General features: G+C 42.9%; 1 protein-coding gene across 1 annotated transcript; it reads right to left on the reverse strand.

The window, feature by feature from the left end:
• Nucleotides 1-27,567: 27,567 nt before the first annotated feature.
• Nucleotides 27,568-54,843, reverse strand: LOC139333118 (apoptosis regulator BAX). Its single transcript, XM_070965432.1, has 6 exons — nucleotides 54,631-54,843; nucleotides 49,338-49,386; nucleotides 47,048-47,209; nucleotides 42,632-42,764; nucleotides 29,375-29,479; nucleotides 27,568-29,241 (listed from the first exon to the last, which is right to left on the reverse strand). Exons 1-6 carry the CDS (start codon nucleotides 54,695-54,697, stop codon nucleotides 29,143-29,145), a joined length of 615 nt encoding a protein of 204 aa, XP_070821533.1. The 5' UTR covers nucleotides 54,698-54,843; the 3' UTR covers nucleotides 27,568-29,142.
• Between the last annotated feature and the right edge of the window lie 17,246 nt (nucleotides 54,844-72,089).

The following is a 72,089-nucleotide window of genomic DNA, read 5'->3' on the forward strand; positions in this document are numbered from 1 at the left end:
GAGTGATGAGGGTAGTCCACCCAGGTGACTGGTATGATTCTCTGATGATCCACCTCTATCGAACCTAACCTATCATAAATTTACCAAATCACTCAGTGATCGCAGGAGCCAGCTGAGATCATTATCTGTTCTATGTCTGTGTTTGTCTAAGCTTTTGTGTCTGTATACATGTCTGTGTCTGTCTTAGTGCTTCAGCAATAACCATGATGCGGACATGAGTGAATGGGGCGAGTGTGAAAAGATTATATTCAATATATGCATTGCATGCTGGTTGATTGCAACGTTGGTATTTGCTGGACGATTAATTGTGGAAAAAAGTAAAGAAGTTTTTTATGTTGTTGGAAGTGCATTAATAAGCACCTTTTTTGTATGTTGATTCTGAGAAGGTAAGATGTGGCACAGATCCAAGTTGAGTGAGTGAAGCTTTAAAAGGTGTTCAAGCACCTTTGACCTTGGTTTGAGGCTAGAATTGGGCCGCTCATGTCAGAAAAGTGAATTGAGCATGCAAAGACGGGAGCTAGATGAGAGTGCGGGTCGTGTGCAATAGGGAAATGTGAAGTGTGATAATACTATATCAAGTCAAAGCAGACACAGCTGTCTTTTTTGTGTGTCTGGTGATAAGAAGTCGACATCTATGGATACCACCGTCTAAGATTAGACAGGTCTGAATGGATAGATTGTCTGACACGTCGACGGAGTCAACATTCGTGGATACTGCTCCGAAAGGAGGTCTGCACGGGTGAATGATTTAACATAAGTGTGCCTTGCCCAGAATGAGGCAGCAAACACCAGTTTGAATGATTACCTCGCTTAGAGAAAGTAGTGATTTAGGTAGTGATTTCAAAAGAAAATACGACAAAAAAGAGGAGTTACAGAAAAATAACAAGAATAAGAGTTTAGAACAGAGAAGGTAGTTTTAGAAGAGAAATGGTTAAAAGACAAAGTGAAAAGTAAGTGGAGTCAAAAGTAGGGGTGAGCAAGGTCTTCCCCTTTCACACACACACTTGACACACACAGAGCGAGAAACAGATATACACACACACAGTCAAGATATCAGAAGACGAGTGAAGGTGCAGAGAGCTACACACACACACACACACACACACACACACACACACACACACACATATGCATAGGAGGACAGTAGCAGAGACACACACACAAGGGAGAAAAGGAAGCAGCGGAGTAACACACAGCAGAGGACTCAGAGCTGAGCTGCTACACAGAGAGAGAGAAGTAAAATTGAAAACCTGCAGCAGATAGCTCATAAGTCATCAATTGGGCATATTATTTTAGGGATTTTAATGCTGTTAGGGTTTTTACTATGTCTCAGTGGCATCATATGGAGAATAATGGAAGATTTGAATGCTGCTTAGAAGTAAAATAAATAACAAGAGAACAAGATAGAACATAGAACGAAATAAAGTAATATAAGTATTAAGTAAGGAACAAAATAAATGATAAGTAAATAATATAATATTAAAGTGTAAATGAATAATAATAAAAAGGAAGAGGGAAAGCAGTGATAGTGAAGATGAAATAGTAACTCTTGAGCACAGGAGATACTGAAACCTGTGGCATCAGAACACATTTCTGGCTGGAACGAACCTACATTGATGACGAAGGTGTAGAAAATTGGCAGATTGAACAAGAAATTAACTTGGAATTGTGGCTAATAACACAAATTATTAATTTGGCTCAAACAAAAGAGGAGTTTCCTTCAATACCGTGGGAAAGAGTGATACAAGGTTTGTGGACACCAAGCACTTTGACAGTTATATTGGAAATACTGTGTAATTGTCCAACTGTTTCTGTAACCTTCCTCTGCATCCTTTAGGAATCCCTGAAAACTTGACTATTGCAGGAAGACGCAGAGCTGCAGTAGATCTGCAACTAGAAATACGCATTGTCCCCAGAAGGGTAGAGTGGGATACAGGTAAATTTGGATACATTACAAAAAGCCCTGCCACAGACGGATCTGAGGACTTGAGATACGATCCCACCAGAACACCTAGGCTTAAACAGGCTGTAACTGCTGGAAAAATAATAGTATTGATAAGGACTGTAGCAGTATGATATGCTGCTGTGGCTGAATGCAGGCGAGGCCGCTGCTACTGCTTCATCCTGGGACTGTTTTCAAGTTGTTGCTTGGCCCCATGTGCTCTGGCGCCCAGCTTTAGCTTCTAGCGCCAGGCTTCAGTGGTAGTTGCCCAGTCAGGAGTGTGTGTGTGTGTGTGTGTGGGGGGGGGGGGGGGGGGGGGGGGTGCAAGCGGGCGTGGATGAGTGAGCACGTGTGTGGGGGGGTATTAGATGGGATCAGGTAATTTTACTTATGTCCTTTAATTGTATTGTTTTAAATTAATTGGTTGGTCTTTATTATCTAGTTTTCATTTTAATAAAGGTTATGTCCATTTGTTTGATTTTGGATGGATGGATGGTTTTTGTTGGTTGGGCAATTTGCCAATTATGAGATTTTTCTTTTTTCTACATTCTATTGAGTTTCAGCCATAGGCTGTTAATATTTTGTTTTGGTACCTATCCATCCATCCATCCATCCATCCATCCATCCATCCATCCATTTTCTATACCGCCTATCCCTTTCGGGGTTGAGGGGGGGCTGGAGCCTATCCCAGCTGTCAACGGGCGAGAGGCAGGGTACACCCTGGACCGGTCCCCAGTCAATCGAAGGGCAACACACAAGACAGACAAACATTCACGCTCACACTCACACCTAAGGGCAATTTTAGAGTCACCAATCAACCTAATGAGCATGTTTTTGGTCTGTGGGAGGAAGCCGGAGTACCCGGAGAGAACCCACGTATGCACGGGAGAACATGCAAACGTCACACAGAAAGGCCCCACCCGACCCGGGGATCGACCCAGCGACTTTCTTGCTGTGAGGCACGCTGCTGCACCTGCTGCACCTGCTGCACCACTGTGCCGCCCTTTGTTTTGGTATGTGAATACTTATTGTTACATTGTTTTTTGTGGCTTTTACAGAAGCCTAAGCTAGGCTGAACTAATTGTGTTCTCCCCTCTCCTTATAGCGCTGAGCGCCGATGGTGGTGGTGGTGTCCCAGGTGGTGGTGTGCCTCGTGTGTTGTGTGATTCTGGAGTTTGGTTTACTGTGCATTTCACTTTTTGCTGGGTGTCACGTATGAGTGGGGTGCTCCTCCTTTAATTTGGACTTCCTCCCTCAAGTCTCCCCCGCACTGTTGGTAAGCCTCAGCACTGGAACAGGGTGTCAGCACTTTAGTTTTCTTTTAAATCATTTATAATCTTTGACCAACTCAATAAGCTTAAGTTTTGTTAAACATTGAACCACATGTCCTGCCCTTCTTGGTATTACTTACCTGCGTGCCTCCATATTATCACTTACATTTATCTAAAATTCCCTGGTTTCCCTTTCAATTTACATATGCTTAGATTTTTACCATAACATTGTGTCAGCCCTTGCACCGCCACACTAAGAACTGAAGAGAGTGAGTTTACTCACACTGTTCCCTCATTGAACCAGAATATAATATGATGACTTTTGCAGAGCCAGAAGAAGGCCCAGAAAACAAGGGGATGTATAAAGCTGGTGGGCTTAGGTGAGAAAACACTTCCCAGAAAAGATGGATCCCTCAAAGCTGGAAGGAGAAAAGCTGAAAGATGATGAATGTCCAGCTAAGTTCCTGAGATCATTTCAAAACAGATGGAGAAAAGAGACTGGGAGTGCATGGAACACTAATGACACCACCAAAAGCCTGTTTCAAGTAATGGTAAAAAAAAAAAAAAAAAAGCCACCATGCCTTAAGAAGTGCAGAAACGCTTGGACAATGTGGTGGGATGAAGATGGAATGGCCTCTCTTCTCTGAGCATCTCATACATCATGTGGAGAATGGAAAAAATGAGAAACAGAAAGAAGAAGAGGTGAGCAGACATCTGGCCAGCAAACTAACCCAGCTGAATGAGCTAAGCACTAAACAAAAGAAAGAGAAGAACAAAGTGCAAGCTCCAGTGATTACAATAGACCCACCTCCAGTGCCCACAACAGTAGCGGCCATGCACCAGCAGCCGACGGCACCTCAGCCAACAGTCCCACCGCAAGTGCAGCAGATATCCATGCCTATGTCACCACCTGCCCCTCAACAGCCAACACAACAAGCTCCTCCGCCACCTCTTCATGTCTATGTGTATCAGCCCCAACCAAACAGAGGACTGCCCTTTAGAGGTCAACCAGGGCAAAGAGGAGGCATGTATCGTCAAGAGAGAGGAAGAGGATATTCCTCCCAAATGCCAAGAAATGCCCAGTCACAAACTCAACTAAATGTTGCACCAGATGGAGAACTGATGTGCTGGGGATGTGGCCAGAAAGGTCACCGTCGCAATGACTGCCCCTCCAACCCGTGGACAGGACCAGCAAAAGAGTGGCAACAATTGGGAGGAGCCAGAGAGGAAGTATATGACAGCAGTTGTATCCACCCAACCACAAGATGAACCAACTGTCGACATCATAATACAAAACCAAAGACATAACTTCATGGTGGATACAGGAGCCAGATACTCTTGTATCAGCAGTGAAGGCTCCTCCCTTCCTCTCTCAAGCCTATCCATCAAGACCATAGGCTCCAGTGGCCAGCTGAATCACGATTGGCACACCAGTGGAACGTATGGAAAACCTGGGTGCAGAGAGAGCTGCCCTCAGCAAAAGAACCACAGCTGCAATTACACTGCACTCTAATGTTTGATGAGAGGCAGCAACGTACTCACTATAAAGAGTGCTGGACAGAATTGATTATCGGAAAAATATTCCTCTATGGTATGTCAAGATCTGTACGTCTTGCCACCAGAACTGCGCCACTGGTTTCAGGTGCCAAACTCCACTCCACATGTCACCCTCATGATAGCTGAAGGACAAGAATCACATCATCTAGGACCAATGATGAAAGATGCTCTGCAAGTGACAGCATGGAAGCCTACTCTGAATCCCCAAATACAGTCTTCCTCCAATGGACAATATTTGAAGATCTCCATATGAACTTATGATGAAGGAACAGGAGTCCAAGTATTGTTGAGCCAGAGAACCCCAATGCTAATGCCACTTAGAAGAACACAAAACGCTGCTAAATCAAGTACCACCCAGATTGTGGTCGCAAAGTAAAACAGACATAGGGCTAGTTAAGTCAGCACAGCCAGTCCAAATTAAAGTTAAAGAGGGAAATGTACTGCCATGCAAAAAGCAATATCCACTAAAAGAACATCAGGTAGTGGGAATACAACCCATTATCAAGGGCCTGGTAGCAGCAGGAGTTTTAAAACCAACAAAAAGTCTGTGCAACACACCAATCTTTCCTCTTAAAAAGCCAAATTCTGATGATTATCAGTTGGTGCATGATTTGCGCCCCATAAATGCCATTGTAGAGGCAGAGATACCTGTGGTTCTGCACCCACATACCATCCTTTCTAACATCCCACATGACGCCTGCTGGTACACGGTCATTGATCTGTGCTCAGCATTTTTTAGTGTGCCCCTACACCCAGACTCACAGTACCTTTTTGCCCTCACCTTTGAAAGACAGCTGTATACTTATACACGTCTTGCACAAGGTTACGTTGAGAGCCCATCAGTATTCAATTGCGAGTTAGCCAATGACCTACAGCACTTAGAACTCACGAGCACTGTGTTACAGTATATGGATGATCTGTTGATTTGCAGTACCTCTAAAGGGCAATGCATAAAAGACTCAGTTTCCATTCTGATGGCGTTGGAAAAAGGGGGGCACAAAGTAAGCAAAGACAAATCACAGTTGTGCCAATCACAAGTCGAGTATTTGGGCAGACAGCTTTGAGGTGACAAATGAACCATTGCACCCTCACAAATTGAGGCGATGACAAAAGCTCCCAAACTGCAAAAGGTGGAACAAATGCTCTTCTTTTTGGGGATGGCCGATTTCAGTTGACCTTGGATCTGTGATTATGTAATTAAAACAGCTCCACTGCGTGGTTTAGTTCGAGCTGCAGGTCAAACAAATGGCTCAGCCAAATTGCAGTGGATTCCAGAAGCTGAAGGAGCCTTTGAGTCCCTTAAACAGGACATGCAACAGGCCCAAGTGCTTGGTAATCCTAACTATGCTAATGTATTTCACTTTTATGTTGCAGAAAAAGCAGGATATGCATACGGTACTGATGCAGGAAACTTCTACTGGTAAGCAACCACTAGCATACTACAGCACTAAGCTGGACAACATTGAAACCGGTCTGCCTCCCTGTTACCAAGGGCTGGCAGCAGCTGCCTTTGCCTTTCAGAAAGCATCAGCCATTACAATGGGGCATGGAATTAGATGACTTTCTAATCCTGGGAATCAGTCTATGAATTGTGAAACTGAGGGGAGAAAGAGGATCAAAGGACATTCAATGAGGGATACAGGATAGAGGGGGAAGGTTAAGGTACAATTCACTGTACCTGAGGAATTTATGGTTTAGTATAAACCCTAAGAAACAGGATGAGTGAACTCCCCCAAATGGTCATTGTTTTTGAAGGAAAGATTTATGATAAGATAAGATAAGATAAGATAAGATAAGATAAGATAAGATAAGATAAGATAAGATAAGATAAGATATACCTTTATTAGTCCCACAGTGGGGAAATTTCAGATTACCAGGTGTGTGTGTGATAACCAGTTGTCCTTTTTGTTGCTAACAGTATAAAAGTCAAGACATTGTGGAGATCTGGAGAGAACACTCTGCATGAGTCTTCCCTACATGCTGCATGTATTAAAGAGACCTGATTCATCACACCGAGTCTATAATTCTTCAGCGAATTAGCAACTCTCAACAAGCAACAAGAAGAATTTCCCTTACAGGAGTCCAACCATTTTGTATATATCGCATCAACTACATGCATTGATCACGAGCCCCAGATTTATGTTGACAACAGCCTGAAGGACAGGATATGAGGTAATCCTCTCAGCCCCAGAGCTTACCCTTCAACGCTGCAATATAATTAATCCTGCCACACGAATGGTGACACCCATAGACGGGACACCACATGACTGCGTTGAGAAAACAAATGTGTTCTTGAAGCCACGACAGGATTTATATAATGAGCCTATACCTACCTTACCTATTTTGTCGACAGCTCCTGTTTTAGGGATGCTGCAGGAAACCATGCTGATTATGCTCAACTTTGTTCTGCCCAACTTGCAGAAATCAAAGCTTTAACTGCAGCATGCTGTCTAGCGGCTGGAAGACTAAATGTCTACACAGACTCACAATATGCATATGCAGTCTGCCACATTCATGGCATCATTTGGAAACAAAGTGGCTTCTTCAGAGCCACAACAGCATAACTACAAATCTCTAGATGGCAGCATGGATCCATGGTAGAATGTCAGACAAAGAGGCAGGGGGAGAAGATGAGGGCACTCCTTGGTTGCCATTCAGTATAGGAGAAGGGACATCAGCACAGACATGTCCGCCAGAATTCGAACCACTTAGCTCTCTCAAATGGGTACCAAGAGAGCCATATGGATCTTCAGATGACTAATCTAAAAGCTTTGATTATACTGATGTAACCGGGTGGTTAAATCCAGTATTATTCTCCTTTTAGGGTTGATATAATTCCCCTAGTTAATTTAGTGTTAGTACATGTGTTCTTTGTTGTTTTCCTTTTGGTGTAATGTCCTTTAAAAGTGAGTAACAACAGATTGTAAGTGCACTGGCACAGGCTCACTTGTTATTGCCAACTTTGGCCACAAGGGGGCAGTAGGTGGTGATATTATTGTTCCCCGCATGTGCGTCAGAGTTGGTTTTCCTGAGTGGATGGTCTCATTGTGTAAAGTAGTAGGTAAATAGACATATATCTTGTGAAATATCCATGTACAAACATGTGAAAAGACAATATACGTTGATATTTTAACAAGATGGTTTGATTTAGGCACTACTGGAGTTTGTGTCCTGGCATTTTGAAGGCTGGTCGTCGAACACTGTGTTCTCGAGTACATGGTAATTTCGGTGGGCACAAAGCTGCACTATGTGATTTCACTTTGTTATTTAGAGGAATGTACAGGGTTTACATTATTGTTACATATCTGTTTTAAGGTAGTTAACCATGTGTGGAGTAGTGCAATCGCTGGGAAGTCCCGCGTGTGTTTGGTGAAGCTTGTTAGAATGTAAGTGTCCTATGAAAAATATGTTGTACATTTCTTGGTTAATTTTGTACATTTACAGTTGTGGTTTATGGTGTAAAATATGTATTTAACAGATGTTATTTCATATTTTCTGTAATTAGCTAGTCCACTGCTGAATATTTATTTTGTTATTCCTTTCTTTCTATTCATTTTCATTATAAGTCAGCCACAAACGAGCTGTTTGCTCCTCTCGACTGAGAAGTTGAGACACTGTGTTAAAGAATGACCTGTTGCAAATGTGGTCAGAAATAAATGTGGTGCTCATAGAACCCTTGAAGTAAATGTGTCCTGTGTGCCATCTAATTCCACAGGCTACACTGATCATATGGATGAGTGGAATACTCCTCAGTATAAAAGATCTACCTTTGAGAAGTAGAGCAAAACGAGAGCAAATTGTAAAATGAATTTTGGTTGCAGGCTCATTAGCAGCCTCCCTTGGAGAAATACCACCTAACGAAACAACTGTACTGACGTATGTCAAACCGGCCCAATATAATCAAACCCTGATACTAGGACCAGATGGTGTAAACTTAAACACACAGACAGTTCACAAGCAATGCCTAATAGAAGGAGTGATGGCGTTTAAAGTGCAATGTTCATGAAATCAATGCACAGAAGTGAACGCACAACAAACCATGACTGCTGAAGAAGCAGCCAAATTGACCCAAAATGTACAGAAAAAACGTAAATCAGAACAGAATCAACATTAATTCCATATAACATATAACATTACGTAAATCGGAATGTATCAGAACTGTTATACCATGATGAAATATTGGGATGGGAAGCCAATATGTTCTACCAGTGGATGATGTATTCAGCCAGACAGGTCAGTAAGGAAGCTTGTATAACCCGAAGAAATTACCTGAAATAAAGCCTATTCCAGGAGTAATAAAGAAAATGAGCAAGAACCAAGCTACCTGTTTTGCATATTGTGTCATAGCCATGACAAGCAAGCTAAGTGAGGTGAATGGTACATGGTTGGAAAATACCACAGTGTGTCCCAAACCGGTGAATAGTACGCTGCAACACTGGGCACCACTCACTCATGACCCAAAGTTCATGACCATAGGTGACGGTACGAACATAGATTGACCAGTAAATCGAGAGCTTCGCCTTTTGGCTCAGCTCCTTCTTTACCACGACAGACCAATACAGCCACCACGTTACTGTTGCTGCTGCACCGATCTGCGTGTCAATCTCACGCTCCATCCTTCCCTCACTCGTGAACAAGATCCCAAAATACTTAAACTCCTCCACTTGAGGCAGGAACTCTCCCCCAACCTGGAGGGAGCAAGCCACCTTTTTCTGGTTGAGAACCATGGCCTCGGACTTGGAGGTGCTGTCTCTCATCCCAGCTGCTTCACACTCGGCTGTTAACCGCCCCAGTGCATGCGGAAAGTCCTGGCTCGAGGGAGCCAACAAGACAACATCATCCGCAAAAAGCAGAGATGAAATCTGCCGGCTCCCGAACCGAACCCCCTCCAGCCCAGAGATTCTGTCCAGAAAAACAATGAACAGAACCGGTGACAAAGGGCAGCCCTGCTGGAGTCCAACACGCACCGGGAACAGGTCCGACTTACTGCCGGCAATGCGGACCAAGCTCCTGCTCCGGTTGTACAGGGACTGTACAGCCCTCAACAGAGGGCCTCCAACCCCATGCTCCCGGAGCACCTCCCACAGAATGACGCGAGGGACACAGTCGATTGCCTTCTCCAAGTCCACAAAACACATGTGGACTGGTTGGGCAAACTCCCATGAACCCTCAAGCACCCTGTGGAGGGTACAGAGCTGGTCCAGTGTTCCACGGCCAGGATGAAAACCACATTGTTCCTCCTGAATCGGAGGTTCGGCTATTGGCCAGATTCTCCTCTCCAGTACTCTGGAATAGACTTTCCCAGGGAGGCTGAGGAGAGTGATCTCCCGATAGTTGAAACACACCCTGCGGTCCCCCTTTTTAAAAAGAGGGACCACCACCCCAGTCTGCCAGTTCCCGACTGCACCGTCCCCGACTGCCACACGATGTTGCAGAGGTGTGTCCACCAAGACAGTCCTACAACATCCAGAGACTTGAGATACTCAGGGCGGATCTCATCCACCCCCGGTGCTTTGCCACTGAGGAGCCCAGGTGGTGGATGAATCGATCTCTGAGTCTCCAGTCTCTGCTTCCTCTACAGAAGACATGACAGTGGGATTGAGGAGATCCTCGAAGTATTTCTTCCACCGCCCGACAATATCCCCAGTCGAGGTCAACAGCTCCCCATCTCCACTGTAAATGGTGTTGACAGAAACCTGCTTCCCCTTCCTGAGGCACCAAACGGTTTGCCAGAATTTCTTCGAGGCCGACCGGTAGTCCTCCTCCATGGCCTCCCTGAACTCCTCCCAGACCCGAGTTTTGGCTTCTACAACCACCCGAGCTGCCGCACGCTTGGCCTGCCAGTACCCGTCAGCTGCCTCAGGAGTCCCATGAGCCATCCAGGCCCGATGGGACTCCTTCTTCAGCTTGACAGCATCCCTTACTTCCGGTGTCCACCACCGGGTTTGGGGGTTGCCGCCATGACAGGTACTGGCAACTTTACAGCCACAGCTACGGATGGCTGCATCAACAATGGAAGGGGAGAACATGGTCCATTCAATTCAATTCAATTCAATTCAATTTTATTTGTATAGCGCCAAATCACAACAGAAGTTGTCTCAGGACACTTTCCATATAGAGATGGTACAGACCAAGCTCTTTTATCTACAAAGAAACCAACAATTCCCCCATGAGCAAGCACTTGGTGACAGTGGCGAGGAAAAACCTCCTTTTAACAGGCAGAAACCTCGAGCAGAACCAGACTCTGGGTGGGCGGCCATCTGCCTCGACCGGTTGGGTGAGAGAGGGAGAGCAAGAAAGGGAGAGTGAGACAGACAGACAGACAGACAGACAGACAGACAGACAGACAGACAGACAGACAGACAGACAGACAGACAGAAATGCAGTCAGAGAGAGAGAGAGAGACAGAGAGAGAGAGAGACAGAGAGACAGACATGCAGTCACAGTAACAGTGACAGTGGATGTAATAACAGCAGTAGCAGTTGCAGTGGATGTCAGGCAGGGCCAAGGCAGGAGATGCAGCTGAAATCCACAGTCCAGATTCAGCCACTGTCCATGGGAACCTGCAAGACGACAAAGCACAGAGACTCCGGGGAAGGAGCTAAGTTAGTAACACGCCGTGGTAGGACATGAGAGCGTGCGGATGGAGAGGGACAGAAGGACAGAGGAGCTCGGTGTATCTTTGGATGTCCCCCGACAGTCTAATCCTATAGCAGCATAACTAGGGGCTGGTCCAGGACAAGCCTGAGCCAGCCCTAACTATAAGCTTTATCAAAAAGGAAAGTTTTAAGCCTACTCTTAAATGTAGAGACAGTGTCTGCCTCCCGGACAAAGACTGGAAGATGGTTCCACAGGAGAGGAGCTTGATAGCTAAATGCTCTGACTCCTGTTCTGCTTTTTGAGACTTTAGGAACCATAAGTAGACCTGCATTCTGGGAACGCAGTGTTCGAGTAGGGCAATAAGGTACTATGAGCTCTTTAAGATAAGAAGGTGCCTGGCCATTTATGGCTTTGTAAGTAAGGAGGAGAATTTAAAACTCTATTCTAAACTTTACAGGGAGCCAGTGCAAAGTGGCGAGTATTGGAGAAATATGATCTCGCTTCCTGGTTTTTGTCAGAACACGTGCTGCAGCGTTCTGGAGCAACTGGAGAATATTCAGCAACGAATTTGGGCAGCCTGATAGTAAAGAATTGCAATAATCCAGCCTGGAAGTTACGAATGCATGGACTAGTTTTTCTGCATCATTTTGAGACAAAATATGCCTGATTTTTGCAATATTACGTAGGTGAAAAAAGGCAGTCCTTGAAATTTGTTTTACATGGGAGTGAAAGGACATGTCTTGGTCAAAGATGACTCCCAGATTGTTTACAGTGGTGCTGGAGGCCAGCGCAATGCCATCCATAGCTGCTATGTCATCAGAAAGTGACTTTCTAAGATGTTTAGGGCCTACTACTATAACTTCAGTTTTGTCCGAGTTTAGCATCAGAAAATTGCAGGTCATCCAGGTCTTTATGTCATGAAGACATGCTTGTAGTCTAGTTAACTGACTGGTTTCTTCCGGTTTCATTGATAAATATAGCTGGGTATCATCTGCATAGCAATGAAAATTTATTGAGTGCTTCCTGATAATCTTACCTAAAGGAAGCATATATAAGGTGAATAGAATTAGTCCAAGCACAGAACCCTGCGGAACTCCATAGCTGACTTTAGTGAGCACAGAGGAGTCGTCATTAACGCGTACAAACTGAGAGCGATCTGACAAGTAGGATTTAAACCAGCTTAGCGCAGTTCCCTTAATGCCAATGAAATGTTCCAGTGTCTGCAATAGGATGCCATGGTCAATGGCACTTCGGACTCAATGTCTGCAACCTCCCTCGGAATCGGGTCAAAGCTTTCCCGGAGGTGGGAGTAGAAGACCTCCCTGACAGCGGGTTCCGCCATCCGTTCCCAGCAGACCATCACGGTACTTTTGTTCGGCCCGTAGGCCGAAACAACAGTAAGAGACCTATCCCCGATCCGAAGGTGCAGGGAAGCGACCCTCTCATTCAGCAGGGAGAACTCCAACACATGGCAGCTGAGCTGGGGGGCTATAAGCAAGCCCACACCAGCTCGCCGCCTCTCACCGTGGGCAACTCCAGAGTAGAAGAGTCCAGCCTCTCTGAAGGAGTTGGATTCCAGAGCCCAGACTGTGTGTGGAGGTGAGTCTGACTATCTCTAGTCGGTACCGCTCAACCTCCCACACTAGCTCAGGCTCTTTCCTCCCATGCGAGGTGACATTCCATGTCCCCATAGGAAGAGTCGTCGTCCAGGGTTTGGATTGTCGGGGCCCAAGACTGCCACCCATATCGCATAGCACCAGCCCCTTTTATAAACATTTCCAAAATATTTTTGTAGAACCTCTTCTTGATATGTTCAATCATATCTTCACCAAAGGAGAATTTCCACAGCCGCTGAAGGAGGCCAATATATCCTTAATTTTAAAGAAGGGGAAGTGTCCGGACTCTTGCGGATCCTACAGGCCCATAGCCCTTTTAAATGTGCATAGGAAGCTGCTTTCTAAAATCTTAGCCTTCTGTTTAGAAAATCTCTTACCAGTACTGGTGAAGGAAGACCAGACAGGTTTTATAAGGGGTCGGAATTCAGCCACCAATGTTAGACATTTTGTTGAACGCTATCCTAGCTTTTAAACTAAAATCTATTAATGGTCTGGTGCTTTCTCTTGATGCAGAGAAAGCATTTGACCAAATTGAATGGTTGTTCTTACTGTATACACTGGGTAAATTTGGTTTGGGGGAGAACTTTAGAAAATGGGTCAAAATTATATATACTAGACCACAGCCACCATTCTTGACTAATGGACTCAGGTCTAAATATTTCAATACTCACAGAGAGGTGATGCAGGGCTGCCATTTATCGCCCCTCCTATTCCCTTTGGCCATAGAGCCACTTGCTGAGTCCATAAGGGTGACTACAATTTGTAGTTTAGAGATCAGACAGCTGTGTCAAAAAACAACCTTATAAGCGGATGATGTTCTAATCCTTCTGATCCCACCCTGAAACATCCATACCAGGTCTTATAGATGTGGTTGACAGATTTAGTTGTTACTCTGGTTACAAAATCAATTTGGCTAAATCAGAAGCTATGCCCCTTGGTACTCTTTCAACAATACCAACCACTGTACCTCCCTTCCCTTTCAAATGGTCTCCCAATGGGTTTGTGTACTTGGGAATCTTCATCACCCCATCCTTTGATCAACTATATAAAGCCAACTTTGCGCCCTTATTTTGTAAAATTAAGCAGGACCTAGAGCAATGGACGTCACTTCCTGTTTCTGGTCAGGACGCATTGCCCTGGTCAAAATGAATGTGTTGTCTAGGCTGTTGTATCCTATTCAAATGATTCCTGTTTTGTTTTCAAAAAGGGTGTTGAGGGATATAAATGGGTGGCTCAGCTCTTTTATTTGGAACAAGCGTGGACCTAGGCTTAAGATGGCAGTATTACATCTACCAAGTTCAATGGGTGGCTTGGACATACATAATATTAAAATTTATCAACTTTGTGCCCATTTAAGATTTGTAAACGACTGGGTTAAGGATAAAACTTCAATCTGGATGGACATTGAGACAGCATTATCACAAAACAGACTAAGGGCTCTATTTTCGACTCCGCCGCCAGCGTGGTAAAGGCTGCGCCGCCGGCACAGTAGTATTTTCGAGCGGCGCAGGCAGGCGCACAGCGCACGGCGCATTTGGTATTTTGGTAAATCGAGGCGTACAGAGGTGCGCCAGGATGGGCGTTGCGGCGCAGTAGGGGGGAGGTGTCGGCATAATGAGCCGGCGCATTGGATTTTTCGACCATTTCGGTCTGTGCCGGCGTAAAAGTGCAATGAAAGCTTGCTACCTCACACCTGGTCAACTCTGTGCGCCAGCGGCGCAAGTGGATTTTTGTAAACCGGTGGAGTCGTGAAGCTCACGTCACCAACACTTCACAGTCAAGGTTCCACAGTGTCTGGCATTTCACTGTGATCAATTATTAGCAACAGCCGCAATACAATGCAACTATCTGAGTCAGCGCATACAGTCAGACCTAAATTTATATATTTTGATCAGTATCTCATCTGACCACATCGAAAGCGCGTTCGGCACGCATAATGGTCACTCAACCTGACCGAATGTACTCAGGTGAAACAGGGATGTCTGGTGATCTGTGACTCAAATTGCCTGGTGACAAATGTATATCGTGGCAAATTCTAGCATCCTTACAGTCTCTCAGGGGGACACCCCTCTGGATGGGTGCCAGCTAGGTGATAACGGCTATCCACTGAAAACGTGGTTGATGACACCATATATCACACCGTCAACAAGACGGCAGCGTGGTTTTAACGGTGTTTTCAGCAGTGCTCAGTCAGTCATCGAACACACACTGCAATCAATAATTAGCAACAGCGACGATTCAATCCAAAGTATCAGTCAGCACATACAAGCGCGTTCGGCACACGTAATGGTCACTCACCCTGACCGAACATACACAGGTGAAACAGGGATGCGAACTAATTGGTTAACGTCGCTGTGTCAACCAGAAACAGCTGTGACATCCTACAGAGCATATATACTGCATCTATCTAAGAGCACTCGAGACAGAGAGACAGACACATGAAAAAACGGAAGTGATGATCGTTGTCCGCTGTTACCCACGTCATTTCATTCCAAATACAAATGTTATCATTGCAATGCTTAACGTTATTTACAAAGATGGAGTTGTTGCAGGTCCCAGGTGATGGAGCCAGCAGGCAGATTACTGTATATAACAGACGAAACGAGGAGCAGATGTTGCTGTTTTCACCATGGCAGCTCTCGTATGAATTTATTCAAAATAAACACAATATTTCCATCTTTCTATTTCAAATACTCAAAATGTTTCACCAAAGTGCTTCAAGTACACATATAACATACAGTATTAAACCCTGTAAATATAGCATCTAGTATTTAACCATTCAATTTCCCATTACTGACATTACTGTCATTCATTTCACATTGTTCACAACATCTCAACCAATAAGGCACCCATTTAACTTCCTGAGAGCGAATACACACAGTAGTAAACAACAGTTCAACTCAACACAGTACACTCTGAAACACCGAAAATGCAATATACATAACAATTTAAACACACAGCAGAGAAGAATAACCTGTGCGCGGGATATCTACACACGCTAAGGCTACGAACCTTATTTTACAACATTCTAATCATGTTAACCACACTAACAATCACGTTTGTTACTTGTTATGACTTGTCTAACATTGGACCAACCTGTATATAACAGACGAAACGAGGAGCAGAAGTTGCTGTTTTCACCATGGCAGCTCTCATATGAATGAGGAGCTTCCGCTCCACCGAGAAAGAGACGCTCTCGGCCACCCAACATTCTACTACCGCCACCTAGTGGCCCCCTTTGTGTCATAACATGACATTAACTTGTACTTTTTATACTCCCCTTAAACAGCATTATATTACAGAAAAAATACATTTTAAACCAATGTGAACACATTCTGTGTGGGTCACAGAGTACATCATTGCTTTGAGGAGGATGAGGAGGAGGCCGAGGATTTACCATCTAAGGACCTCATATTTAGACATCAGAATCAGAATCAGAAATCCTTTATTTATCCCAGAGGGGAAATTGTTTTTGTTGCAGTGCTCCTTACAAGAATAGAATTAGAATAAAATTAGAAAAGAAAGAAAAGAGAGAGAACTATATATATAAAAAGCAAATATAAAAACAAAATATTTATATTGAGAATACATATATATAAACAAAATATACCACAAAATATAGAACAGAAAATAAAACAATATATATATATATATATATATACTGAGAAAAAATAAACAGTATATACAAACGGGTGTGCAAAGTAATACAAACGGATGTCAGGAGATATGAGTGATGTCAGTCTCCTGGAAACTTGCCATGCGCCTGGCCAGCGGCGTTCTTAAAGGTGAGGCGAGGAGCTGCTGTGATTGTTGAAGATTTGACTCAGCTGTGTCAAACCCACTCCACGCCTTCTCCCCTCCCTCTTTCCGAGTTGCGCCGCTGGGTGGGACTGAAATGAGAAGGAGGAGGAGATGCACCGGTTGCGCAGCGCACGAAAATACCAAAGTCTGAGCCCTTTGGTTTTAGTTAATTGATTGGCTTCCTCTGGCTTCACAGATAAATATAGCTGGATACCAATGAAAATAATGTTTCCTGATAATGTTGCCCATTGCCAGTTTTACCCTGTCTAATCCTGTTCTCCTCTCCCTGCAGTACCATGCACTCTGCTACAGCCCTTGACTCCAGCCCTACATCTCGTCAGCCCTGCTCCTGTGTCTTGGACCTCTAATCAGCCTCTTACAGGATCTCTCTCTCTGTTTGGCACGAAATTCCATCCCATTTGACTTCTACTCTCATACCTGTCTGTGTCTGTGCCTGCACCTCAGTTCACAAATTTAGTCCCTTAAACCCATGGCTACAACATAATGCACCACATAATAATCTTGCAATGCCAAGATGCATTTCACCATCAAGCACAGTCTCATTTATACAACAAAATGGCAATTTTCTCAGACTTTTTGCATTTACATTTTTAGCAGAGAAAGACAATAAAAAAAATATATTAATTTTATATTGGTCCCTGGGTATTAGGAACTTTAGTTTGGAATTTGCAAAGGAGAACTGGAAATGGAATGTCAACTTTTGAATCACAAGAGTTTACGATAACTGGTTAAAAACAGAAGATACAGTCAACTCAATGCTAAACTGAATTTGAAATGGTGATGTTAGTGTTAAAGGCCATGTGTGTATAACATCAGGACAATACAACTGTCACTGATAGTAATTGACGCTGATAGTAGTTGACACAGTTTTGGTTGTGACAAAGTGGTTTTGAGTTTTTATTATAGTAACTTTAGGAATGAACAGACTTAGGTCATGTGACCATTTAACGTCACTGTTTTTGTGTTGCTTGATATCACAATAAAATCATTATAATCTTCTTTGCAAAACACTGATTTATTTGTATTCATTAGCTAACATAAAATATAGGTTATTTATCAAATTTGAACAGTGACAAGCCTGATGGCTGAAAGAGAAATTATACTTTCTTTTATTTACCTGGAAAATTCCAATAAATTAGTTAATTCACAGAAATGCATTGAAAAAAAATAGATGTAGGATAGAAAATAGAGCTCTGTTGGACATATCAGTGATTTCTTTAGGTTTGCTGAAGTGTAAAATATTCAATTTACATTTGTTGTAATAAGCAACACCAACTTCAATCTGTAATTTTCATAATTTATGCATCAACAGAGTCATGACCCGGATTCACACAAACTGAATTCTGCACAAATCCATGCAGCCAATTACGAGATATTTGTGGCCACCCCCTAGTGGCTGACCGGTACCAAATTTCGCAGAGCCTCATTCCTAGTTGGGATAAGCAAAAACTTCCTTTTTTTGACAGCAATCTACAGGAAGTTATTCTTTTATAACTGGTGCAATTTTGCATTATCAAACTTCTTTTAATAACTAGTTGTCAGCAGACAGAAGTTTACACTCTGTGTAAACTGTGTGTAAACTTTCGTGCACATCAAACTCAGAACGTGAAGTTCAAATAAGTAGTTTCGCATAGGTTTGCAATTTTGAAAAAATAAATAAATAAATAAAAATAATAATATTAAAAATTACAATCAGATATGGCCACAGCCTATATCACCGTCACTATATCATCCATTAAGTGCGCATGCGCCGACCGCGCGTGCAGCCTGTTGCAGTCGCTCCTGTTTCTTTTCTTAGTTTTTTGCAATTCTTTTGCTCTATTCTTTATTATTAATATATTGTAACGTAAGGACCGTTATTTGAAGCTGTGCCCTCTCCAAACATGCTGGCTGAGAGAGTTCTGGTTTGTTTTTTCACTTTGAAATTACTACTCTCACTGGGACACAGCACCAATGTGCAGCGCATTGTTTACGCCAGAGATCACCTGATCGCGCTGAGGCCGGCCGGCTTGTCGGCTAGAACAACAGAGATCCCCGCTGAAATCTGGAGAAAAACACACAGAGGATGCAGGGGAGGACGGAAACAGTGGAGGAAAAGAGCTGGGTCGAGACAACAGAGGTTTACGGAGAAGAGGAGTTATAAGCCGTGTCTCCCCTCTCTCATCATGGGCAACGTGCAGTCGCTGGCGAACAAGGCGGACGAGCTGACAGCACTCGCCAGGAGTCAAAGGGAGTATCGAGAGTGCAGTCTGATGTGTTTTTCGGAAACATGGTTGCATTCGGACATACCCGACGACAACGTCTCCATCAGTGGCTTTCAGACTGTTCGGGCCGACCGGGACTGCACGCAGTGCGGTAAGCGTAAAGGAGGGGGGCTCGCCGTTCTAGTCAACAACCGTTGGTGTAATCCTGGTCACATTACCATCAAGGAACGTATTTGTTGCCTTCGGACATTGAACTGCTGGCTGTTGGACTCAGGCCATATTATTTGCCCAGGGAGTTTTCACATGCCATCATCGTTGCTGTTTACATCCCCCCCTCTGCCAACCCGACGTCGGCATGTGACGTCATTCACTCCGCCGTGGCCCGTCTGCAAACCCAACACCCGAGTGCATTCATCGCTATCTCGGGTGACTTCAACCACATCACCATGGCAAGAACACTGCCCAATTTCACACAGTATGTGAGCTGTCCAACAAGAGAGGAGAGAACCCTGGACTTGTTGTATGCTAACGTCAAGGATGAATACAGCTGTTCCCCCCTCCCCCCTCTGGGCAGGTCAGATCACAACCTTGTGCTCCTCACTCCCTGTTATGTGCCTCTGGTGAAAAGTCAGCCTGCGACCACGAGGACAGTGAGGAGATGGTCAGAGGAGACATCACGGACTACATCACCTTCTGTGTGGACTGCACTGTCCCATCCAAGACTGTCCATTGTTGTCCAAACAACAAGCAGTGGGTGACAAAGGACATCAAAGACATCCTCAATCAGAAGAAGAGGGCCTTCAGGGCGGGTAACAGGGAGGAGGTGAGAACGATACAGAAGGAACTAAAAGTGAGAATTAGGGAGGCTAAGGAGAAATACAGGAGGAAGCTGGAGTGGGAACTCCAGCAAAACAACTTGAGAGAGGTCAAGAGTGGTATGAGGACCATTACTGGCTTCGGGACAAGCAGCAGAGGAGTTGAAGGCAGCATTGACAAGGCAAATGAGCTGAATTTGTTTTTTAATAGATTCGACACTGCAGGCCTGGCTCATGCTGCCTCTGACTCCGCTGCTGTCTGTCCTGGACGACCATCATCAACCACTCCCCTCCTTCTCCTTCTCCCCCTCCTCCTTCTCCCCCTCCTCCTTCTCCTCCTTCTCACACCCCCCCATCTTCCTGTGTGAGCCCTCTTCACACCTCCTCAGACTGCCAGACTATCCTCACTCACAGACCAGAGGACTACACCACACCTCCCCTACCTGTCACCTCCACAGTGTGCTTCACTGCAAACCAGGTGAGAAGACAGCTGATGATACTCCACTCCAACAAAGCTCCAGGCCCTGATGGTGTCAGCCCCAGGGTGCTCAAAGCCTGTGCCCCCCAGCTGTGTGGAGTTATTCAACATGTCTTCAATATGAGCCTAAGTCTCCAGAGGGTCCCCATGCTGTGGAAGACGTCGTGCCTCGTTCCTGTGCCAAAGACATCACGGCCCAGGGACTCAAAGGATTACAGACCTGTGGCACTGACCTCCCACATTATGAAGACTCTGGAGAGACTCGTCCTGGAACAGCTCCGGCCCCTGGTCAAGCCACTGATGGACCCCCTCCAGTTCGCCTATCAGCCCCGACTTGGAGTTGAGGACGCCACCATCTACCTGCTCAACCGTGTCTACGCCCACCTGGACAAGCCGGCGAGCACTGTGATAGTCATGTTTTTTTGACTTCTCCAGCGCATTCAACACCATTCGTCCAGCTCTACTGGGTGACAAGCTGACAGTGATGCAGGTGGACGCCCCCCTGGTGTCCTGGATTGTGGACTACCTGACTGGCAGACCACAGTATGTGCGCCTGCAACACTGTGTGTCAGACAGAGTGGTCAGCAACACTGGGGCCCCACAGGGGACTGTTCTCTCTCCCTTCCTCTTCACTCTCTACATCACGGACTTCAGCTACTGCACAGAGACCTGCCATCTTCAGAAGTTTTCTGATGACTCTGCGATAGTTGGATGTATCAGCAAGGGCGATGAGGATGAGTACAGGGCTGCTGTGGACAACTTTGTCACGTGGTGTGAGCAGAACCATCTGCAGCTAAACGTGGCAAAGACTAAGGAACTGGTAGTGGACCTGAGGAGAACCAAGACACCTGTGACCCCTGTTTCCATCCAGGGGGTCGTTGTGGACATAGTGGAGGATTATAAGTACCTGGGGGTTCATATTGACAATAATCTGGACTGGGCTAAGAACACTGACGCTCTCTACAGGAAGGGCCAGAGTCGTCTCTATTTCCTGAGGCGACTGAGGTCCTTCAACATCTGCCGGACTATGCTCAGGATTCTTTATGAGTCTGTGGTGGAAAGTGCTATTCTCTATGCTGTTGCGTGCTGGGGCAGCAGGCTGAGGATGGCAGATGCCAACAGACTCAACAAACTGATCCGCAAGGCCAGTGACATTGTGGGGATGGAGTGTGACTCTCTGACGGTGGTGTCAGAGAGGAGGATGCTGAATAAGCTAAGGACTATCATGGACAGTGTCTCACATCCACTTCATGATGTGCTGGCCAGGCACAGGAGTACGTTCAGTAAGAGACTAATACCACCAAAACTGAGGACTGAACGATACAGGAAATCATTCCTGCCTGTGGCCATTAACCTGTACAACTCTTCCCTCTGAATGGCCCTTGAACTTCACTGTCACTGTCTGGTCTGTTCTGTTGAATATTTTACAATTTCACTTTGCACATTTGATTCCATTTTGCACATTTTTTGCACATCCAATATACACAGTATATTACTTATTTTTATTACTGTACATTTCATTGTGTTGCATATTTTGTGTTGTATATTTCTTAATTTGTGTTGTATATTTCTTATTTCTCTCTCTCTCTCTCTCTGACTGCATTTGTCTGTCTGTCTGTCTGTCTGTCTGTCTGTCTGTCTGTCTGTCTGTCTCACTCTCCCTCTCTTGCTCTTCCTCTCTCACCCACCGGTCGAGGCAGATGGCCGCCCACCCAGAGTCTGGTTCTGCTCGAGGTTTCTGCCTGTTAAAAGGAGGTTTTTCCTCGCCACTGTCGCCAAGTGCTTGCTCATGGGGGAATTGTTGGTTTCTTTGTAGATAAAAGAGCTTGGTCTGTACCAGCTCTATATGGAAAGTGTCCTGAGACAACTTCTGTTGTGATTTGGCGCTATACAAATAAATAAAATTGAATTGAAAATTGAATTTACATATATCTTTAGTTTTAATATTCTGTTTCTTAATACTGCCTTTATATATATATTTATTCCTTCTTGTTCTTTCTCTCTTTTTATTCTAATCTGTAATTCTGTTTTGTGTGGAGCACTGTACAAAAAACAATTTCCCCTCGGGGATCAATAAAGGAATTCTGATTCTGATTCTGATCACGAAATTTAGCTAAATTCATGGAATGCATGCATAAGGCTTTTGAATGTCCAACATACATTATTGGAGTTACAAGCCAAAATGCACTTACGTAGATTATAACACCACCTGCTGCTGGACATGTCATTGTGCACGCACCATTCTACACCACCCCATTTTCACTTACATAACTATTACAATGTATGCTGCAGTTCCATTTTTACCAAAGGAATAAAACAGTAGGGTTGCCAGAACCATTGGTACAACCTTCTTCTTGGATATCGCTTGGATACCTAAATATATTGAGCAGCGACTTCTAGCTCAAATCTTTTTTTGCTCAGCAGAGGGAAACAGCTCAATTGGCCGAAATTAAAGCCTTGAGGAGCAAAGAGCAGGTTTTCAGGTTTCACAAAGGTGAGCAAAGTCATTTCAGCTGGTTTAAACTTAAAGTTTTGAGACCGATCACATAATTGTTTCATCATCACAAAGAATTCAGTATTTCAATAATAGCATGCTGAAATTTCTGTTATTTGTTCCTCTTTTACCGGCTTTGAACCAAACACAACATGTGTCATGCTTTTAGGTTTAAATTTAGTTAGTTCTGCCCCTTCAGGACTTGAACTCTATTAATAATAAATCAGGCACAAAAGCAATATGATTCTGCGTGAACCCTAAAAAACAGGGCCCGTATTCCTAAAAATTCTGAGAATCCTCTCAGAGAGCTCCTAACTTAACCTAAAAATTCCTAGCAAGGAGTCTTAGCTTAGGAGTGATTCCAGAACATTCTCAGAGAACTCTAAACAAGGAATGGACAGAAACTCCTATCTTAGTGAGGAGGTGTGTTTGACCCTGTTGCTAGTTTTGAGTCATCATTTCAAAAGCTGTGATTGGTTGATCCTAAAAGCTAGATAAAAAAAATATACTTTTGGTGATAATGGGCAAAGGATGGACCCTCAAATCGATAAACTTAATCATAGAATCTAATCTTATGAAGACTGTGTAATTGTAAATAATATTTCACATAAAAGAAAATATCTGTTCAATGAATAGTAAGCTATACTTTAAAATGATCCTGCAAAATGTGTGAAAAAGCCCACTTGCACAGTATTCACATAGTGGTAGTTAAATTTATTTGCTTTCAACTTTCAACATTTCAACTCAATTTGGTATTAATGAGGGTAAAATGGCTCAGCTTTCATCAATGTCTGATTGCTGACCGGCCTATAAGAAGCAGTGTTGGTTGGCTTTCAAATCTACCACAAACAGCAATGGAGAAGAAAAGAACAAGGAAACCCAGCTGCACAGAGGAACACTGTTTGCTTCTGGCTTAATTGGTCAATAAGCATAAAAGTGTTTTGAGAGGTAAATTTGGCCCCAGTGTCACAGTACAAGCCAAGAGGGAAGGCATTGACTCTTCAATGCTGCAGGCCACTGAAATACAACAAAGGTAGGACAAATGAGTTTTCATATATCAACAGGCAGGTGAACAAAATATCAAGAACAGTGTTTATTCATTGCATAAGCCATTTCTCTTGTGCATGCTCATTCTACTAAATCAATTAAAACAAAACAATAATTAAACTAAGTGTATTTCCCTTTCTGTAGCATGGAGCCATCAGAGGACTGGGCCCCTCAACATTGCAGGTGTATGACCCTCATCCTGAAACCTCACAGTTCAGCCTGCCAGCTGCTGCTGCTGCGGCTCAAACACCATTCCTGCCTGCTGTACCTGCTGCTCTGACACCATCCCTGCAGGACAGAAGATTGGAGTTGACAATGGATGTCTTCAGACAGGAAAAAAAAAGTTCTATGCCTACAGGAGGAGTACTAGCGACTGAAAATTGAGCTCTAAAAAATAAATCCAATGACAAATAGATATTGTGTCTTTGTGAGTAATATATGTCACGTGTTTAACTATTGTAGGTGATGTGTAGTAAAACTATGTGGTACATTAGTTCAATGCAGTCACAAGTTTTCAAATTACATATATTGTAACTTGCCTGCAATGTAAATTTGTGAAGTGGGCTCTGTAAGGCAGTCCACTTTGGGCCAAGTTCCCCTGTGGAAAGTAAATATTTTCTTCACCACCATCTCCCTCAAGAGGTTCTGCAATCTGTCTAGCCTTGCAAATGTTGTGTAGTATTGCACAGGCTATGATGACTTTGCAGGCTTTATCAGGGGTCAGCCTCACCTCTCCGTGGAGAACATGAAAGCGCCTCTTCAGTTGGCCAATGCCACACTCCACTACTGCCCTTGTTGTCTTATGGGCCCTACAAGTTAATACAGACATAATCAAAATGTACATTATTTGAGGGAAATATTTCAACTACTAGGATACTCCAACATGCTGTTAACATTTTATTTCCATGCATAATTCTATATTGTTTGGGTTACATGTTGTAGTTTAGTTTAGTGGCTGGAGGTAAGGTGTTAGGAGCCATGGTTTGCATGGGTAGCCACTGTCCCCTGACAAGTGGCCATTGGCTGGCACATAACGTCCCTCCAAAAGCTGTCTGAGGCCACTCTCAGAGAGCATTCTGGCATCATGTGTTGAGCCTGGACATTTAGCAACAGTGTCTGAAATCTTATAGTCAGCATTGAAAACAAGTTTGACATTGATGTTGTGAAATCTCTTCCTGTTGACGAAGATGGCTTCATCTTCTGATGGTGCAATTATTCGAACATGTGTCCCATTGATTACACCCACAACACAACACAAATGCCCTTTTGTGAGCTTGTAAAGTGCAGGCGTCCAGCAGAAATGAAACAAATTGTGTCACAATATGTTTTTGTGACAATGCTGTCAGTGTTTGGTTGATGACCCTGCTGATGGGGGGTTGTGACAGACCCAAGTCATCACTGCTGCATTGTTGCATTTTCCCTGTTGCCAAATACCTCAGTGTTGTGATGACTTTCATTTCGGGTGGTATTGCATTGTGGCATTGGGTTGGAGAAGTGCATCTCTAATGAGATCAACCACAAACATGACTCCTGCATGATCCAATCTGTAGCGTTTCATTAATTCACTCTCATCCAGTGTTTGGAGAATATCTCTCCTGCCTCTTCCGTCTGCCATTTTGTCCTCTGCTTAGGGAACTCCTAAGCCGCTTAAATGTCGTCTTCCCTGCTCAACAGATCTCACCTTAGGAGCTCTCTTAAGAGAAAGGATTCTTTAGAAATTGGGGATATCATTGGATGGCTGTGATTTGCCCTCAGACGGCACTGCATTGAAAACACAATTTATTGAAGACACAATTGTGTGGTGAACATGACAGCATGGACTCGGGAACACTTCAAAAAACCACTGTCTGTGAACAGTTTGTCGCTGCATCAACAAATGCAAGTTGAAACTCTACCATGCTGAGGAAATCGTACATAAACCAGATCCAAAAACACCAACATCTTCTCTGGTCCCAAACTCATTCAAGATGCACGTTGCTGAAGTGGAAAACTGCCCTGTGGTCTGACGAGTCAAATTTGTTTTAGAAATCATGGACGCCACATACTCTGGGCTAAAAGGAGAAGTACCATCTGGCTTGTTATCAGCACATAGTTGAAAAGCCAGCATCCATTTTGGTATGGGGGTGCATTAGTGCACATGGCATGGGTAACCTGCACATTTGTGAAGGCACATTGATGCTGAAAAATATATGCAGATTATATATATACAGTCCTTTTCAGGGAAGATTGTTTATTTCAGTAAGACAGTTCCAAACCACATTCTGTACTTATTACAACACCATGGCTCCGTAGTCAAAGAGTCTGGGTGCTAAACTGGCCTGCCTGCAGTCCCAACTTATCACCCACTGAAAATGTTTGATGTATTATGAAATGTAAACTACAACAAAGGAGACTCTGAACTATTGAGCAGCTAAAATCAAGTAAGAATGGGAAAACATTCCACATTCGAAATTACAGTAACTGGTCTCCTCAGTTCACAAATGCTTACAGTGTTAAACAGTACAATTTTTTTTAAACACGTTACATGTTGAGGATATCATTTTCAAAAAAAACAATCCATGTTTGATATGTTGTCTTTGTGCTATTTTCAATTATTTGCTTTTGCAAATCATCACATTCTCTTTCCATTTACATTTTACAGTGTCCTGACTTTTTTTTGGAAATGGGGTTGTACATTCACCAAAACTTAATTAATACTTCTATCCAACACATTTAGGAGGGACTTGTGCATTTCTCTTACTACATTTATTTCATAGCTATTATAGCTTACATGTTACAAAATACAACACATTGTTTAAAATTAAACCTGTGTTTCCGAAGCATTTGGCTTGTTGCCCCTCACATTTTAGCTGTCTATGAGTTGTTGGCAGTTCTACCAAAGACACATTTTCCCTCTAAACTCACATGATTTCATTTCAAGAACTGACCCAAAAAAGGTGAAATTCTCAAATATTTCAAAAGAAAGGCAACAATCACAGAAAAGTACAAAAAACTGACCAGAGATTTGTGTATCAGAATTTCAAGATGTTTTTCTTTTTTCCTCTCCTACTACTGTGGGATGACCCAGCAAATTTATCTGGTGACCCTTTGGAGGGGGTCCAAACTCTAGGTTGCGAACCAGTGGACTAAGCTAGCCAACTGTATACAGTATCAAGTAATTCTAACCAGCTGGAATTAGTCTATAAAATATAAACCAAGTGTTTAACACTGGTGTGTTAAGAAGTGAAAACTGGGACAAAACTCTTGTCAGGGCTTTCATTTTGACAGAGAAATACCTTATATACCTTGATACAAGTCTTTACCTGTTTTACACCTCCATGGACATGACTGCCATGTTGGTACATAAACTTTACTGACTGATATATCCCATGGCCTGGATGACTCAAAACATTCATACAGCAAGTGATGAATGGTATAACACATTTAATTTCTTTATAGTAATTGAATCCAATCAGACAATTTTTTTTAACAATAAAATAATCATGATATCATGTTTTAAAACATCACACAGCAGCAGATAAATAGTGTAAAATGAATGTGAAAAGTGCAAGATCAAATTCAGTTTTCCCAGAGAACTGTGGAGAATGATTTCTTGAACTCTCAAAGTCTGATCCTTCTCATGTGTTAAGTTTAAACTGTTGGAAAAGTGGGTGTATGAAAATGAAGTTGAAATAACTGCCAAATAGCAAACAAATTTTTTTTTTTTTTTTTTTTTTTTTTTACAATTTTTGATGCATGTCTTCAAGTGTAGACCAATGTGGCAGAGTTAACATTCTCAATCTGAGTCAACTCAAGCTAACATGATGGGGATAAATTTGAGAACAATGCTTAGGAATGACCTCCTCTAAAGAAAAGGAGTTTTAATACACATGGCATTTTCTGATTGTTCACTAAAATATTACCATTCACAGTGGAACACAAATGGAAAAGAGAGAGAAATCTCTTCTTCCTTCTCTCTCAGTTGTCAGACAACAAAAGGAGTGTGACTGTACAGCATAACAATTTGACAGCTACTGTGTAGTATTACTCCATTTGTAATCGGCAGGTTTAAGTTTGAATATTTGTTCTGTTGCCTTTGCCTCTTGTTATTTTATATTTGGTATCGTCACTGATAGATTTCTCTTTGTGTGGCCTCTATGATAGTGATTTGATGGGTGGTCATAAAGCTGCTAAACAAGGCTAACAGGAGTTTCTAATTGAGTTCCACAGTCTAACCACTATTTTACTCTCATGCAGTGGTCTAACAAAACATTGGTCACAAGTTTTGTGCAATCAAGTATACTCCCATGCAACAGGGAGGCATTCACGGAAAGACAAACAGACAGAAATTAGCTTCTTATCAGTGCTGGTGTAGAGAATTTCACAACCATGTCTGTAAATCTTTGGTCAGCAGTAGGTTTTTGCCTTTGTTAGCGAAGCAGGCAATGTTAATACTTGAGCCAGTGTGCAATTTAGGCATGTTCACAGTCAGGGGTGTCCACATACAATAGTTACTTGAGAGGAAATCGGGAACTCATAACAATAATTTGCAATAATTTGTTAAATTAGTAGTAGCTCTCATTTGTTATTAGCAGTATGTGTGGGTCTCAGTAGGCCATGTCAGTGAGCCAGCATGCACCAGACAAACTAAATAGTGTGCAGCCATTGTTTATATTATTCATGACACTGCTGCTTTTTGTGCTGTGTATGACAAGCCAAATATCTGCTGTGAAAGGTTATAATGTAGCTATAGTATTCTGAATTTGCGATAGCTCTGATTTGTGCCTTTTGTCATTGCTCCGTAGCCACAGTGACTGAGGCTCATCTACCAAGTGAATTAAAAACATAATCTTTTCTCAAACTGATGGCCACAGTATAAGCTTATGGTGCTGTTACATTAGCCAGGCCATTCCTGTATTTTCATGTAGAGGAACATGAAAAAAGATTTTGCTCAGATACAAGACATGATCGATGAGACCTGGTTCAGGTAGGGAACAAGAACTGACACCCTCCAATATGGCTGCTTGAAGGTGTGTCAGCAGCTCTTGTAATTCCACTGAAAGTACTGAATAGTTACTACTGAAGGATGATGGAAATGCCCAGTGAGCAGCAGCTGTAAATGCACTTTTTTTGTTATTGGAAACCTGAAAAGAGAGTTAGGTTTTTGCGCCTCTAAGTACAGTTCTTGTCTTCCTCTGGTTAATAGGATGGAGGCAGAGGAGTGGTTGTGATTGATGTCCATAAACTGTCTTTAATTAATAAGCTGCGTTCATCCAGGACTGGAGGGACTGGAGGCCAGGTTGTGAGGTCTGATGTCTCAGCGCGTCTTTCTGTAGTAAACAATAGTTGCCACCAATACTACTGATGCTGCTATGGCTACTGTTCTCCACAGAGAAAATCCACGGATCACCCCTTCCTAGAAAGAGCAAGGGCACAAGATTAAAAGCTTTGGATTATAGTCTATACATAAGACCATACAGCCTTAAATTAACATTTCAAATGAGTAAAGCACACCACTGACAGATCTTTATGGAAAATGCATCACTCACCCAGCCTCCCTGCTGTACGAGCCAGGAATAGAGCTGCTCTCTGATGACCTGGAGCACCCAGCTTATGACTGTTCTGATGTTCTCTAGATGGTTGGTGGTCAGTGCCTTCAAAGCAAAAACAAAAAAACTGTGGCATGAACAATTTCACAATACAGTATATGCACCCCAGTTTACTGTACTGTCGTGACTCCAAGATACTAGCTGCTCTGGCCAAATCACAGTGAATTTTGGACGTACCACATCTAAAAACTATTGAGGAAAAAAAGATCATATTCTTGAATCTGAATATTAAGTCATATAGTGGACATCTGCATAGAACCGACTGGTTTATTCCAGTGTTGAACTGAATCAGCAGCTGTGAAGGCAGATTGAACTTCCTGAGCTGACCCAGGAAGTACATCCTCTGTTACGCCTTCTTGATGATTGAAGCCATGACAATGGCTCCCATTGTTTACAGTAGGGATCAGCTGCTGGCCCCGCGTAACACAGCCGTGCGGCCGAATGAGCGACCTGATGTCCCCTGCGAGTTAAGGAGGAGGATGTGGGGGTGTCGCGCTGGGATCAAGCGCTGCGACAGGAAGAGAGCTTACAGACTGTCCGTCATCATGTCCGACATGATCAGGAATATCGGCAGTGCAGCATGCTACTGTTTTCGGAGGCTTGGCTGGGAACGCAGCACACAGATGCGACTGTAATGCTGGATGGATTCTCACTCATATGGGCAGACTGGACAGAGAGGAGCGGTAAGTGGAAAGGAGGAGGGCTGGCAGTGTTTGTGAATGATAGATGGTGTAACTCCAGGCACATTACTATCAAAGAGCAGCACTGCTGCCTGGACATTGAGCTGTTGGCTGTTGAGGCCTGTCTGAGGCCATATTATCTGCCGCGGGAGTTCTCACACGCCATAGTGGTGGCTGTGTATATTCCTCCCTCTGCTAAAGCCGATGCAGCCTGTGACGTCATCAACACTGTGATCAGCAGGCTGCAGACTCAGAAACCACAGGCCCTCTTACTGATCTCTGGAGATTTTAATCATGCCTCTCTGTCCTCTACTCTGCCCAATTTCATCAAGTATATCACATGTGCCACCAGAGACAATAAAACACTGGACTTATTCTATGCCAACACCAAGGAGGCGTATGAATCATCACCCCTCCCTCCTCTGGGAAGAGCTGATCACAACCTGGTTCATCTCGTGCCTGTCTACAAGCCCCTTGTTAACAGGCAACCAGCTGTGTCCCGCACAGTAAAGAGGTGGTCTGACGAGGCTGAAGAGGCTCTGAAGGACTGCTTCGAGACAACCGTGTGGGATATATTCAGTGACTCTCATGAGGAGGACATCGACAGACAACATCACAGACTACATAAACTTCTGTGTGGAGAACACTGTACCCACCAGGACTGTATGGTGTGACACTCTAACAACAACCCCTAGATTAATCCTGACATTAAGGCTCTTTTAAAGGAGAAGAAGAGGGCCATTAAGTCAGGAAACAAAGAGGAGCTGAAAACTGTTCAGAGGGAGCTCAGAAGGAAAATCAGGGAGGGGAAGGACAGATACAGGAGGAGAATGGAGGAACAGCTGCAGGAGAACAACACCAGGGGAGTCTGGGGAGGCCTGAAAACCATTTCAGGCCACCAGGAGTCAAACCCTCAGGCAGCTGGGGATCCAAAGTGGGCAGATGAGCTGAACACCTATTTCTGCAGGTTTGAGGAAGCATCTGCCCCTCCCCCAGCGGCATCAGCCCTGCAGCAGCCCTCCTTTGATCTGTCAGCAAGTACCCCCCATTATTGGAGCAATAATCTGTGCAATCCATCGTGTACATAACATTCTGCAAACACAATTTATAATTTAAGATAATGTTTATTTTTTTTACACTCTTTTGTATATACTTATTGCTTCTACTTATCTAACTAATCTACCTTTTACTGATGCTGCTGTAAATTGGAATTTCCCCTTGCGGGACTAATAAAGGTATATTGAATTGAATTGAAATTGAACTGAATGGTTGAAGTCCACCTAAGGTTACAGGAATAGTGGATCCCATAAACCTGAAGGTTTCAACAGTGGAAACAATGTTTCTGAGGATGGTAATAAGGGACTGTGTTGAGTGTTCAGCTCTTGGTTGTTCTGACTGCATCCGAGGATCAGCTGTTTGACCAGCTGTTTTTCAGGTTTCCTGAGGTGCAGTAAATTGTGTAGAAAAAGAAAAGCAAGGGGACAGCACAGGTCCCTGGGGGGCTCCAGTGCTAATGGTCCAGGTGCTGGACGTTATTTTCCCCGGCCTTAGCTGCTGTTTCTGGTCTGTCAGGAAGTTTGTGACCCATTGACAAGTTCAGGCTGCCACAGTGAGCTGGGTGACTTTGGAATGGACGAGTTCTATGATGATGGTGTTGATCGCACAGCTTTAGTTAACGAACAGGATCCCTGCATATGTCCCTCGGTGGTCAAGGTGTTGCACAATATAGTGCACTCCTATGTTGACTGCGTCCTCTACCAACCTGTTTGTAGGCAAATTGCAGGGGGCCCAGCAGAGGGGTTGTTTTTTCTGACAGAGGGTTGATAACTAAGAAGCTCTCCTACAGCTTTTTGATGTAGCACCTCTTTGCTACCTAAACTTCACTTGTCACTGTGTTTCTACGCTTCCTCCATAGCCTGCCGAAGCTGCCCATGTTTACCTGAGAACCATGATTTATTGCTGTTGTTTGTGCAGAAGGTTTTAGTTGGCACACACAAGTCCTCACAAAAGCTGTGTCTCAGTCTGTTGGTGCAGGCTTTCACGACTCTGAGTCTGCCAGAGGGAAGGCAGGTGAATAGAGAGTGTCCTGGGTGGGAGGGGTCATCCTGGATCTTTGTGGCCCGTCGGAGGAGATGGCTGGAGTAGATCTCCTCTAGGCGTGGAAGTGGGGAGTCGATGATCCACTGAGCCTTAATCTTGATGACCCGCTGCAGTTGTTTCTTTTCAGATGCAGTGCAGCTGGCGCACCACACCGTACATCCATAGGTGAGGACACTCTCTATCGTCTTGCTCTCATTTTTTAGCAGAGGTGAGGGGAGTTTGCTTCTCTTCAGTGTTCTCAGAAAGAAGAGACACTGCTGGGCCTTTTTGATGATGTGGGTGGTGTTCACAGTCCAGCCCAGGTCCTCTGAGATGTGCAGGCCAAGAAACTTAAAGCTGGTGACCCATTCCACTTCCTCCCCATTGATGCTCAGGGCTGAGTGCAGTGTGGTCCTTCTTTTTTTCCTTCTTTTGTCTTCTTGGTGTTAAGGTTGAGGTGGCTGACCTCCTCCCTGTATGGTGCCTCGTCACGGTCGTTGATAAGCCCCACAGCGGTTGTATCATCCACAAATTTGATGAGGGTGTTGGAGCCATGAGTAGCAACGCAGTCATAAGTGTACAGTGTGTACAAGACTGGTCTCAGCACACAGCCCTGAGGAACACCAGTACTGAGGATGAGGGTGGAGGATGTGGAGGTGCCCATTCTGACATGCTGGGGTCTGTTAGTCAGGAAGTCCTTGATCCACAGACAGAGGGAGGTTCCAAGTTGTAGTGTCTGTGGATGTGTTGGACCTGTAGGCAAACTGATGCTGATCAAAGCCAGGTGGGATGTGGGCCTTGACATGCTGTAACACCAGTCTCACCATACATTTCATGATCACCGGTGTCAGGTGATGTCAGCTGTGTGTCATCTGCCTGTCTGTTGTCCTCTTCAAAGCGTGAAGGTGTTAAGCTGGTCTGGGGTTGAGAAGTGTCAGTGGGGGGCGGGGTGTTGTGACATTGTTTGTAGTCAGTAACATTCTGTATGCCTTTCCATATGGAGCGGGGGTCGTTCTCCCTGAAGTTGGCCTCTATCTGCTCTCTGTACCTTGTTTTAGCAACTTTGATGCCTCTGTTCAGGTCCGCTCTAGCCTTCCTGTTGGTTTCCCTGTCCCTTGACCTCAGTGCTGAATCCCTGGTCTGAAGTAGTGCTCTGAGCCCCAAAGCTGCATGGGGGACATACACTCAGACTTAATTAGGTACACCTTGCTAGTACTGGGTTGGACCCCCTTTTTGCCTTCAGAACTGCCTTAATTCTTCTTTTCAACATGGTGTTGGAAATATTCCTCAGAGATTTTGGTCCATATTGACATGCTGGCATCACACAGTTGCTTCAGATTTGTTGGCTGGACAGTGAACTCATTGTCATGTTCAAGAAACCAGTTTGAGATGATCTGAGCTTTGTGACATGGTGCATTATCCTGCTGGAAGTAGCCATTAGAAGATGGATACATTGGGTCATAAAGGGATAGACATGGTCAGCAACAATACTCAGGTAGGCTGTGGTGTTCAACAATGCTCAATTGGTACAAAGGGGCCCTAGGTGTGCCAAGAAAATATCCCCCAGACCATTACACTACCTACACCAGACTGAACCGTTGATACACGGCAGGATGGATCCATGCTTTCATATTGTTTACACCAAATTCTGACCCTACCATCTGAATGTTGCAGCTGAAATTGAGACTCATCAGACCAGGCAACATTTTTCAAATCTTCTATTGTCCAATTTTGGGGGAGCCTGTGCGAATTATAGCCTCAGTTTCTGTTCTTAGCTGACAGGAGTGGCACCTGGAGTGGTCTTCTGCTGCTGTAGCCCATCTGCTTCAAGGCTGGACGTGTTGTGCGTTCAGGGATGGTTTCCTGCATACTTTAGTTAGAACAAGCGGTTATTTGAGTTGCCTTTCCATCATCTCAAACCAGTCTGTCCATTCTCCTTCGACCTCTGACATCAACAAGGCATTTCCGTCCACATAACTGCCACTCACTGGATTTTTTTTTTCTTTTTCAGACCATTCTCTGTAAATCCTAGAGATGATTGTGCATGAAAATCCCAGTAGATCAGCAGTTTCTGAAATACTCACACCAGCCCATCTGGCACCAACAACCATGCCACATTCAAAGTCACTTAAATCCCTTTTCTTTCCCATTCTGATGCTCAGTTTGAACTTCAGCAAGTTGTCTTGTCCACGTCTACATGCCTAAATATACAAATAAAATTGAATTGAATTGAATTGAATTAAATACATTGAGTTGCTGCCATGATTAGCTATTTGTATTAACAAGCAGTTGAATAGGTGTACCTAATTAAGTGGCCAGTGAGTGTATATGTACATACATACAGTGCTGTGAAAAAGTATTTGCCCCCTACTGTATTTCTACTGTTTTTGCTTTTTTGTCACACTTAAAAGTTTTAGACCATTGAAGAAATTTAAGAAAAAGACACTGAGTGAACATAAATAGCAGCTCTTAAATGATAATTCAATTTATTGAAAGTGAAAAATAATTCAAAACCAAAATCACCAATGTGAAAATGTAATTGCCCCCTTAACTTAATAACTGGTTGTGCCACTCTTTGCTGCAACAACTGCAATCAAGCGTTTGCGATAACTTGCAATGAGTCTTTCACATCGCTCTGGAGGAATTTTGGCCCGCTCTTCTTTGCAGTACTGTTTTAATTCAGCCACATTGGATGGTTTTCGAGCATGAACAGCCCGCTTAAGATCATGCCACAGCATCTCGATCGGATTCAGGTCCGGACTTTGACTAGGCCACTCCAAAACCTTAATTTTGTTTCTTTTGAGCCATTCAGAGGTGGACTTGCTGGTGTGCTTCGGATCATTGTCCTGCTGCATAACCCAAGTACGCTTGAGCTTGAGGTCACGAACTGATGGCCGAACATTCTCCTTCAAGATTTTTTGGTAGAGAGATGAATTCATGGTTCCTTCAACCACAGCAAGTCATCCAGGCCCTGAAGCAGCAAAGCAGCCCCAGACATACACGTCTGTCACCAGGCAATTTGAGTCACAGATCATCAGACATCCCTGTTTCACCTGTGTACATTCAGTCAGGTTGAGTGACCATTACGTGTGCCGAACGCGCTTTCGATGTGGTCAGATGAGATACGGATCAAAATATACAAATTTAGGTCTGAATGTATGTGCTGACTCAGATAGTTGCATTGAATCACGGCAGTGAAATGCCAGACACTGTGGAAATCTGACTGTGAGGTATTGGTGACGTGAGCGCACGACTCCGCTGGTTTACGAAAATCCACTTGCGCCGCCGGCGCACAGAGTTGACCAGGTCTGAGGTGGCGAGCATTCAGCGCACTTTTACGCCGCTGGCGCAGACCGAAATGGTCGAAAATTCCACACCTACCCCCTACTGCGCCGCAACGCCCATCCTGGCGCACCTCTGTACGCTTTGGTCTACCAAAATACCAAATGCGCCGTGCATCTGCCTGCACCGCTCAAAAATACCACTGCACTGGCAGCGCATCCTGCGCCGCACTGGTGGCGGAGTCGAAAATAGAGCCCTGTATGTCGTATTTTATGTAAATGTGACAGGACTGACCAAAAAACATGCAGAGACTATTTACTTGTAGTAGGCAACATCTCTAGTTATGAGAAATGAAGCCACTACAGTCGAATGGACAGTGTGTGGATTCTATTTTGTTCAGTCTGTTCCTACCTGATAGATAGCTAACTCTAGCTAGCTAGTCTGCATATATCAGACTGATGGCAAGGAGCAACAAACACCAAGGAGCTAATTAATTAGTGGGCAGACTTTTCAGCTATGACTGTTCTGAGATTTGCACGATGACTTAAAAAGATACGACATTTCAACTTCCAGTGGTGACGATGTAGGAGAAAGTCACTTGGAAGAGAGGCTTGAACTGGAAAGTGACGGATTACAGTTTCAACTTAAACTCGGTCGTGAAATGACTAAAAATAAAGTTAGAAATACACCGAGCTGCCCAGCAACTCCTGACGGGGCCATGGCAGATACTGTAGCCAGCAAACTTGCTAAGATGGCGACCATGAGCCCAGATACTAGCAACACACCTGGTCTTGTCAAAGTCTCGCCGGACATTTTATCAACGGGCCAGCTGGTTTCTGAACTGGAGAAGCAACTAGCCTTACTGCTGAAAAACATGTCAGCGCTAATTCAGGAGTCTGTTAAACCATTACAGTCCTCAGTGGACGCACTGTGCGAGACCGTGAATCACTTCAATGGCCGCCTTGCTGCTGCAGAGACCCTGGCTGGGGAAGACTTTGAGCGCATAACAAGCAAGGAAAAGACAGTGGAGATGCTGAAAGCCCAGAAAAAGTCTCTTCAAGACCGCCTCGAAGATCTTGAGAACAGGTCACATAAAGTCAACCTCCGAATAATTAACATCAGCAGTGAGAAGGTACGGGACCCGACCGAGTTCATATCTGATCTGTTGATCTGATCTGTTGGGAAACCTTGGCCCCAACTTCCTCTCCAAGCCCCCTGAGCTAAAGAGAGCACATTGCTCCCTAGCCCCTAAACCTGGACTGGGAGGTAGACCCAGGCCTTTTGTGATATGCTTTCATCGTTTTCAGGAGAGGGTGCTTTGTTGAGACAGACGACATGAGCTTAAGCACCGTGAAACAACGCTGCAAATGTACCCAGACGTCAGCGCCATTACTGCAAAGAAACGAGCCGCTTTCAACAAAATCAAGCAAGCTCTCAACCAAAAAGGAGTGAAATTCAGGCTTCTCTTCCCTGCTCGCCTGCAAGTTTCATACGAGGATGAAACACTCACTTTTGAGATTCCGGAGGACGTGTATGCATTTTACAACAAGCGAGTGAGGGACAAAGAGTATCTGTCATCTGCACTCGGGGTTTTCCCCTCTGTTTGTTTGGATGAAGCTGCTCCTGCCATTGTCTGCTGCCCCGTGGCGTGAATTTACTGTTTTGTGGACAGCTTCAACGAGAGTCATGGTAACCATGGGTACGGGTAGGCGTGTGAGCTGTGTTCACTCCGATCATGCTCCAGGAGCGATGTGCATAGACTTGTATTTTGCTCTGTTATGTTGGGGACTTTGTTTACCTCTAATTGTGCAGTGTGGGTAACATATGGGATGTTATCACTATTTTTTCCTTTCCTGATTATGATGGTAAACATGTTAAGTTGGTTTCAGTGAGTCCTTGGTTTGGCTGATGTGAATCTCATGCTTATATGTTTATCTTATATGAAGCGTTGCCTTATTACACTTTATTTGATTATTTATTTATTTTCCTCTAACCTCAATACCTCTTTTTGTTTACTTGTTTATCCATGTCATGTGCTTTCCTGCAGTAGAGTTTATTAAGTAGGATGGTTTCTTTATGTGAGGCAAATATTGAGGCAAACTCATTAATGGCCTGTTTACCTCAGTTAAGTGTTAAGACTAATGTTGATTTTCTGTAATCACATGTTCTTTACAAACGTGGTTTATGTTTTATATATTGTTCATTTGGATGACCTCTTGAACAAGAGAAGGCTATGGAAGCAGAAAGTGCTAGCCTGTTGGGATCGAAGATATGGATGCTTTGATGTCCTTCACTTTTTTTGTATGTCTGTTCTTGTTTTGTGTTTTTGTTTTGTTTTCTCCCCTTTTGCTTTGGCTCAAGAGTCATGTCAGGCCTAAGAGAGGTATTGCTTCTTGTTTCTTTAAGATATGATGACTGATGAATGAGGGTAAGAATCTTCGCTTTATTTCCTGGAATCTGAAGGGTGCCAACCAGCTCATTAAATGTAATAAGGTAATGACTCATTTTAAGCAACTTAGGGGTGATATTTTCTTTTCAAAACAAACTCATTTCTGCTCCTCAGAGGTTAACCATATCAAGCAACCTTGGATAGGGCATATATCTCACTCTATATTCCCAATAAGGGCAAGGGGTGCAGCTATCCTCATACATAAGAATGTTCCGTTTGAGTTATCAAACTGCACCCACATGGGATGATGATACATTCCTTACAAGCTTTTTCTCCTTTCTTCTTGATGACCACTACTTGATTATTGGTAGAGAGGAAGGAGGAATTTAATTCAAAACTCCTCCTCCCTTGACGGGTCTTCCTCTAATCCTCAGGTGCTATCCAAGTCAGCTAAAGTCCTTGACACATGTAAGACCAGTTTAGGTTTACTTGACCCATGGAGAGCTAAATCCCATTCAGATAAAGCTTTTTCCTTTTTTCGCACGTCCATCATTCATATTCACGGATAGTTTTTTTTCTTTTGGAGAATTATTTTTTATTAGAGGTCCACTCATGTGAGTACCATAGCATTGTTCTTTCAGACCACACCCCCGTATCTGTAGATATTGTCTTTCCTAGGCATGTCCCCCCCTCCAGACAGTGGAGACTTCACTCTTCTTTGCTAGCCCAAGCTTCCTTTAAAGACTTTCTTCACATACAGATCTCCTTGTTCTTTGACACTAATGATTCTCCAGAGATCTCTAGATGTACTTTGTGGGAAACTTTCAAGGCATTTATGCGTGGGCAAATTATATCATATGTTTCAACCCTAAAGACGGCAGACAGGGTGGAGTCAGAGACACTCACCAAGGAGATATTTATAATCAACAATTTGTATGCTTCAGCTCCGACCCCTGCTCTTTAGAAGAACGCCTTTAGCTTCAGTTTAATTTGATTTATTATCGACAAGTAAAACACAAAAAAAATTGTTCCTTGGCAAACAACATTCCTTTGAGACCGGAAACAAAGCGGCAATATTATTAGCACATCAAGCGCGTGCAGCCACACTATCCAGATTGATCCCCAAGATCAAATCCGTGTCAGGTGAAGTTACCTCAGATCCTATCGAGATTAATAAGATATTTTGTTCTTTCTACTCCAACTTCTGCTCCTCACAATGCCCTTCAGATGTTTGGGATAGAGACAATCCTCTAGATAAGATAGTTTTTCCTAAAATAAATGAGGATTTGTGTAGAGAGCTGGGAAATCCAATTTCTACCAAGGAAGTACAAGAGGCAAATGTCACTTCAGAATGGTAAAACTCCAGGCACTGATGGGTTCACTGTTGAGTTTTTAAGCTGTTCTCTGCAACCACTGTTCCAGCCCTCTAGAGAATGTATAATCAACCCTTTGCTGAGGGCCGCCTACCTCCCACCCTGTCAGAGGCCTCTATTTCTCTCCTGCTTAAGAGTGATAAGGAGCCTTTTATGTGTGGTAGCTATAGGCCCATTTTCCTCTTAAATATTGACCTAAAGATCTTGTCAAAAATCATGGCCCAGCGCCTACAGCGGGTCCTATCAAGTATAATATCAACTTATGAAACAGGTTTCATGCTCGGAAGGCACTCATTTCATAACACAAGGAGACTCTTAAATATCATTAGTGCTCCTAGTTCAAATATTCCAGAAGTGATCATCTCACTAGATGCAGAGAAGGCCTTCAACAGGGTGGAGTGGAGCTTTCTTTTTTTTGTTTTACAGAAATTCGGTTTCAATCCAGAATTTATATCTTGGATCAAATTGCTTTACACCAGCCCAGTCATCTCAGTCCACACAAATGGACTCCAGTCTGCCCCATTTCCCCTTTATCGCGGAACCAAACAGGGCTGCCCTCTTTCCCCCCTCTTATTTGCCATAGCTATTGAACCTCTAGCCATCGGGCTGCATCAGGATGGTGGGTTTGAGGGCATCACCAGAGCTGGTAAAGTTCATAAATTATCATTATATGTCGATGACCTCCGATCATACATGTCTAATCCAGCTGCCTCTCTTCCTGTGATTCTAAGTATCTTTGACAAATTTGGGTCCTATTCAGGCTATAAACTTAACCTCCACAAGAGCGAACTTCTTCCAATCAACTCTCTGGCCAGAAATATAACCCCATCTTTTTTCCCTGTCAAATATGCTACAGACAGATTTAAATATTTGGGGGGGCATATTACAAATTCAATTAATCAACTTTTCTCTAAAAATTTCCCTCCTCTCCTTGAGAGGTGTAAATTAGACTTTGATAGATGGTCTGGTCTCCCACTATCCCTAGTAGGTCGTCTAATTTTAGTTAAAATGGTTGTTTTACCCAAGTTTCTATATCTCTTTTCACATATCCCCGTCCTTATTAAAAAGCCTTTTTTTTTTAGATCGCTCAATCAATTAATAAGTTCCTTCCTCTGGGGCAATAAAAATCTGTGCATCAAAAGATCAGTCCTACAGCTCCCAAAGGCTCTTGGTAGCATTGCCCAATTTCTTACACTATTACTGATCCTGTAACTTTTATATCGGATTATTAACACAGCAGACGAAGAGCGCCCTGCATGGGTGGATATGGAACTAGCATCCTCTAAACTCTCTCTTCACTCCCTGATTTGCTCCCAACTCCCTTTGACTGCCTCCAACTTTACCTCAAACCCAGTGGTAACTAACTCTATTAGAATCTGGATTCAAATAAGGAAAAGCCTAGGCCTCCATAGGGCCCCTGACCTCTCCTGACCCAAGCTTGCCACATTCTGAAATAAGAGGAAAACTTTTGGCCAAAAAAAATGGCCCAAAAAAATCCAAGTCCAGGCACTCAAGTGGGTTTGAAAAATGTAAAAGGCCTTTAATTTAATGGGCTACATTCATTAAAATTACACCAACGCATATTAGCTTGCGCCTTCTTCAGGGTGCAGTGACACAAAGACAAACAGAGTAATCATGGTTGCAGTTACTACAAATGTGCACAGGTGAGCAAGAGTGAAACATGCACTCTTGCTCACACGTGTATGGGGCAAAGAGAAATATATATCAGAGGCTTTGCGCCAATTAGAAAATTCCCAGTGCTACTCTGTGCCCCTATCAAATCTGGATTTGATCTGGATTCTATGAAAAAGGAATTCTGGACTTACGAATCTCAAAGGATGACCAGGGATATTTACATACCTCCATCTTCAGAAAAGCAACTGACCGTAATACCTTATTACATGCAGACAGCTTTCATCCTCCATGGCTTATTGAGAATATCCCTTATGAACAGTTTCAGAGACTAAGACGCATATGTGATTCTGATCAGGATTTCCACATTCAACCCATGGATATGCAGCAACGTTTTAAACAGAGAGGGTACAAACCCCAGACTCTCACTTGGGCTCATAGTAGAGCTCTGTCACTTGAAAGGAGGGAACTGCTCAGTCCTAAATCAAAACAAGAGCAAACTCACAAACCTTACTTTGTTACACACTATAGCAGAGAGGCTCTCCAGATCAAGCACATCATAAAGAGAAATTGGGACATCATTGAGAGTGATCATTCTTTACAGAAGATATTCATTGAACCCCCGGGGGTCAGTTTTAGAAGGGCCCCAAAAATTAAGGATAAACTGGTTAGGAGCTATCTCCCTGCTCCTAAACTGGACACATGGCTTCGTCGACCCAAAGGAAATTTCTGTTGTGGTAATTGCAGCTACTGTGAAAACATGATGAAAACAGACACCTTTAGAGATATGTTCAGTAACAAAACCTATCCCCTCACTAGTTTCATAAACTGTAATACCACCCATGTTGTGTACCGACTTGAGTGTACTTGTGGCTGCTTCTATGTAGGTCTCATCAAAAGGAGGCTGAGGGACAGAGTGGCTGAACACAGGTATGCTATTCGCAGTGGAAACATGAATTATCCAATGGCTAAACACTACAAGGAGGCCAAACATGGAAGTGATGCAACTCTAAGAGTGTCAGGTATTGAGGCCATCAGCTTTGATGCCAGGGGTGGGGACAAAATCAAACGCCTTAAACAAAGGGAGGCATACTGGATTTATGAATGAATGTAGCCCATTAAATTAAAGGCCTTTTACATTTTTCACACCCACTTGAGTGCCTGGACTTGGATTTTTTTCTGCCATTTTTTTTTTTTTTTTTTTGGCCAAAAGTTTTCCTCTTATTTTGGACATTTTTCCCTTCCATGAGCACCGGTGGTTTGAGGGACACCAGCAGCGCTCCAGTCTCCTCTTTCTCTCTTGCCACATTCTGGTTGAAATCTTTGAAACACTTAGCACAGCATATAACACTATGATCTCCCCTAATCCTCTCTTAGCTTTGTTTGGTGCTCCCCTGCAGCCCTTTGCCTCTTAAGTTATGCAAACTGTTCTTTCCTTTACCCCCCTGCTGGCCAGGCGACTCATACTCCTTAAATGGAAACACCCTCAACCTCCATCTCATAACAGGTGGGTGAAAGAGGTGTTACTCACCATTAAACTTGAAAGGCTTAGATTTCCCCTCAATGGCTCCTTCAACTCATTTGAAAAGACTTGGAGACCTCTCTTAAATTATATTGAATCTTTGACATCTCTGCCAGATTGCGACGACTGAGTTCAGCTACTGAAAACATGCAGTGCATATCACCAGTCGAATCCCAATGCACGATATCCACCCTTGAACAACTAAAGCACTGTTCTGTGAGATATTGGTTTCTTTCTTACCTTGTATATAAGTCTGTAAGCCAGATGGAAGAGAGCCACCACTCGACCCCAGTTAATGCCATCAGCAAAGATGCTCCTGGCGACCTTCATGAAGATGTCCTGAGCACAGTTGCCCTGAACCTGGTTTATCAGTCTGACAGAAGAAGAAAGTGACAGATTCAGATGTATAAATGTTTTTAGTTGATTTCACTTGTCACATTCTCTGAAATGTGTCTTGGATCACAAGTAGCATTATTTGGGTAAACTGGGTTTACTAAATACTGTGCTGAAACAATAACAGTAAATATAGGACCCATAATTTATTTTCCATCAGTAGCATGACAACAATTGTGAGCACAGCACAGTGCTCCTGCTTTTATCTGCAGTTTGATTTGGATCTCATGGTGTTTTGATGTTAGTGCTTTTGCAAAGTCCAAAAATGCTGCAACAAAAGGCAAACATGGTATTTTAATCAAAAAATAAATATCTCATATATATAATGGAAATAGGGCTGCACGGTGGCGCAGCAGGTAGTGCGGGTGCCTCACAGCAAGAAGGTTGCCGGTTCGATCCCCGGGTCAGGCGGGGCCTTTCTGTGTGAAGTTTGCATGTTCTTCCCGTGCATGCGTGGGTTCTCTCCGGGTACTCCGGCTTCCTCCCACAGACCAAAAACATGCTCATTAGGTTAATTGATGACTCTAAATTGTCCGTAGGTGTGAGTGTGAGTGTGAATGTTTGTCTGTCTTTGCATGTGGCCCTGCAATCGGCTGGCGACCGGTTCAGGGTGTACCCCGCCTCTCGCCCATTGTAGCTGGGATAGGCTCCAGCCCCCCGCAACCCCGAAAGGGATAGGCGGTATAGATAATGGATGGATGGATATAATGGAAATAAAAATTTCAAATGGTAATATTTTATGATAAATTGATGAATTTTTGTGATACTGTGCTGTTACAGCTTAATGTGACACTTTCTGCCACAATGAAAATTTTATAGTGACACATCCCTAGTTTTCAAGTGACCCAGAAATCACGGCCATGGTCTGTCTGAGTGAGATTTTAATTAATTCACCCCACAATAGCTGTGCATCTATAGTTAAAGAGTTTCAATATTGACTTACTGTAGCACTGTGTGACCACTGTTGACAAATGAGTCAAATACAGTGACGTGAGAAAGATTTAGGCAGCTGTGAAAAAATGCTGTAAAATAAGAATGCTTTCAAAAATATAAATTATAATTGTTATTGTATTTTTATCAATTTACAAAATGCGCAATGCGTGAGCAAACAAAAGAACAACCCACATGAAATCAACATTTGGTGTTACTACCCTTTGCCTTCAAACCAGCATCAATTCTTATAGGTACACTTGCACAAACAAAGTCAGGGATTTTGTAGGATTATAGTCAGGAGTACAATCAACCAATTGTACAGGTTCTAATGATTATCAATTTAGAAGAAGAAGAAATGTACTTTATTTATCACACATAGTTGCACACGCCATGCTTCCGTGAAATTATTTTTCCACATTTGACCCATCCTCGGTCTGTCGATCCTCCGCAGCAGACCAGGAGCAGTGGGCTGCCAGCTGCCAGCCAATGCCGGTGCCCGGGCACAATCCCTTCTCGTCACCATTGGTCAGGTGGTGATCTTCTTGCATGTTTTTAGTGGGGGGGTTATTACGGAGGAAAACCCGGGTCAACATGGGGAGAACATGCAAACTCCACACAGAAAGGCCCCTTTTTCCTCGAGCAGCACTGAAGACATGGTGGAGGACACGCTGGGATTCGAACCGGGGACCTTCTAGCTGTGAGGCGACAGTGTTACCACTTGTGCCACCATGTGACCAGCGTTTCACATGCAGGTTGAAACAAAGTCATTAAATGAAACAGAAACAGCTGTGTAGATGGCTTCAAACTGGGTGAGGAACAGCCAAACTCTGCTACCAAGGTGAGGCTGTGGACAGTTTCATGTCACAGGTCATACACTATGGCAAGTCTGAGCACAGAAACAAGACACATGGGGCTCTATTTTCGTCCCCGCCGCTGGTGGGGCGCGGGGTGCGCACCCCGCGCAGTGGTATGGGGTATGTGCCCAGCACACTTGGTATTTTGGTAAACCGAGGCACACAACGGTACACCAGGATGGGCGTTGCGGCACAGTAAGGGGAGGTGTCGGCAGGATCATCCAACGGTTTTGGATTTTTGGTCCATTTCGGTCCACGCCGGCAGCATAAAAGTGCGCTGAAAGCTCGCCACCCCATACCTGGTTAACTTTGTGCGCCAGCAGTGCACTGCTGGGCAAGTGGATTTTTGTAAACCGGCGGAGTCGTTCGCCCACGTCATACCTCACAGGCAGGTTTCCACAGTGTCTGGCATTTCACTGCAATCAATAATTAGCAACAACCACGATTCAATGCAACTATCTGAGTCAGACCTAAGTTTATGTATTTTGATCAGTGTCTCATCTGACCACATCGCATGCGTAATGGTTACTCAACCTGACCGAATGTACATAGGTGAAACAGGGATGCAAACTAATCAATTAACACCACTGTGCCAACCAGAAACAGCCGTGGCATCCTACAGAGCATATATACTGCATCTATCTCAGAGCACTCGAGAGACAGAGAGAGACAGACACACGGAAAAAATGTAAGTGATGATCGTTGTCCGATATTACCCACGTCATCTCATTCCAAATACAAATGTTATCATTGTAATGCTTAACGTAATCTCTGAAACTAAGAGAGGGTTCTTGTTGAAATTTGGATTCCCCAGGGTCCTGGGAGCAATCGACTGAGACCCAAGCCCACATTTATGTGAACCGAAGGGGGTTGGCACATGACTCGTTCATCCTGGCGAATTCTAGCATCCCTCTGGATGGATGGCTGCTAGGTAATAATGGCTATCAACTGAAAATGTGGTTGATGATGCCATATATCACACCTTCAACAAGACAGCAGCGTCATTTTAACAGTGTTTTCAGCAGTGCTCAGTCAGTCATCGAAAGCACATTTGTGGTTCTCAAAATGCATTTTAGATGTCAGGACCAGACAGGTGGTTCATTAACATACAGCCCTCAGAGTGTCGTTGCATTCTTCGTGGCATGTTGCGTTTTACACAACATGGCTGTATGACGTGGATGTCATTATGAACTCACAGAGGGCACATTAAAGGACTTAAGATGGTGAGAGGCTGAACTGCATGTGCCGTGTCAACTGGGGGAGCAGCAGAGCGCACGGGAAAGGAGGGAGTGCCTCAGCACCCAGCTTTGTCATTAAGTGAGTATTTGCGGTTACATCAGTTCAAAAAACATCTGACGATCAATAACTTTCCACACTAAACAGATAGACAGTATTGAAATTAACGGCCACTGCGAGCCTGGACTTCCCAGACCAGAACGTTAGTCTCCTCCTGGGAGAAGTTTGGCTGTCGGACAGTTTCCTGCGAGGGCTCAGTCATCCTCGAAACATGCCATGCACCTCGCCAGCGGCGTTTTTTTTCAAAAGGTGAGGCGAGGAGCTGGTGTGATTGGTGAGGACTGGACTTGGCTGTGTCAAACCCACTCCACGCTTTTTCCCCTCCCTCCTTCCGAGTTGCGCCGCTGGGGAGTGGCATGGTGGAGGTTCCTTGCAAGTTTGTATTTCTGCTGCAAGGCTGTATTTCTGCAATTAGAGTTGGAGATTTGGTCAGGATTAATGGTGTCCTCAATGCTGGGAAATACAGGCAGATACTTATCCATCATGCAATAACATCAGGGAGGCAGCTGTCGCTTAGGAGGTAGATTGCGGTCCACCAATCAGGAGGTCGGTGGTTCAATCCCTGGCCTCAGCAGTCTACATGCAGAAGTATCCTTGGGCAAGACACTGAATCCCAAAACTGCCCCCGATGCTGCGCCATTGGTGTGTGAATTCATATGTACATCGCTTTGAGTAAATGACTAATTGTAATTATATGATTGGCCTCAATTTTATTCTGCAGCAAGACAACGGCCCCAAACATACAACCAATGTCATTAAGAACTATTTTCAGCATAGAGAAGAACAAGAAGTCCTGGAAGTGATGGTATGGCCCCTACAGAGCCCTGATCTCAACATCATTGAGCCTGTCTGGGATTACATGAAGAGACCGAAGGAATTTGAGGAAGCCTACATCCACAGAAGATCTGTGGTTAGTTCTCCAAGATGTTTGGAACAACTTACAAGCCAAGTTCCTTCAAAAACTGTGTGCAAGTGTACCTAGAAGAATTGATGCTGTTGAAGGCAAAGGCTGGTCACACCAAATATTGATTTAATTTAGATTTCTCTTCTGTTCATTCACTGCATTTTGTTAATTAATGAAAATAAATTAACACTTACATTTTTGAAAGCATTCTTAGTTTACAGCATTTTTTCACACCAAAGTCCACCAGCTGTATTCTGTACATGATACACAACTTACCGTTGGAGTTCAGCATTCCTGTTTAACTCATCTGCAATCCTCAGCAGATGTTCGACCACTTCTTTGATATGTGGATCCTCTTGTTCATTTGGCCTTCCTCCAAGATCCACAGAGGAGACATGCCGACCAGGCTCCTCTGTGTTAATACGTTCAATCACATACCTAGGACACACAATTGTGCTCCATCACTAACAAATGAAATTAAAATCGCTTTAGGATGGGATCACTTTGCACTCAGTATGGACAGACTTTATGCAGACATGTTTAAGATGGACTTGATAACATGTGAACCTGTTCTTTTACAAAACTAACAGTGACTGTTCTCAACCCTACTGAGAGCCTGTGGGTAACAATTTACAATTACTTTGACACTAGTATTCTTATTGATTACAGAGAAAGACTGAGAGACATGAGGTGTATACAGTGCACAGCATAGATGTCTACACCCTCTTTTTAAACCCACCAAATTTTGTGATTTCTCTACAAAGATGACATATTTGGGGTTCCTATTATGATCTAATGTTCCTTCAATTCTATCAATTACGAATATATGTCCATACTAAACAGGAAAACATGAGTTACCAAACAATACTGAATAAAAGAGCAACTGAGCTGTCCTAGAGGAGGTGTAATTGTTTGACAATAATGGGAATACTGCACACTTAATTTACTTATTTTACACATATCAATGACATATCTTTTTACATCAGTGTATGTTAAATAAATTTAAATTTTTCATTCATCTTCCTGTTAACTGTAATGGTGTTTGGTGTAATGTTTCTTTGTGTTCAGAGGGGTTATACTCTTTTATGCTGTGTACTGTAGGCTGTCCAGGTGAAGGTTGGGGGCAGGTGACATAAATTATCTCCAAAACAATTTGAAAAGGGAAGCAAAAATAAACGTGTTCATAGTAATGGACTTCGGGCTTGGTGATAAGCATGATGTGACAAGCTGATTTTCACAATGCAGACATATGACACATTGTGACAAAACATAGTTAATCTAATGAATTAATTAATGCAATATACCACCCAGCCCTAGACTCACAACACATCCCAAGTAAGTTTTAAGTCTCTTCAAGAGGATTTTCATGTCCTACAGAAATAAAAAAATATATATATATATATTATAACGTCTGATGTACTATGGATTATTTTAGAGAATGCTAAGGGTAAAATGTAATGCAAACTAATCAAAACAAGAACACCACTGAATAGTAAATTACCATTCTTTTTGGGCCTCCACAGTCTTTTCTAATTTTACAAAAACATCCCTGTCAAACCTTTTGCTACAAAAACAAGATACAAATATCATTCAGTCACTTTTTGTCAATGTGGTTAAAGCCAGGTCATTTCTCTCGCGGCTTGATCTTGAGAAGGTCATGTTTTGTATCATCTCGGTCAGATTATTATAACTCATTGTATTCAATGTTGTTGTTCAATGGGTCAACCATGTAAAGCAGTGTTTAAAGTTTGCTGTATACATCAGATTTATTATTTTTATTATTAAGGGCCTGTGGCCAAGGTGACTGGTGGTCATGCATAGACTCCTAGGCTGAGTCTGATTTTTAAATTTTTAAAGGTGCAATGTCATTCAGAACCAAACATACTGTACAGAACATACAGTATCATTCAAATTTGAAAAACAAAAAATATGACAGATCACAGTAACAAATTTTTAGCTAGGAAAGCAGTTTATTGACTTTATCTGACTTGAGAGTTGCCCTTTGACAAGTGACAATATTGCCACCAGTGCAGAAGAATCAAGGGAGCACTTGTGGCTGGATTGCACAAATACTTTTTGCTAGCTGGCGACGCATTGGAAAGTTTTCCTCTTGGACTTTCCACTGTATCAGAGGATCCATCTCACTGTCTGCACTTGATGTGAACAGGTTATCCTCCAATTACCCATCTACTGTCCCCTTACAGATGGGATGGGAAGTGTTACATATCTTAGTAACAATCTCCCTTATTAAACACCCAAGTAGGTAGTTTCTCAAACTGGAATGATGAATGGTTCTGGCACAGAACATGGATAATTTTCTACCAATCATCTTATAATCAAAATTGACACTACATGGAAAAGTTTTTAAGCAATATCTTCCTCTCAGTACACAAAGTTTACATCTTTCCAGTCTCTGTGCTGCTCCAAATATGAAAATTGCATCATGCTGCACGGGCCAGCAAGTGTGACGCAAGGGGTTTGTAACCCATTAATATCTGCCAGCAGGTGCAGTTATTAGTATTTTCATAATTATTACTATTTATCAAGTTGTTATAACGAGACTTACCCTCTGAGGACCACTGCTCCTTGCTCCAGGATGGGATCATCGATGACATCTGGGGCAATAAGACAGTTGATTAATAACCACATTATTTCAGTCATTACCACTACCCTGTTTGTTTATATGTGTAGAAAAGAAGAAAAGTCATATTCCTTTCATATTCACATTACATATATATATGTGTGTGTGTGTGTGTGTGTGTGTATATATATATATATTTGTGTGTGTGTGTGTGTGTGTGTGTGTGTGTGTGTGAGTAAAATAATGTAGACTTAGACTGCTTCTTTATTGATCCCAAGTTGAGAAATTATTTTGTTGCAGTGGCAATTAAACATACAGACAGAACACATAATGTATACAAGAATTGTTCAAAACAAACAAAAAATAAAAACAGGAATAATAATAAAAAATATAACAAAGTAAAACTTCATGGCATTGCGCTGGCCTCCAGCACCACTGTAAACAATCTGGGAGTTATCTTTGACCAGAACATGTCCTTTCACTCCCATGTAAAACAAATTTCAAGGACTGCCTTTTTTCACCTATGCAATATTGCAAAAATCAGGCATATGTTGTCTCAAAATGGTGCAGAAAAACCAGTCCATGCATTCGTAACCTCCAGGCTGGATTATTGCAATTCCTTACTATCAGGCTGCCCAAATTCATTGCTGAATATTCTCCAGTTGCTCCAGAACACTGCAGCACGTGTTCTGACAAAAACCAGGAAGCAAGATCATATTTCTCCAATACGAGCCACTCTGCACTGGCTCCCTGTAAAGTTTAGAATAGAATTTAAAATTCTCCTCCTTACTTACAAAGCCATAAATGGCCAGGCACCTTCATATCTTAAAGAGCTCATAGTACCTTATTACCCCACTCGAACACTGCGTTCCCAGAATGCAGGTCTACTTATGGTTCCTAAAGTCTCAAAAAGCAGAACAGGAGTCAGAGCATTAAGCTATCAAACTCCTCTCCTGTGGAACCATCTTCCAGTCTTTGTCCGGGAGGCAGACACTGTCTCTACATTTAAGAGTAGGCTTAAAGCTTTCCTCTTTTATAAAGCTTATAGTTAGGACTGGCTCAGGCTTGTCCTGGACCAGCCCCTAGTTATGCTGCTATAGGATTAGACTGTCAGGGGACCTCCAAAGATACACCGAGCTCCTCTGTCTTTCTCTCCCTCTCCATCTGCACGCTTTCATGTCCTACCACGGCGTGTTACTAACTTAGCTCCTTCCCCAGAGTCTCTGTGCTTTGTCGTCTCGCAGGTTCCACAGTGGCTGAATCTGGATTTTGGATTACAGGAGATGTAAATAATCACTACAGAGTGTATACAGTATATTTCTGTTTTTTTTCTTTAGCAGCGTCTGATTAGGTGTGGTGTCCAACTTTATTTCAAGACAATATGATTACTGTTATGCACTATCTACTGACCACCAAAAAAAAAAAAAAAACAAAAAAAAAAAAAACCCAGCCTTCAGCTCATTCAAAACTCTGTAGCCCTTCTATTAACCAGAACCTAGAGGAGAGAGCACATTAGTCCAGTTTTAGCTGCTCTGTACTGGCTTCCTGTTACATTCAGAATTGATTTTAAGGTCCTCCTCCATGTATACAAAGCCCATAACAGTTTAAGACCAAGATACATTGCTAACCCCATAATGACCCCCATTTAATATTTGCCTTCAAGAGCACTGTGATCATCTGCTGCTGGTTTATTGAAGGTTCCCAGCAAAAGTCAAAAGAATATTGGGGGTGTAGCTAGGGTTGTCCCGATCCAATCACGTGATCGGAAATCGGGGCTGATCGCGTGACTGCAGACTCGATTGGATCGGACGTTATGTCCCGATAAGGTATCAGATAAAGAATATATATACATATGTATATTTATTGTTATTTTTAATCACATTTACAATATATGGGCTAGTGATTAAAAATAAATGAGAATAAAATAGCATGTATTAACTACCAACGTTTACAGGCCGGGTCTGTGTCTGTGACAGACGCCAGTGAACAGCTTATGCGTGGAACACGGCAGCATGCTGCAGTTTGTTTTGAAGCTCAGGATCTCGAGAGGTGGGAAGGACAAAGCTGCTTTTAACACCACAAACTTGATATGAGACCTCAATACACTGCACTGCAGTTTACAATACACTGCACTGAGAATACGAGTTAGGAGTGCAGTTCCAAAACGCACAATACTGGCCTTAGGCTACTTGATAACAGTCACTTTTATTTGGTCATTTGTTTGCATTTGATATTTTGATGCCTGTTTTAAGTTAAGCAGCTATTTGTTTTAATACTAGACTACTGAGTCTTTATACCATGGTCTGGGTGAATACTCGATTCTGATTGGCTGTAGGGTGTCTGTTAAAAAGTGTTATGGACACCTATAAAAAAAGTTCTGGTCAAATAGCCTGATTGTTCTAAATTATTGTGCTGGCTCAAACGCTAGTTGGTAACCGTGGCAACAGAAACTCAGAACATACGTTAACATACGTTGTTTACAAGTTTGGACTGGTGCTTCTTCGCGTGAGCATTGACCGTCTGAACTGCGCGCATGTCACGCTGCAAAGTGATTTTTAATTAGTCACGGTAATACCGTATACCCTGGGAAAATGTGGGGAAAGTTTGATGGTATCATTTGGATACCGCCCAACTCTAAATTCAAGCTACCTCATAGAAGTTTACAATACACTGCACTGCATTATGGTTCCTAAAGTCTCAAAAAGCAGAACAGGAGTCAGAGCATTTAGCTATCAAGCTCCTCTCCTGTGGAACCATCTTCCAGTCTTTGTCCGGGAGGCAGACACTGTCTCTACATTTAAGAGTAGGCTTAAAACTTTCCTTTTTGATAAAGCTTATAGTTAGGGCTGGCTCAGCCTGGTCCTGGACCAGCCCCTAGTTATGCTGCTATAGGATTAGACTGTTGGGGGACATCCAAAGATACACCGAGCTCCTCCGTCCTTCTGTCCCTCTCCATCCGCACGCTCTCATGTCCTACCACGGCGTGTTACTAACTTAGCTCCTTCCCCGGAGTCTCTGTGCTTTGTCGTCTTGCAGGTTCCCATGGACAGTGGCTGAATCTGGATTGTGGATTTCAGCTGCGTCTCCTGCCTTGGCCCTGCCTGACATCCACTGCAACTGCTACTGCTGTTATTACATCCACTGTCACTGTTACTGTGACTGCATGTCTGTCTCTCTGTCTCTGTCTCTCTCTCTCTCTCTCTCTCTCTCTCTGACTGCTTTTCTTTCTTTCTTTCTGTCTGTCTGTCTGTCTGTCTGTCTGTCTGTCTGTCTGTCTGTCTGTCTGTCTGTCTGTCTGTCTGTCTGTCTGTCTGTCTCACTCTCTCTCTCTTGCTCTTCCTCTCTCACCCAACCGGTCGAGGCAGATGGCCGCCCACCCAGAGTCTGGTTCTGCTCGAGGTTTCTGCCTGTTAAAAGGAAGTTTTTCCTCGCCACTGTCGCCAAGTGCTTGCTCATGGGGGAATTGTTGGTTTCTTTGTAGATAAAAGAGCTTGGTCTGTACCAGCTCTATATGGAAAGTGTCCTGAGACAACTTCTGTTGTGATTTGGCGCTATACAAATAAAATTGAATTGAATTGAATTGAATTGCATGCATGCACAATTGTGCATAAGTGTTACATGTTAATATGAGAGCCATTCGGACATCCTGGATCTTATTCGTTGCTCTTAGTTTGTTTCATAATGTTTTATAGAAGTATCAGATCAGGACTCGGTATCGGCAAATACTCAAAATCAAATGACTCGGACTCGGGGGCAAAAAAACGTGATCGGGACATTCCTAGATGTAGCCTTTGGTCATTAAGCCCCAAAGCTCTGGAACACACTACCTACAGATATCAGGGAAGCAAGCTCACTGAATATTTTCAAAAGAGAGCTAAAAACTTAACTCTTAATTTTAGCCTTTTACTAGCTATGGCATCCTGATACAGGTCTGACTTTCATGTTTTGCCTCACACTTACACACTGCTGCATTTCTATTAAAATGTTGTATTTTACTTGATTTTATGTATTCTATGTAATTAATTTTAACCAACCTATACTATCATTTTATGTATATAAGGCATATTTGCCTTATTCCACCCCATTTTTACCTTTGTTTGGTTTTATGCATTGTCTTTATTCCATTTTATTTTTCATTCACTTTTTAATCTGTTTTTATGTACATCCTGTTATATGCTGCTCTCTGGGCAATATTGGGTGTGCTCTATAGGCTTACAAGACCCACAATGAGATTACATGCATAAGAAGGCATTCTGAGATGGCTGTGAAATGCCTGCTTTGGTCTAATTGAGACCTGTGGTGAATCAGTATCTGTAGAGAAGTAAAGGGATTCTGTTGTGTCTGAGAACCACAGAAAGCTGAGAGATACCAGACGAAGAGTTCTTTTAGATCCTCATCCTAATTGACTTCTTATGCTTATCCTTAAGTTATTCTTTCACTCATGACGTCTCCCAATAACTTCATCACCAGTCTCGCCTTTAACCCCATCGTGCATTAAAAAAAACATTGATTCCAATTATACATCAATTCAGACCTACAGTCTGGCTCACACTGTCCTGACTGTAAGTTTTATTACTTTGAGTTTCACCAGCCGCACGTAACTAATGGAGTAGGCATAGGGCCTGTTTGGTTCTCTATAATGCACAACTTAAATCAGAATACGTCCAATAAACGAATGAAGTCCAACAGTGATCCTTGCATCTTTTTACTGACAACAAGTTAAACAAGCAGCATTTAACTGGCACTAACAGACACCGTTTCGTTGTTATTTTGAGGCCTTTTGGATTGACTGCGGGACAGAGGACGCTATCACCAACAAGAAAAGTCTTGTTAACCAAAAACACAGCTCGCTACAAGTTAATACCTGGAATGACGTAACTGAATCCCAAGTGCCTGAAGTCTGTTGTTCCCCTTCGATGATGTTTGTTTCACTTAATGTCCCCTGTAGTTGGTGTTAGGCTTCGGTGAGCTAACTAGTAGTGGTAACTCAGCAAAGGTAACTGTTGGGGTTGTGAGGTTGGGGTCAGGCAAAGTACCGAAAAGGGGCGACTAGTTGAGGTTAGCAATAGGGGTAGGTTCGGGTTAAGGTAAAGGGGAATGTATGTCGACGAGAAACAGGCTTCGACAAAACACCTGTTCCTCCAATGACGATAAGAAAATGTGATGTTACCGGAAATCTAACACTTGGGTCCGATACTCGCGTGAGTTTAATAAAGTTTTATCTGTTGTAGTGACGAGGAACGTTTCGAGTGTGTAAAACTGACATGGCTTCACATACCTTCACCACCCGCGGCGCCCTGAGGCTCCCAGTCTCCCTTTTTCTCCTGTTCTCGGCTGTCAGCCATAGCTTCAAACTTTGTGACAGTTCGGAGCGATGAATGAGGAATTGGACCTAGATGTTTACTTGCAACATTTAGCGTTAAATGAGTCGAGTAAAGTCACTCGTACCGACTCGTCCGTACAGTCACTGTTCCGTCTTCTTCATAGGAATGAGGAAATGACATACGTGACCGGTAGTCACCGGTTTGCACGCCTCGTTTCCACGGCACTAAACTTTCAGCGTGAGGTCATTCAGTTGTATTTAGTTAGAAAACATTGCACATTTATGAGCAAATTGTCAAGAGTAACGTATATTTCCTATTAAATACGGTACTTGTTCTGATTTAAGTTTTAACTGTAACACACTGGATGTCGCTGTGTTGGTCTTCTGAGAACATCATAATTAATGTGGTTCCAAAAACATCAGTGCAACTGACCGGTCACGTTTTTGTGATGCTATACTTTTGCGAGTTGTGTTGGTATTGTTCCTACAACACCACAGTGATGCTACAGGACCCTTTCTGCTACTGACCAAAAAAGCCATTATATAACACTGAGAACGGCTCACGGTGAAGAATGGGTCAAGCACAGGACGTTCACGTTGGAATTTGTAATATTGTTGATCTTTGTTCATTAATTTGTTTAATGTTAAGTCTGTTACTTACAGTGTTTGCATTCTCCAACCCAGCTGGCACACTATAGACTTACAGAGCGAAAGTTTTATTGTGAATATGGCAGTGGTGTGAGGAGGGCAGAGTAAAGGTTACTGCATGATTCTTTCCGGTGTTTGTCATCAACAGTAGCTTGCATCTGCAACTTTCATCTCTTTCAGGTCATTACCTTCCTGTGTAGTCACCTGAAACCAGCAGGTACCGTATTGTCCCTGCTGCTGAGTGCTGCACATTGTCAAAGTGTCCAGCTCCACTTGTCAACTTGATGATCCACCAGCTCTACTCTAACTCAACTCAACTAAGATAACTTCTCCATAATACTGTGATTTTGCTAATTGCTACAGAAATGGCCCAATAACATCTCTGATTTCAGTGGGTTAAATTTAACATCTATTTTACAAGCCACCACATGATGGCGATGATGAACCACATGACTCACGTGCTGGCACCCCTGTTCTCTGAAGATAGCAAAAACGTGAGTAACAGGGAAGTGTAATATGTTGTTTTCATGGCCCTCTCCCTGCACCACGCCTACCCACCATCACCTCCTGCATCACCCAACTAAAACCTGCCTGTCAGGTTTCTGTCCCAGAGAATGTATTGAATAATGAAGTGCGTGGTCCTGCAATGTTAGTAGTTTTCCACTGGCTTACTGATACCAAAACAAGCTGTTACTCTTATCTGGGTGAATCAGGCATCAAAGTTGCTTGGTTAGGTATAGGAAGAGACTGTTCACTTTTGGTTTCTTAAAGAACCCATCCTTCCACCTTATCTTCCTCCATTTGCAGAGTTTCTTGATCTTTCACCTTGTTCTGAGTGTCAAATATTTCCATGGATGAGTTTACAGTGGAATAAGTTAAAAGCATGCCTTGTGTGTCTGTATGAGACACTGAGGGAAGTGACAAAATGGCAGTATCTGATGCTCCTGGAATGAGACCAGACTCGTTGCAGAGATATAAAGTGAAGTTTGCATGCTAACCAGTTAGCCACAGAAGTCCTGTCTTGCAATACCACTTTGTACTTCAAGAGGCAATAGTAATATAGTAGTTGTATAGTAATTGAATAGCTTCAGCCTACTTCCTGTAGTTTCAACAGCTATGTTTCACAAACTCATTCGAGTTTTACTCTTTTACCAAACTAAGACGAGCTTAATTGCTTCATTAAGTCACCATAAAACACACTTCATATAAATTCAACAGAAACAAAATGAAACTCATCAAAAGCATTATTGTTTGTCTTTCCATTGTTCCAACAATCACCAAATCTGGTTTGGTCAAAATAAACCCTTATTCACTGAGTTAGATATGAAAATATCCTGGCTCTACATGCTTTTGATGCGCGACCTTCCTCTTGCTCCTCTCCTGCTTTAGTCTTGGTAAAAGCCACTGTAAATCACCATGGTACTGTAATCCCTGTCAACAAACACATGAAACACAACTGTTTCCAGGTGACCAGGCTGCCTTAAAATTGTATGTCAAGACAACAAAGACAATAAGTTAACTTACTTGAAGCTTTTAGTTGAATTAACTTGACCTCTAGTCAATATTACGTAAATTCAATAGTTGATTTAACTTAACCTCTAATCAATATTATGTAAATTCATTAGGTGATTGAACTTAACCTATAGTCAATACTACGTAAATTCATTAGTAGATTTAAGTTAACCTCTAGTCAATATGAACTTAATTCATTAGTTGATTTAACTTCAACATCATTACAAATTACTTAAATTTCCTAGTTTAACTGCAATACTAGTCAGTTGTGCTTAAATTCACCTTTTTTAAATTCAATTTATATTTTCTAGTTGGATTAATATTTATTTTAGTTCTCCTGTAAAATTTCAGATTTCAGATTTGCTCAGTACCTACAATTACTATAACAAGTATACTAACAAGTACTATAACAATTCAATGATATACATGAATTTGGATGCTTACATCAAATGTCATACTGGCTAAGCAAATTTTAACAGAATAACTGACTAGTCTTCACCCCAGACATTTAACATTTAACACAATTTAACCTATCACTGACCAACATTTACTTTTTACTTTTTTTTTTTCTTTTTTTTTAATGAAGATGAGCAGAGACTTTGGGAACCACAAACACTCTGATCCAACTCCAACCTGTTTAATAACATTTAGACATGTCCAACTCCATTTCCACGCATTACATCCTCATTGATACATAAAAAAGTCCAATAGGTCCATGCAGTGAAACTCCATGTTTTCTTAAGTGGTTCTTAAGGGATTGTTGTGATTGGAAAACTAGTGGATAGTCATTGTACATACATGGCAATGGACAGTTTCTTCCATAATGTCCACTAACAGCTCTGTAATGTTCATTAATTCTTCTGTGATTTCCTGAGAAGTAGGTGCAACACTTACAATGCTGCGGGATGGAGTTCAGCATTGTAACAGCTGTTCCCAGCCTGCTGCTGTGGGAACAGAGGCTCCTGGACCTCCTGCCAGAGGGCAGGGGGGGCAAACAGTTCATGGTTTGGGCGGGAGCTGTCTCTGCTGATGCTGTGTGCCCTTCTTAGACACCACTTGTGCTGGAGGTCCTCGATGGCAGTTAGCTGGGCACCAGTGATGTACTGGATGGTTTTCACCACCTGTTGCAGGGTCTTATTGCTCAGAGGTTGTACAGCTGTCATACCATACTGAGATGCAGTTGGTCAGGATGGTCTTGATGGTGCAGCGGTAGAAGTTAACAAGGATTTGACAAGCCAGGTTAACTCTCTTCAGTCTCCTCAGGAAGTAGCTACACTGTTGAGCCTTCTTTATCAGGGTGGAGGAGTTAAGGCTTAGGAGAGGTCCTCGGCCCTCACCCCCCTCGATGTGAATGGGGGTGTGACTGCAGCTTTTATTTTTCCTGTAGTCCACAATGAGCTTCTTGGTCTTCTTGGTGTTGAGGGTCAGGATGTTGTTGGTGCACCACATCGCCAGCTGCTGAACCTCATCCCTGTAGGCTGACTTGTCATTGTTGTTATTCAAGCCTATGACCATGTTGTCATCTGCAAACTTGATGATGGAGACATGCACATGCACGCAGTTGTGGGTAAAGAAAGAGTAGAGGAGAAGGCTCAGCACACAGCCCTGTGAGACACCGGTGTTCAGGGTCAGGGTGGCGGAGGTGTGGTTGTCTAACCTAACAGACTTGGGTCTGTTTGTCAGGAAATCCAGAGTCCAGTTGTAGAGGGAGGTGCTGATGCCATGGTAACTGAGTTTGTTGACCAACTTGGAGGGGATGACTGTGGCTGAATGATGAACAGCATCCTCGTGTAGGTGTTGTTGTCCAGGTGCGTCAGGGTGGAGCTCAGTGCCGTGGAGATGATGGAAACTGGTGGGGGTCCAGCAGTGTGGGGGGAAGACAGCATTTGAGGTGGGCCAAGACCTGCCTCTCGAAGCACTTGGTGATGATGGGGGTGAATGCAATGGAGTGGAAGTCATTAAGGCTCACTGCAGCTGACTACTTCGGTACTGGCACGATGGTGGTGGTCTTGAGGCTCATGGGGACTGCTGCCTCGGCCAGTGACAGGTTAAAGATGTCAGTGAAGACGCCAGCCAGCTGTTCTGCACAGACCTTGAGCTTGGCCAGGTATGCCATCAGGGCCAGCAGCCTTACGGACGTTCACCCTGCTGAGTGTATAACACATGTCATAAGTGGAGAGTGTGAGGGGCTGTTCATCTGGGTGGGGAGCAGTTTTGGTGACTGGTTGTGTGTTGTCCCAGTGTGTAGAAGTTGTTGAGCTCATCGGGGAGGAAGAAGTTGCTGTTTGGTGGGGCTTTCTTTTTGGGGCTGATTGTTATATTACTGTAATGTTAGTTTGTCTCAAAATACACTGGGCACATGGACTCCGACTCTGTAGCTGACTGTCTTTATTTATCTCCCAGTATGCAATACAAACGTTACGTCACTCTAAAGGGCACATTACACCCAAAACACTCACTGCACATCCCCCTTTCTAAGAACATTACCAATGTGATTGTTAATGTCATTGCAGTGTAACTTGTATTTAAACACATCTATAACAATTGTGTCTTTCTTATTCTATACATCCAGTCTCAGAAATTATTCAACATTTATTACAGTCTGTATCTCAAACGCTTCTTTTTGCAATAAACCAAACCGGTTATTACTCTATTACTCAAATATTTTACTTAACATTTAACTTCTGTTTGCTTGAACTCTTCCGTTCAACAATTATTTATTTCTTTAACAATTAACTTGTGTATTTGAACTTTTCTCTTTTTCCATTTATTTATTTATCTTTCTAACTAGGAAGGCGGGGTAGACTGCCCATTCCTTCCACTGAGTGAGGGGATTTATTCTGCCCCATGCTGTTCACTCAGCCATCCGAGCACCTTCTATCTATTTCATTTCATAGTCTTTAAGGTAACCCGGGAGGTGTCTGTCTCTGGTGGGATATCTTTTTGGAGGTGTAGAGGCCTGTGCTGTGGAACTGGAACATCGGCTTGTGTAGTGTCCACTGGTAGGATAGTATTTTGTGAGTCCACCTGTTCCGCTCCTCCTTCTGGTAAGGTGACAAGATGGCCACGGTTGCGACGCAGGGTCCCTCTGGGGGTCTCGATTAAGTATGACCGTGGTGTTTCTGCTCTCGATGTCACTGTCCCTTTCTCCTTTATATCTCTCATCCAGACATGGTCTCCAGGATTCAGTACGCCCAGGTCACGAGCTCTGTGTCTGGCGTTGAACCTCTTCCACTGTTTCTCTCTTTCATCCTGTTCTCTCTCCCTCAGTTTTGCGACATCCGTCCAGCCAGGCTTGAGACAAGAAGGGAGGACAGGTACAGTGGTACGGAGTTTTCTTCCCATCAATAGCTCTGATGTCCATTGCTTAACGGTGTAGCCCGATATGCCATGAGAGCTAGATATGGGTCCTTACTTTTCTTCATGAGGCTCTTCACTGTTCTGACCGCTCGCTCGGCCTCACCGTTGCTCTGAGGGTACCTGGGGCTGGAAGTAGTATGAACAAAACCCCACTCAGTGGCGAAATGGTGAAACATGGCAGCGGAAAACTGAGGCCCATTATCCGTCCTGAGTTCAGCAGGTATGCCGTGCCGCGCAAATATTGACTTGAATTGTTCAATTACTGCGGCTGCTGTGGTGACTGTCAGTTTGGCGACTTCAATTAATCTTGAAAAGTAATCGATTACAATCAGATACTGGTTTCCATTCCAGTCGAATAAATCTGCACCAACCAGTTCCCAAGGTCTGGCTGGAAATTCTGTTGGTATGAGTATTTCTCTGTTATTCAGTCTTTCTTTAACACATGTCTCACACTCCTCAACCAGCTGAAGAAGTTGTGTGCTCAGCCCAGGCCACCACACAGACTGCTTTGCACGCTCCCTGCATTTTGCTATGCCCTGATGACCTGTGTGTAATCTGTCCAAAATGTCTTTCTGTAATGATTTTGGGATAACAAGACGTGTACCTTTCAGCAGTAGGTCATTTTCAACTGTAAGATCTCCAGCATGCTGATGGTAAGGATAGCACGGTCCTGCTATGTGCCTTTTGTCTGGCCATCCACTGATACAGTATTGTTTCACCTGTTTCAGCACATCGTCCCTGTCTTGGTGGTCCTTGATTTGTTGCAGTCTCATTTCTGTGGCAGGAAGACTTGACACCACCTCATGTGCATACAGATTGATCTCTGTCTCCAGATTTTTGTCACCTGCAACTTTCTTTGGTGCTCTTGATAGCACATCAGCAGTTGCTATGTTTTTGCCTGGGACATGTGAAATTGTGTATGTGTATCTCATCAGTCGCATTTTCAGTCTCTGTACCCTTGCGGATAGCTCATCCAGATTCTTTGAGCCTAAAAGTGGTACTAGAGGCTTGTGATCAGTTTCAATGTGAAACTCGATGCCGATCAAGAAGTCTGCGAAGCACTCACATGCCCAGGTGATGGCTAGAGCCTCCTTTTCAATCTGAGCATATCTCCGCTCTGTATCAGTAAGTGCTCTTGAGGCATATGCCACTGGTTTCAATGTCCTGTCCTCCTGTCTCTGGAGTAACACTGCTCCCAGTCCATAAGACGATGCATCTGCTGAGACTGTAGTCTGTGCTCGCGTACTGTACAGTGCCATACCTGGTGGTCGACTCAACGCCTGTTTGATGCTCTCAAATGCCACTTGCTGAAGGTCTCCCCAGGCCCACATGTTAGATTTCCTTAGCAGTTCTCTAAGCGGCTGTGTCTTTTCTGCAAGGTTTGGAAGGTATTTACCTAAATGGTTGACCATTCCCAGGAACCTTCTCACCCCATTCACATCTGTGGGCTCCTCCATGTTGGTGACTGCTTTCGCCTTGTCTGGATCTGCTTTTACTCCGGTCCCGCCCCAGAAATTTTACAGAGGTCTTAGCAAACTCACATTTCCCGCTTTTCAGTGTCACACCTGCTTGTTCCAGTCGTTTCAGTACAGCAAGCAGCCGTGTGTCATGCTGAGTCTGTGTCTCTGCATGGACCAGGATGTCATCCATCTGGCAGACTTCATCATCCAGGCCCTCCAGCAGCTGTGACATCCGTCTTTGGAAGTGTTCAGGAGCTGAGGAGATGCCGAAGCAAAGTCTGTTAAAGCAGTACCTCCCATAAGGTGTGATAAATGTGGTGAGTAGAGCAGATTCTTTTGACAGGGAGATTTGCCAAAATCCTGAGTTTGCGTCAAGTTTTGAGAATATTTTGGTGCCCTCTAGTTGTCCCAGGGAGTGTTCCACTGAAGGGAGCAGATGTCTTTCTCTTTTGACAGAGTTGTTCAATTTTGTTAAGTCCACACAGATGCGAACCTCTGTGTCACCTGGCTTTGGTACTGGTACTATCCCTGCACACCAATCTGTCGGCTGCTCTACTTTGGATATTACTCCAAGCTCTTCCATGCGGACAAGTTCTCTCTTGACTTTTGGTAGAAGTGGCAGTGGAACCCGGCGAGGAGTTGACAGAGCGATTGGCTTAGCATCTTCTTTTAGCTCTATTTTGTACTCTCCCTCCATTCTACCTAACCCACTGAAGAGTTTCGGGAACTGCTGTTTCACTGCCTCCACTGAGCTCAAGGACACAGTCTCTATTCTTGCTATCAGTCCAAGAGCGACACTAGCTTTACGGCTAAGTAGACCCATTGGTAGATCTGCAACTACATACACTGAGTGCACCACCTCTTTGCTGTCTGTGTTCAGTTTGGCTGTAAATTTTCCTCTGACTTTATGAGGAGTCATGCCTGCACCAAATAGTTTAATTGGGGTAAGCAGCAACTTTGGTCTCTCAGCTATGGCTTGATACTCACTTTCTGGCAATACTGTCACGTCTGCTCCTGAGTCTATTTTAAATTCACAGTTCAGGTCATTCACTCTCACTGTAGTCACCCATGCTTCATCTGTCTGATCTGCTGCTGTTACTGCACCCAAAAATGCTACATAACCCTCCTCCTCACCAGCAACCTGAATTTCTCCCACAATCCCTGACCGGCATACTCTGGCATAGTGCCCCTTCTTTTTGCACTTGTTGCAGGTTACCTCGCTGGCCGGGCACTGGAGTTTGCTGTGTGAGGGTGTTTTTCCACATCTGTTGCATTGTCGAGTCTCTTTGTCCACTTTTGCATTTTTCCATTTTGTCCATTTTTCTCCTTTCTGTTTTGCAGGTCTGAAATGCTTCCCTTGAGCCTTGACGCTGTCTACATTGCAAGGATTGCTGTCACACTTGAAGTTATTTTTGAGCAAATCTTGCTGTTTCTTAACAAGTTCACTCTGGCGGATCCTTGTGACGGCTTTATCCAAGGTCAGCTCCGGGTCCAGCTGCAGCTGCTCTGAGAGTCGTTTATCCCTTATTCTGACAACCAGTCTGTCTCTTATCATTTCACTATGCAGCGCCCCGTAGCCACAATGCTCTGCCAAGCTGTGTAAGGCCGTGATGAAACAGTCCGCTGTTTCTCCCGCCTCTTGCTGCCTTTGGTCGAATTTAGCGCGTTCAAAAATCACATTTCTTCTCACCACAAAATGTGCATCCAGCTTGTCTTTCAGCGTCTCATACTCACTCATCTCTTCCTCTGTTAGTTTCAGTGCGGTCAATACATCCTCAGCTTCGTCACCCATCGTATAAATCAGTGCGATTTTCATCTGGCTTCAATTCTAGCCCTGAGGCAACCCTGTACCTCTCAAAGCGGCGAATCCACTTTGGCCACTCTTCAGGCTTTGTGAAGTCGAACTTCGGCGGCGGAGTCACTTGAAACTGATCCATTTTGATGAGTGGGAACCGTGCTAACCGGCGCTAAGAGCGATTAGCTTGTTAGCTTAGCCTCCTACCGGCAACAGCTGAAAGATGGACGCTTGCTCTGTGAGTTCACCAGTCTCCTTCATTAGTGTTACTCACTGTGGCGCACTTCTGAAACCATGTTATATTACTGTAATGTTAGTTTGTCTCAAAATACACTGGGCACATGGACTCCGACTCTGTAGCTGACTGGCGTGTTTCTTTATTTATCTCCCAGTATGCAATACAAATGTTACGTCACTCTAAAGGGCACATTACACCCAAAACACTCACTGCACACTAATAGTCTGTGATGACCTGGATGCCCTGCCACATGTGGTGGGGGTATTTGGTATCTCCTGAAGGGACAAGAAAAAAAACAAGACCTTTGAAAACTAAATTTAATACTTTGTAAACAAAAAATCCAATACCAATACAATTCCAATAATTTAAGGCCTTATTTTGAGAATATTAAATTCAATCTTTTTTTTTAAATACTTTTAAGACCCCAAGGGTACCCCGAATTGCTGTCTGTAAAGAACACTGCATGTGTAGACTACTTGTGGCCAGAATAATGGGATAACACACAAAAGACAGTTAAGCACATTTTTAAAAGCAGATATACCAAAGGGGAATAATTAAGGGTGAAAACGGAAGCAGAGGTTAGGTTATACCTACAATTACAATTACGAATGCAAATTTCGTGCATTTTCCTTAACCAATAGTTGAACACACTAATCATTGATAGTTAGTAAGATATAAAATGCTTATCTTTTTCTCAGTTTAAGTATAAATTAAACAATTTCAGTGCCACATACATTCTCCATAAGCTGCCAATATTAATTTTTCAGTTCCAAAACTCTGGCATCTTGGTGTTTGCTCACTGTGTGATCAGACAGCACAGCCATAACTGCCCAGCGCTGCTCCAACAGTCTTTCAAACATGTCACTTACCAAATTCCATCTTGTTTTGCAGGACTGTATTAGGCGCTTGGTGCATGATGTAGCACGTGATGACGCACGCATGTTACCAACTCTGCCTGGTTTTCAACTCAACTTGAATTGTTTAATTAAGATATCATTATTACTTTTTTTTTTTAAGTTGAAACACTTTCATGTAGTTGAGAGTTTTTAACTAATTATTTCAAGTTAAAATGACTTTTCACCCAAACCCATGCCCCATTGACAAGAACAAAAATAGTTAACCCATTCACTAGAATAATGTTGGCATTGTACATTTCCAGAAACCACAGATATGTTGAAACTTCATGTTACTTATGTCTCGAACTTTATGTTTCAATCTTCATTTGTGACAATCCTGTGGCAAAGGTCTGGTTAAGTTAAAGCAAAAAAAAACAAACAAACAAAAAAAAACACTTAGTAAGGTTAGGAAAAGATCATGTTTTTCCTTAACATGCCCAGTTTTGCTGGAAAATGTCATAGCATCTTCTTAAAAATATCAATTTTTTTCACCACAAACATCACTCAAGCAGTTGTTTCCTACTTGGCAGTAATCTTGCCTAGCTGTCACTCTACCACCATCCCCCCACTCTTCTGATGACAAAAATGAGCTATATACATGTACCAGTAACCTGAACTATGTTACTCTGATGCTTCTTGTAGAAATGTTGCTTTAAAGTACAAATTTAACATAACTTCTGGTTTGGAGAAATGTACAGTGCCAACAATTATTCTGGTGACTGTGCTGGTTTTACACAGCGTCCCAACCTTTTTGGAATCGGCCTTGTACAGTATTATAAAATGTACAGTATTATAAAATGAGAACATTTTCTATTTTCTATATTGCATTGAGACAAGCAAATTTCAACATAATGTGAGCTAATGAAGCCTGTTGTTAACTCATAAGCCACCATATTGTCCACCAAAGTGTATCACTGTCAGGTCCTGATGTCCTTCCACTGCTGACAAGAACTAAGAACTCTTGTGAAGCCTGAGTAATGATTGATTACACCTTCACACACACACACACACACACACACACACACACACACACACACACACACACACACACACACACACACACACACACACACACACAGTAACTTTGCCTTCAGCACAATTAGGTCATCATAATCTAGCAGACAGTGTGAAGGTTTTGCTTTAAATTTAGGAGGACAAAAGCTGCTACAAGAGTTTTCAATTCAATTCAATCCAATTCAATTGTATTTATATCACACCAAGTCACAACAGAAGTTGTCTCAGGACATTTTACATGTAGAGCTGGTAAAGCCAAACTCTTTTAACAGTTTTAACCAAACAGTTTTAAAAACATTATATCTTGATCTCAAACATTTTCATTGTTGTTTGGGAAAATGCACATACACAAAGTGCCTAGTTTTATTCAGTCCCTCACTGTCTATAGTGACATGAAAATGTTTGGGCACCCCTGATCAAAATTGCTGTTACTGTGAAATTTTGAGTGAGCACTAACTGGATGGATCTCCAAAAGTCACAAAGTTAAAGATGAAACATCCTCTTCCACATTTTAAGCCAGATTATTGCAATATTTTATTTTATTTTATTTTATTTTTTTTTTAGAGTTTTAGCACCTCTTCAACTGTCAGTCATGGGGGTAGATCGGTAATGCTTTAGGCTTGTGCTGCAGCCAGTGGCAGGGGGAACATTTCATTGGTAGAACGAAGAATGGATTCAATTAAATACCAATAGATTCTGCAAGCAGTAGATGCTGTTTGGAAATCATTTCATCTCTTACTCGCTTTGCTATTCACAGTAACTAATCTTGAACAAGCATAGCCAAACTTTAGCATGCCACTGTATCTCCTTGAGACTGTGAGAAAATGTCATTATTCTCACTCTTGGCTGCGGAGGGGTCCACACTAACAGCCTGTTTTAATTTCAGCCTTGTCATGACAGGAAGTTTGTGTGTATGTGTGTTAGAGTGAGCAAGAGAGAGAGTGCGTGTTTGGAGGAGTTGGGGGACAACAGGAAACGGAGAGGATGGTGCATGGGAAACAGTTAATGAAGTTATTTTTGCTGGGGATACTGGTGTGAGGAGGGCTGCTTGACCTAGGTCCTGTTCACACTGCTAATCATACCAAACAGGACTAATTGTTAGTGTTATCAGTTATCTATCAGTGGATGTTCACAGTTCAGTTGGTGTAAGAAATTAATAGAAATGAAGATATAAGCCAGATAATGACACAAATACAATATCAAATTAAATCAGTAGGAATGATAAAAAGTGATGCAACAAATGATTTTACTTTCATTGTTAGATTATTATATACATGTTTCTGTGACTAACTTGCACACAGCAATATAATTAAATCAGGTTACAGGAACGGAAATTCATCAGAATAATGCAGAGGAACTATCCAAAGTGCAATTTTACTTTCTTCTTTCAACATTTGTGCTTAATTTTCTGCAGTACTCAGAGCAAAAGGGGAACTGTATAGTTCTAATAATCTTGTGTGTCGCTCACTATGCACTATATTCAAAAATAAGGAAGGCTGGAGCAGTGTATTCATGTGCGTTTTGCATAGCTGAAGCAGAAGTTCAATACTGACAAGGAAAGAGTTTTTCTTCCTCTTCTTGTTTATGAAAATAAGATTTTGAGTGAGTGAGATCAACATGTGTTAGGCACACTGTTCCAGAGTTGCGCTCTCTCCCTCACCACAAAAGTCAGATCATTTCCATGTCTTCAGTCTGGTGTTTGATCAGTGAAAACCTGCCAGTTAGTTTTAGTCAAAGCAGTAGTAGTAGTGTGCAGTGCTTTAGTATTATTGAGCTTGTAATTCAGAGTTTCCATTGCATATCACTTTATTCTCCTATACCACTCCAATTCAGAGGAAACTATTGTACTTTTTATTCCTCTGTTTATCTGACAGTTTGGTTTGGTTTCTATTTACAGCAAATCATCAGTTTACAAATTAAGATTTACATTAAAAACATGAGCTTATAAAATGTAATACATTGCTATATACTGTACACTACCCAACAGGATGTAGATCAATTTGCTCCACCCTAATTCCAAGAGTAAAATGCTACTTCTGTATCAATGCAATAATAATCTTATAACATAATATATAACAATATAATATCTGGCTCCCAGCTGCTAAATGCTCTAATATATTCACAAGCTAGTTTCAAACTGTGTCTGTCTTTGTTTGCTGGTAGTGAACAGCGGGTTTTCAGTTTTCCTGAAAACAGCTGCCTGCTGCTGCCGGACAACAGGCTGATGAGAGCTGTGAGCTCAACAAGGACAACACAGTTGACTGGCCAATTAAGTCAGCTGAAAGATGCTAGAAGGCTCTGTAGAGCTGAAGATGGGTATAATTCTTTGTGGGTTTGCCACGACAACCAACTCCTTTCAGATTACACAATCATTTTTAATGCAGCTTTAAAGCATAATACAAACAAGTACTACTTTTATGTGATCCACAACTTACAATATAAAGACAGGCAAGTGACACAAAGATATACCACAGGTAATGTATCTGGAGGTGGGTTTAAGCAGGAAATTTTGGAGCCTTTTAGGAAACAAAGTAACAGGATGTGTAATGCCAGTTGCGCTGCTCTCCCTCTTGGCTGGTAACTTTCCCATCAGGGTTCCTGCTCCATATTTTAAGATGAGTTCAGAAAATCTACAACTGGACAATACTGAAACAACAATGGCAGTGATATAGAATGATATTTTCTTACCTCACACTCTTACACCACACCTCCATAACTGTAGAAGTGATATATGACCCACAACATTGCAACATCACTGGAAAAGCAGTTTCAGGGGATTAAGGCATGGACACGAAGGACCACAGACTCTTACATATTTTAGATGTCAATTGTTTGCTTCATGTCAGAAGATATTTCAGTGTTGCAGCTTTAAGAATGTTTGCTCTTTGGAGTCACAACAGGAAATGGTAGTGATAGATCATTAGAAGCAGGGTTACATGTCCATTTAGCCCCCTCTCTCACAGTGACCAGTAATAGCCATCACTACTCATCATCTTGACCATTTAGCATGTTCAGTTTAAAGTCTTAACTAAATTAATTAAGTATAATTAAAAGAAAAAGATCATTCCTTTTTCATTCTATAACATCACATATAAAGTCCTAACTTCACAGTTATGGTTCCATCAGCCCTTTCGATAAAATTCTTTCAGCTTCTGAATTTTAGTACAGTAGTTCAGTGGTATTCTTGGACTGAAGATGGCAGGAGGCTGTTTGTGAAACACCATTTACACTGAGAGAGAGCAAAACTCTGCAGTAATACAGGCCTGCAGTGGGAATATGTGTATACTGATGCAATCCTAGTGCAAATGTTTTACTTGAATCTTACAAGAACAAATACACTAAAAGAAATAATGCAATCAAGTTTAGGACAGCAGCAAAAGGTTACTTTCACTATTTATTAATCTGCCAATCATTTTCTCTAAAAATGTATCATTGGGTTCATAAAATCAGAAAGAATGATCACATTCTCAATTCCTTAATGCTTCAACTAACAGTCACCATCCTAAGATACTTTTTTAAACAACATTTTAGTAAGTTTTGCATTTAGAAAATATACAAATAAAAATGACCACAGCAACAGCCAAAAAAAATGTATAATTGTACTATACAACAAAAGAATCAAAAGATGAAGAAAAAAATAACTAACTAAATAAATAAATAAATAAAAATGAAATAATAATACAAGTAAAACAGTAATAACAGAAATAAAAAAAATAATAATAATAATAACTGAAAAAGCAGCAGTAGTGATGATCTTCAACTTATTGCAACATTCTTGTCCTCCAAAAAATACGTTAGCCTGTCATCCATCCCGTCACTTGATTGATATACAGGGCAGCCAGTCAGATGACATCTGATGTTTTCTGACACTTAGGTCACTGCGCATGCACAAACAATGGCGCTAAGTGCAGCAAAACTAACAAGCTAGTTAGCAAGCTACCTCCAATTTTTATCCCTCGTTTTTTTCTCTTAAACTTAAGAAAGGGTATAAAAATGAGTCCAAGTAAGAAGGCAAAGACTTATCACTTTCATACGGAATGGGAGGAGGACTTTTTTTTCACGATGACATTTTCAGTGTAGTGCATTTGCCTCCTCTGCCAGTCTACCATCGCAATACCAAAGAAGGGAAATGTGGAGCGGCATTTTCAGACTGTTCATTCAAATACGACACCGACTTCCCACCGAAAAGCGAGCTGAGAAAGAGAAAGGTGAAGGAACTAAAATGCCAGTTGTCCGGACAGCAGTCATTGTTCTCGCAACATACTTCAAAAGCGAAAGCCGCCACCGAAGCATCGTTTTGGGTGAGTAACCTCATCGTTAAAAACAAGAAGTCCTTCCAAGACAGAGAGATGGTAAAAGAGGCATTCGTTGAAGCAGCTGACTCATTGTTCCGAGACTTTAAAAACAAGGCAGAAATATTATCTTCGATCAAAGCTCTCCAGCTGTCAAGAAGTACAGTTACACAGCGGAGTGAAGCCATGGCGGAGGATTTGACGCAGCAACTTTGGATGGACATGGCGGATTGTGAGTGTTTCTCACTGGAGTTGGATGAATCTTGGACGTGAGCGACACAGCCCAGATGTGCATTTTCATTCGTATAGTGTTTACTGATATCACTGCAAAAGAGGAGCCACTAACAGTACTGCCCATGAAAGAACAGACGCGAGGAGAGGACATTTTTCAGTCGTTCAAAAACTTTATCGAGAAAACCCAGCTCCCAGTGTACAAATTGGTGTCCATCACCATGGATGGAGCACCCGCAATGGTTGGCTGCTTGAATGGATTTATTGCCAAGTGCAGGCAGGACGACGCTTTCCCGGACTTCCTTAATTACCATTGCATAATCCATCAACAAGCGTTATGCGCTAAAATGCTCAACATGAAAGAGATCATGGATGTGGCAACGAAAATCGCCTGTTCTTGTTAGGTTCTGTCGTATTTTGGGTTCTGGGTTGTTGTTTTGTTGTTCCCCCTCCCTCTTTCTGTTTTCCCCCTTCTGCAGTGCATGTGTGTGGCAAGGGGGCGTGGCTGGTCCTGGCTCTCTGACAGTTGATGAGGCACACCTGACTCCCATTCATTCATCTACTCCCTCATAAATACCCGGCATTTCCACTAGTCCAGTGCCAGATAATTCCGACACGTTTCAGTAGACCTATCTGTATTGAATTCTTTGTGAGCTCATTCCCCGTGACTTTGTCTTTCGCTGTACGTAGGTATTTCTTTGTTACTTTGTTAACAGTGTTTTTTCTCTCTCGTTTCCCTTTTTTTTTTACAGCACCTTGGTTTGCCTCATTGTGCTGTCCGAGAGTCAGTCTCCGTGCCGGTTGCAGGTGGAACCCCTCCTTGTCTGGAGTTTTCATTTCCTCTCTGTTTTGTTCTTAGTTTTTTGCTGCCTGCTTACTCCGTAGTCTTTTTGTGTTTTTTGTATTAATAAACTCTGTTACCTGTTGAGCAACCCTTTGTCTCTGTGCCTACGTCGGGGTCCAGTCTCTAGTGCCTGGCTTAATAGTTCTATTCGCGCCAGATCTCTTCAAAGACGGTTATTCCGTGCACATCTGGAGAAGGCTGACTAAGACCACTCTGAGTTGTTGGTACACATTGACGTGAGATGGCTTAGTTGAGGAAAATTCCTGCAAAGATTTCGAGAGCTCTGACCGGAGATTAAGGAGTTTTTCCGTGAAGCTGGACATGCAGAATACAAGCAACTAAATGACGGTCAGTGGCTGTTAGACTTGGCATTTTTAACCGATCTGACAAACATGTTGAATGACCTCAATCTTGAGCTGCAAGGAAAAGACAAAACAGTGATCAACATGATCAGCTCAGTTAATGCATTCACACAAAGATGCAACATCTCTCCTCAAAGCTGCAGCGCCATGATTTGGCAAACTTCCAAAACCTGGCGTCAGAGCTGGAGATGCAAGGGAAGGCCTGTGGGCAACTTGACAGTGCACGCTACACAGAGCAGATTGACAATTGTCTGTCAGAGTTTGATAAACGCTTTCAAGACTTTTCTTTGTTCAAGCCAGTCGCTACATTCATGTGCTATCCTTTTCGAGAAGCTGCTGAGGTTGATTCACTTGCATCAAAAATTGCAACATTGTTTCACCTGAATTCTTCTGGAGTGGAAGATGAGATTTTGACACTACAAAGATGAGATTTTGACACTACAAGCCGACATTCAGCTGCAGTCCAGAGCTCATGGACAGTTCTGGAACTTACTCACAGAGGTCAAGTACCCCAACATGAGGAAATGTGCTACCTCCTTGACTACATTATTTGGCTCCACTTATTTATGTGAGTCAGCCTTTTCCCACATGAAGATCATTAAGTCCAAGTACTGTTCCACCATGACTGATGATCGTTTGGAAGTGTGTTTGAGGCTGGCTGTCAGCAGCTACTGTCCGGACTATGCATCACTGGCTGATTCCATTCAGTGCAAGTCATCAGAGTAAACTCGGGTAATGACAAAAAATGTACAATAGTTAATT

The sequence above is a fragment of the Chaetodon trifascialis genome, chromosome 1 (genome assembly GCF_039877785.1).
Source record: "Chaetodon trifascialis isolate fChaTrf1 chromosome 1, fChaTrf1.hap1, whole genome shotgun sequence".
Classification (NCBI taxonomy): Eukaryota; Metazoa; Chordata; class Actinopteri; order Chaetodontiformes; family Chaetodontidae; genus Chaetodon; species Chaetodon trifascialis.

Excerpts from the sequence above, each read along its gene's own strand:
- LOC139333118 (XM_070965432.1), bottom strand. The coding sequence starts at position 54,697 with ATGGCTGACAGCCGAGAACAGGAGAAAAAGGGAGACTGGGAGCCTCAG. Across the intron at positions 47,210-49,337 it reads GGAGCAGTGGTCCTCAGAGG|GTATGTGATTGAACGTATTA; the intron begins GTAAGTCTCGTT and ends TGTGTGTCCTAG. Across the intron at positions 29,480-42,631 it reads CTTACAGACTTATATACAAG|GCACTGACCACCAACCATCT; the intron begins GTAAGAAAGAAA and ends TTTGCTTTGAAG.